The 72089-nt window shown below is 38.2% G+C and overlaps 1 protein-coding gene across 2 annotated transcripts; it reads right to left on the bottom strand.

Moving 5' to 3' along the window:
- Positions 1-32182: 32182 nt before the first annotated feature.
- On the bottom strand, positions 32183-59799 carry gal3st2 (galactose-3-O-sulfotransferase 2). 2 transcript variants are annotated; one of them, XM_079823661.1, is made up of 5 exons: positions 59588-59799; positions 56253-56471; positions 44361-44471; positions 37735-38395; positions 32183-35477 (listed from the first exon to the last, which is right to left on the bottom strand). In XM_079823661.1, the coding sequence occupies exons 2-5, from the start codon at positions 56324-56326 to the stop codon at positions 34437-34439; spliced, it is 1887 nt and encodes a 628-aa protein (XP_079679787.1). In that variant the 5' UTR covers positions 56327-56471; positions 59588-59799; the 3' UTR covers positions 32183-34436. The 2 variants fall into 2 exon arrangements, with proteins under 2 accessions (XP_079679787.1, XP_079679786.1); XM_079823660.1 differs by lacking the exon at positions 59588-59799 and adding an exon at positions 56576-56853.
- Positions 59800-72089: the final 12290 nt, after the last annotated feature.

Consider the following 72089-nt stretch of genomic DNA (forward strand, 5'->3'; position numbering starts at 1 on the left):
TCAAGTCACATTTATGTTTTGTTTCACTGTAATTTCACATTTTCCTTAAGGGGGGCATTTTCCCCCACTCTACCCTAACTGCAAAGGACGGGTCAACTCCATATTAAACCCTACGGATTAAGAATGGGATGCCATTAAAGTTAAGACGCAGGCAGACGTCCCCAAACTTATAGTGTCATTAAATAATCATCAACTTATATCAGTATCGGTCAGATTTTGAATATACTAATTGTTTCCCAAAAATACACAATATCACAATAAAAGACGCTGGGGAATGTCTCTAAAATGCAGCGCTATACCTTCTGGAACAACCTTTATGTGGAGAGCGAACCTGTGATGCCTTAAAATGCTGCCACTGTAGACAGTTCACTGCGATTGGAACAGAGCAACACAGAGTTCCAGTTCGACTCTGTTTAGCAGTCTAGAAGTTTCTCTCTCTCACACGCGCACACACACACATACACACACAAACTGAAAGTGAAGCATGCTGTGGCCTGACACGCTTTGATGGAAGTTCAACTCAGAGCTGCAGAGGAACAGTAACAGTGTCTGGAAAGGAGAAATAGACCGCTGAGATCTTCACTCTCCCAACCGACTGAGACTAAAAAATACACAGAGAAACACTGTTTCTGTATTACTGGATCTCTTCTACTTGGTGCAGTCAACAGGAACCTTTCAAAAGCTAACAGGGTGGGTTGTCACAATACCAAATAGTCAGTAGTCTATTGTATATATAGTCAATAATATACTGTATTATATTTATTATATATTATATATTTATTATAGTAAAATATACTGTTTAAAACACTGCTGTATTTAAAAAAGTTATATTAGTGATATTAACTAATATTAGTAATAAGTTATATTAAAGGTCCCATGGCATGGCATTTTTCTACTATTTTATAATGTTTCCTGAGGTGTACTTATATTGTTAGTATGATTTTTACATCATAAAATGTCATAATTTAGAAATAAAAGGCATTTTTTCTATACTGATGTTTGCCTTCTGGCTGAATGCCCTGTTTCAAAAGGCGTGTCTGCTATGAGACTTCAGTAAAAACCCCCACTGTTGTGATTGGCTGACATCTTTGCGTTTGAATGAGTATCAGATCTTGTAGCGGAGGGGGCGTGGTTTACCGAGGTCTACCAGGCACGAGCCTGCTGCCAGAGAGACAGATGGACCGGAGTTCCCTTCTCATCAGTTCTCTCAGCACGTCTCAGTTCAGTGAACTGTTGTAGTTACTAGCATATACTACAGGTTATTCGTTTATTTCTAGTCGGAGGGACTGTCACCAGTGTTGGGAATAACGGCGTTATAGATAAACGCCGTTACTAACGGAATTACTTTTTTCAGTAACGAGTAATCAAACGAATTACTGTTTCTTCCGTTACAACGCCGTTAGCGTTACTGAGGGAAAAAATGCGGCGTTACTATAATTGAGCTCATTGAAGCGGTTTTCATCCGAACAGGCTCTCTGTCAGTCGGACCTGCAACGAGTGTGTGTGTGTGTGTGTGTGTGCGCGCCAGCCATGCGTGTTGGGGGTTGGGTTGGGTGGTACACATAACTGATGATGATTGGTGGGTGGGAGACAAGGTTGAGGTTGATAGGTTGAGTTCACACACACACCTATGACGCACACGCATATGCACAGTCCAACGACTTCAAAAAAGGTAGCTTTCGCAAACTGAAAGTATAAGCGCTACTTTTCCCTCGTTGAGGTGAAAGGTAAGATATGTTTATGTAACGTGCAGCTTATGCCCAGGAAGAAAGAGTCTATCCACGTCGGTGGCAAGTAATTCTATTTCTAATCTAATGAAGCCTCACGTCATCACAGCCACAACATTAGTGGCTAAAAACCCAGGTGATAACGTGAGCTCCACTACCAGAGGAGTAGTAAAGAAGTACTGATACTTACACTATATTTACACTATAGTAGGTCTACTGATAATATTTACAATAATATATTGAATTTGATAGGTGTCTCTCACATTGTCCCACAGCAACATTACAATAGTGTCTATTAATGTGCAATGTTTTATAATAATAATTTATTCTATTTAGTGTCCAATTCATTCATTTAACATATTTAATATTGGGGGCATCCAAGTTATTTGACATATTTGAACATTTGAAGAAAAAAAAAAATAACACATTAGTTACTTTCCCTGGTAATTAGTTACTTTTATAATGATGTAACTCAGTTACTAACTCAGTTACTATTTGTAAGAAGTAACTAGTAACTATAACTAATTACTTTTTTAAAGTAACGTGCCCAACACTGACTGTCACTCATGTCAGAAAGTTAGTAACTCATTTATACTCATTACTCATTAGTAAATTATGGATCAGCGCTGACTGGAGACGCGAACCGTTTAGAACGATTCAGTCTGATTTGGTGAACTGGTTCGGTTCACTAAAAAGAACCGGTTCAAAAGAATGATTCGTTCGCGAACCGGACATCAGGGACCAGAGACGGAGCGATTGCTAACAAAGTTATTTATAGTAACTACTGATTTGTGAGAGCGCTGTCAGCGCAAGTTTATTTTGTTTGTATCTGAGAGTTCTGAATAAACACGAGTCCCAGTCACACCGAGTCCGTCTTCATCATTATTCTACCAACTTTGTAACACATGCAATGTACCATTACAGCTGTCGATATGAACGAGTTACGAGTAAGTGTTGATTATAGCATTATTTTTAGATATTTTCCTATCATATGAAAAGCGTCAGTGACGTGCATTGAGTACACAGCGCAAACAAAGACACAATAGCGCAGTAATCAAATGTAATCCAGTTTATAGTGGGGATAGCTGGCTAGCCCGGATACGCTCACGCTTACCCCCCTTCTGCTTAATCTCGCGCCGCGTTTGGTGTCTCCGCTGTGGGCCAGATGCAGTACTGGGGGTCGGTGATGTTGAAGGCCGACCGGCCAGTGCAGCCCGAGCTTCGGCGTGCGTGAGGTTTATCTCTAAAGAGATGTGAGTCTGCCGATGTTGAGCAGAAACTCACGACTGTATGTAGAACAGATAGACGCGATGAGGACGTACAAAAACACTGACTCACAAGATAGAAAACACCATTCTGTCGGGAGAGAGAGAAGCCGCAGTGTGTGCACGAATAATAAAGTTCTGTGTGAACTTGAATAATTAGCTACACATCAGAAATCACTGATCACAGATCAGAAGGAACTGAAAAAAGACTTCTGTTTTCATTTATACATCCAAACACTGAGAAACTGCCAATATTCACTCGTTCACAAGCCATGATCTCTCGCTGACACTCGCATGGGCGTGCCAAATTTTCTGGGCGGAGGAAAGGGAGGCGTTCCTGTTATGACGTTATAACAGGAAAATTCCAGATCAGCTCGTCTGGGCTGTCATTTTCTCAAAGGCAGAGAAAGACACCCAGAACTCGGTTTTAAACCGATCAAAATTTCTAGCCACTTGGGGACAATATTCAGGCTAGGGGAACTCATATTAACGTTGAAAAACCTCATAAAATGAAATTTTCATGCCATGGGACCTCTAACAGTAACACTTTACAAGTGTTGTTAATGTAAATTCATTTAAACGCTGTATTGTTCGCTGTTCATGATCGTTCAAAATATGAATAAATGTTTTAAAAGTGTTGTTTGTTTCCATTTCATATTAGCTTTTGCATTTACTAATGCTAATATAGAGAGCCGTATTGTAATATGTTTCCAAATTAACTAGCATTCAAGTATTTCTCAATTAAGTAAACATTGTATATTCTACAAATTATTCTTGTAAACAGTCCACAATAATGAACAAAGAAATAAATTAAGAGCAATAAGTGGCTTTGTTTTTTTGCAAATATTGTTGATTAATATGGCCGACATTGGCAAGTCTATCAGGTTGCATTTACATTGCAAATACCATATTTTGACACACATCCTATTATTAATTGGGGGGGGGGGGGGGGTATGCCAAACAATATTAAAGGCACCATGTTTTAATGTCCACAAATAAACTGCATGAAGTTGCAGCTTTTCAGTCAAAAGGTGCATTTGTATTTGTACAATCAATAAAAATGCCAAAACAATATAATGATTGTACTAAATATAAATTTAGGTTCTTGTAGCCTACAGCTTATTGTGCAGTGTATAAAAGTACACGTTTCTTTAACAAGTAATTGGATATCATAACATAACATTTCTGTAAATGTAAAACTTAACATGTTAACAATATAAAAGCAATAAAATAGTAACTGCAAATGTAAGTACTTGTGTGCAGAACCTGCATAAATTCTGGTTGTTACACTCTCAGGACCGGTTCACAGGTCAGTGGAGAGATTATTATTGTTCTTTATATTTAGAAAAATATTGTTTTTTACTTTAGATATAAGAACAAAATACATGTACACAGGGCTTGACATCCACCAACCCGCCAAATAAGCAGTCACTCCTAGTTGTCACTTTAGCGGGTTGAATTTTAAATAAATTATATACACAATTTTAATTGTAGTCTTTTAAAAAGGCATCTGAAATAATAAACTAAGTGCAATGTAGTGTTGTAAAAAATATAGATTTTTGATACATATTGATACTGAAATATCTGAAACGCTTCCAATACTCATTTTCCACAGAATAGATACACGGTACCAGCTGCGCTTTCTCACTCTCTCATCTTTCCGACATCTCTCCCTCACTCACTCATTTGATTTGCTCCGGATGAATATTGTTGGTGTTACAGAGCTTGAATTTCGGCGTGGGATTGCGTGTATTGCACATCATTTTTCTCATTCCTGCAGATGTTTTGCTCACACCCAAAGTGCGCACACATAAAGCCACCTCTCAGTACTGAATTGAGTTATTTTTCGCTGCTTATTGTGCTTAAACAGTCAAATGCACACAAAAAAATGTCAAAAATGCCGTTCTTGGCATATTCACGTAAACACAGCCAGTTAGGTTGTGAGATATAAAATCAGAATTCAAGGTCAAGGTATACTTTATTATCCCGAGGGAAATTTGTCTTAGGCTCCAAAATACAACCATCACATCACATAAAACATAGTTACAAAAAAGCACAACACAATGACACAACATTACATAATATTTAATAGCTTAATTGCACACGGAAAAAACGAGTCAAGTCCAATTCTGAGGAGAAAAAATACTTTTTTATATTCTGACTTTAAACTTAAAATTCTGACTTTAGAACTCACGATTGCAAGTTTATATCACGCAATTCTGAGAAAAAAAGTCAAAATTGCAAAATGTAAATCGCAATTGCGAGAAAAAAAGTCAGAATTGTGAGATAAAAAGTCGCAATTACCTATTGAATTTAGAATTTTGTGGCGGAAACAAGCTTCTATAACATTGGACAATATTTTGTTCATATTTGTTTATACCTAAATGTTTATACCTAAAATAAAAATAATAAAATCTGCCATTTTAGACAAAACACTCATATTCAACATACAATTTATAAAAAACAAGTCTTAATATCTTTTGCAATGTTGCATCTTGAGTAAATGTATTTGTTTTTCTGTAAAAACATCTGAAGAACCTTAAAAGAAGTCAAAAAAGACTAATTAGTAAACTACTGCGTCCCACTGCTATTTCTTGGTTGTTGACCTGATATTTTCTCTGCTTTACCTCCTGTAGTTTTGGAGCATATCGAGTTTTCACACCCCTAATACAAACCAAATCACACAAACACACATTTGAATTTGAAGCAGCAGTGGTTATGCATGCAGCCAGACACATGCGGCTTGACAGATCAGAAAATCATAAGAAGAGAATGGAAACGAGGGGGGATGAGCAGACTGAAAGACAAAAACAGAGGTGTTCACTGAGAATCTGCTGTGTGAGTTGAGAGGGGAGATGCTGAGCAATCCAGCAGTCCATCAGCAGGACAAGAGAACGATTTATCTGCAGGGCAAGTGTGTGTGTGTGTTTGTGTGTGTGTGTGTGTGTGTGTGTGTGTGTGTGTGTGTGTGCAATGGGTGCCGAAATTAGTCAGATGTTCAGTCACGTCCGTTCCCACGCAGCACAGCACCCTGTCGATCACTAATTGCAGGTACACTTAAACCGTGTGTAGAAACACACACATTCGATTGTGTTGTGAGGCTGCAGTCATTTGCAGTGTCAGGCAGTGTTCAATACTGACTCTGTTTTAACCACTTTAAGCAGAACAGATGGTTGTTTGACTTTACTGTAAAACAATCAGCTTTTTAAAACCACCGCAAAGGTTTTTTTTATGATTTAATTCAACCAATATGCATTTATTTGAGAAGAAAAATTACTTGAGGACCTTTTTTTTTTTCATTTACATTTTCAACTTTCTTTAGTGTGTAATGTTGCTGTTTGAGCATGAAAAAGGTCTGTAAAGTTAAAAAAGTACAAAGTCTCTCCAAAGGGAGTTATTCTCTATATCAGTAATCACTGTTTCTGAACTCAAATGCAGTCTTGAGTTTTCTTTCGGGAACAAACACATCACAATATTGCTCATTTAAATAATTTCCACCCAAGGAACATGCAAAATAAAAGGTGTGAGGCCTGGTTGAGTTGCATTAGTGTGCTGTTGGCCATATACAAGAGATGCTGTTTTATCCACCCTGAATCTAAACCAACTTTTTTGGCCTTTCTAAGGCAGACAAACTTAAGAAACAGTACAAATCCTGATCAAGTATTGCATGCAAAGGTGGTTTTGGTTGATCTGCTTGAATTGATAAGACCCCATTGTTAGTGCTTACACCAGAGAAACTAAAACTGCTGTTATAGTAAGGGCCGTAACAATCAGTAACACGCTCAAAGCAACTGACCAATCACAACACACTGATCCTGCCAACCAATCAGATTGCACTTTTTGAAAGTGCAGGCTTCATAGAGACAGGAAATAAACAGTGGTGTGTTTCCCGTACAACGACGTAACTCACTGCTTAACTACCATAGTATGATAGCCTGGCTCCGCCCTCCTACGTACTTCCGCTCAATTTTCATTTTCCTTCAGTACTCGTCTGGGATTGCGGTATATTCTTTTGTTTTCTCTGGTCAAATTTTAACCGGTCCAATCAGCGAACAGAGGGAGTGGCTGAGAACAGTGGCGTTGATGTCGTGCGCTAGTTTGAGAGGACATACGTCACGACCAAACGTTAGCGATTGGTTATGGCAGATCCAGAGTGACTCGGGGCAGATTCAATAGTTTTAAACTTCACCAGAGTACCCGCCTTCAAAGAAGTTAACGCTTGTCAATGGAGAGTGGCCAGACTCTCTGTACAAATGAAATGTATGAGAGTCTGGTAGAACCAATCTAATAGTACGATGCATCGTTGAAGAAATCAACTAGCTACTGACGACTGTTTCCCGAAACCATATTGTCGCAAATCTGTCGCTCAACCACGTTGGTTAAAGGGTTAGTTCACCCAAAAATGAAAATTCTGTCATTAATTACTTACCCTCATGTCGTTCGACACCCGTAAGACCTTTGTTCATCTTCGGAACACAAATTAAGATATTTTTGTTGAAATCCAATGGCTCAGAAAGGCCTCCATTGACAGCAATGTATTTTGCACTCTCAAGACCCATAAAAGGTACTAAAGATGTTGTTACAAAGTCCATCTCACTACAGTGGTTCTACACTAATTTTATGAAGCGACGAGAACAGTTTCTTTTTGCGCAAACAAAAAATCAAAATAGCGACTTTATTCAACTTTATTCTGGGCCTCTGACATGAACTCATGAAGCACCACGACGTAGAGCACAATTCGGGCATCCAGGAAATGCACACTTTAGCCCCATTTTGAGCACTACGCCAAGACCTAAAGTAAATGTAGCAAACAAAGCTCCTCGCTTCCGGGTCATGTGTCAGAACTGTGCTCTACATCATATACTCACGCATGGTCCAGAATAAAGTTGAATAAAGTCGCTATTTTGATTTTTGGACACTCGTGCATCGTAAGCAATGACGCACATCCGAGTTAGTGAGAGAGGGGCATACAAATTTGGAGTGGAACGCAGCCAATGTCAAATATGTGAAAAGTAATGTGTTTTTTGAACATTCAAGCATTAAAACCTATTCTAGTAGGCCAAAAACAAAATCAAGACTTTGGGCGTAATGGCCTCTTTAAGTGTTGTTTTCTGAAAAATGAATCAAAATGAAGTGAGCTTATGTTTAAAACAAGATTTAACAAATTTGTAACGGGGGTCAGAAAAATAAAGCTAACTCAAAAGAAAAACAAGTTTATTTTTCCGACCCCATTGGCAGATATTTGTTCTTGTTTTAAGCAGAAAGTCACTTAATGTATTAGTAAATGTATCTTGATTTAAGAATGCTTAGATACAAATAAAAAATACAGATACTGAGAAAGAAAATCTTATTTATTTAAGTGTTCAGATAGTGTGTCTGGAATTCCTTGATGGCTATAGGATGAAGCTGTATTTAATAACTAGCAGAAGCAGCAGGAATATATTCAAGTAACACAGTCACATTACCAAGAGAAATGTTAGTGCAAATAATGAACTATTAGTGAGACAGAACTTTTTATTCAAATTGCAATTAAATTGACATTCTCTTTAGGCACAGATCCCGTAGAGCACTAAATTACTGCAGAAGACTTTCAGAACAGTTGGCTAAAACAAAATTAATCTAAAAGATTAAATGTCTAATGTCTGGTGCAAATTTTTTAAAAGCAAAACAAACCTTTCTTAATATATTGTGTTGAGCAACTGTTTCATTTTAGCACAAACATTTAACCTAGAATCCAGATAAGGACTGGATATTTTGCAAGCCAAGGTCAAACATTTACAGCGTGCACACACACACACACACACTCACACACACTGTCATTTTCATTCTAAATGAATGCAGCACATTTTGTCCAACCCATTTTAGTCTTAGCCTCAGATTGCAGTGCATTCACAGACTGCCTGATGCATAATGCACACAAAATGGGCACTTTCTCAGCCTGGCAAGCTCTAATCTGGTTGGCTGGAAAAACACAGCTACCAGTCTGCTGCTCTAAGCGCTTTTGAGTAAGAACTAAATCACCAAATTTGCCAAAGTTCACAAAATCAGTTTAAAGACATTTGTACAGGCATTTATTGAGTGATAAACAATCCTAAGTAATATAAACTTAAAAGTTTCAACACCCTAGCAACCATCCTGAGTACCCTAGCAACCACCCATAATACAGTAGCAAAACTACAGTTTTTAAAACTACAAAGCTAAAACTTAAAACTATTTCAAACTGAAAACCTTAAAACGTCAAGCTTTTAAAACTTAAAACTTTCTGCTTCGGCTTTCTCAAGTTTGTCTACAAACTTTTTTTTAATCTACTTTCTACTAATCTATTAATATTACTACTAATATTCTACTGTTTTACTGTTGTCAACAACTAAGAATTTGGTATAATTGTTTAAAAAGTTTATTTAACCACCTAGTTATCCACTAGGACAACTGTATATTCCATTTCTTTTTTCTGATATGCCAGGGAAATAATCCATGCATATTAATTTCAGATAAACAGAAAGACTGCACACATTTTACAATAACATCATCACAGTTTTTCTGTACATCTGGTCACGGAGACGGCTGTGCCATTACTTGAATGAGTTTCCAGGTCTGTCTATTATTATAGCCAGGGATTAGAAGCGGTTCAAGAAATGAAAACCAAAAATGAATGATTTGTTTTGCAGAATGTATTAGAAAAGTGGGAAAAATCCCATTCAGTTGTTCCAGAGTGAAACATTATTTCTAAATGCTGGTAATCAGTTTATTACTTTATTATTTTGTTCTAAAAATTCTTCATGAAACCAAAGAATTCTTCAAAGTAAACTTTAAAAAGCCAATTTCTTCGCAGCAGACAAAACAACCTTTTATATTAAGACAACTTGCTTTAAAAAGGTAAACAAGAATAAACAAAGGTCCCTCTAGCGTGCGTGCCGTGCGTGTGTGTGTGTGTGTGTGTGTTTGTGACTCTTCTCTCTCATCTGTACTCAGGTATCTGACCTCATCAGTCAGCACTGAAATGACACAAACCTGCCCCACATAAATCTGTCTGATGTATGTGATAGAAAGACAGGGAAAGGTTGATTGTGTCTTTCTGTATATGTCCTTCAACTCAAACTGATATAAACACCGACGTACACACACATACACACACACACACACACACACACACACACACACACACACACACACACACTGTTTGGTTCACTATCTTTGTGGGGACTCTCCATAGGCGTAATGGTTTTTATACTGCAAACTGTATATTCTCTCCCCTTACACTAACCCTACCCCTAAACCTACCCATCACACAAAACTTTTGCACAAAACGTATGTAATTTTTTTGGTGCATCAAATGACTTGCGCCTCAGAGCGTGCAGACAAAACACAATAAACACCATCATGTTGTCGGATGCCTGATGTTTGGGAACGTAATTGTGTGTGACAGTTCTGTGAGGTCGTCATACCCAAGAATTTTAATTACAAACTTTGGCTTAGGCATTTCAAAATGACCAAACTGACATTTAAGATGCTGTGCACTGAAATTGGTCCGCTGGTTAGTCCAGTTATCCAATCACATCCTCTGGTGGAGCAAAGTCTTGTGAGTTTTATGTTGCGCAACGAGGGATTTATTCAGTAAATGCGTTTCCATCATAGTTTATGCGCATGTCTTCTTATCAGATAAAAAATAGATAACACTTAAATTTAGGGTCAGATTCTCAATATTAACTATACAGTTGCTTATTAGCATGCATATGTGACCCTGGACCACAAAACCAGTCATAAGTCGCATGGGTATATTTGTGGCAATTGCCAACAATACATCGTATGGGTCAAAATTATCGATTTTTATTTTATGCCAAAAGAAGGATATTAAGTAAAGATTATGTTCCATGAAGATATTTTGTAAATTTTCCTACTGTAAATATACATATATAAAAATTATTATTAGTAGTAATATGCATTGCTAAGCAGTAACTAGGAGTTTATTGAGGCAAAAGTCATAGTTAATAGTGAGAATTGGACCCTAATCTGAAGTGTGACCAAAAAATAGCCACATCAATTGAGCTGATACGTTTTTTTGAATATACATTTTTATAATGTGCATCTTGTTGTTTCCATCCATTCCATTCCAAAATTCGCATTCAAATAGGTAAATGGAAACATAGCTACAGACAAGCATTGTGTGTATTTATGCATTTGTGTATGATGATGGGAGAAACACACACATACAGCTTTCAGTCAAGTCAAGAGTTATTGATGGTGTCAATTCTCCAGTTTAACAACTCAAATAAATCCCTGTGTTGCAGTGCATCAGTAGAGAAGGTGTACGTGGATGAGTAGAGGCTGAGCTAATGAAAACATTCACAAATACACAACTACATAACACATTATTTACTTTAAATATTTCGCCAAAATGAGGTTTTGTCAGATTTTACTAACTTCCCATGACAATGTTGTATTGTTTACATTTGTAGTTTGATTCTATTAAATGAAAATTATTAGATGAATGAAAGGGGTATGTTTAGGTTTGGAAGTAGGGATCTTTCATTTGTCTATAAAATGGTAAAAGGGAAATTATACAGATATCTTTATGATATGAAAGATTTGTAAATATTTAACTTTTTTTCCAGCTGTAAAAAAACATACTAATGCTATGTTTGCAATAAGTCCATATTGTACGTTTTGGCATCTATCCAAACATACAAAAAGTATGTTTTTGTGTCTTTGAAAGTTACGTATTAAAGGATTAATTCGCTTTAAAATGAAAATTACCCCATGATTTACTCACCCTCTAGCCATCCTAGGTGTATATGACTTTCTTCATTCTGATGAACACATTCAGAGTTATATTAATAAATATCCTGATGTTTCCAAGCTTTATAATGGCAGTGAACGGGGCCTGGAGTTAGATATTTTACTTTATAAAGTTTTAAATATGGAAATTTTTCTTACACAAACCCATTGGTTCAAACTCATGAGCCCCGTTCACTACCATTATAAAGCTTGGAAGCATCAGGATATTTATTAATATAACTCTGATTGTGTTCATCAGAAAGAAGAAAGTCATATACACCTAGGATGGCCTTGAGGGTGAATAAAATCATGGGGTAATTTTTCATTTTAAAATGAACTAATCCTTTAATACCTACATATTAACAATGAGACCAGGCTGGTATATATATCATGATAATTTTACCAGCTGAGAGCTCACAAAGAGCTTATAAAATATATAAAGGAGTCAAAACAGTGGCAAGAATTCTTCAGTCACACACACACACAAACAAAGATCTGCTGCGAGGAGACACAGTTCTGACGCCTTTACTGAACTGTGATGGGCAACATCGCAATGTAAAAAACCAGGTGTGCTTGAGCTTTATGTCCTTTTTAGGGTTGCATCTTTTGAAATCATGTCATGTTTGTGGTTTGTTTAGATGTTTTTGGTCTGTTTTGTGCTCATATTTTAGTCAATCCACACCAGAGTTTGTTTGGAAGCAGATTGAGACCGGCTGAAAAGGTGGGTCTCAGTCTGCTTATCTGGTGCACGTCAGGGCTCGAATGGCTTTCACACTAATTCAAATGAACCACACTAACTGAGCAATCACACTGGAGTTTGTTTTAATCGATCTGCAAAGTGTGAACACACCCTAAAGTATATCTGAGTAAACAACCACACATACGCTGCTGCATCATTAGTATCGTACTGTACCAGCAGATGCTTTATCAAGAACCACACCTTTAATCAATAACATCTCCATTCCAGCTTTCTCTCTTTGCCTCATTCACTGTCTGCATGTGTATGCGAGTGCCTGCTGGCCGACTGCCACTTTGGGAACGTATTGGAAGACTGGACTGATGTTCTGTTTGTCCTCGGAGTGATCCGGGCAGCTTTCCAATTTGTGCGTGTTCACATGAACATTAAAGGAAATGTGACACTTTCACATATGCAAGCCTTATAGCGCCAACACTCTTTATATCAGTAACTGAGCTGTGCTGCTTTGCTAAACGGTTCGTGTGCTCATGCATGTTTGTTTTCGTATGCATGCATGAACACGTAGGCTGTGTGTGTCAGAGATGAGGTGTGTATGTGTGCGTTTCTGGTGGCCAAATCCTCCAGATGGGTCCAGATGGCAGTTTGAATCTGTGAAGGTGTGGAACAGACTCTGTGTGAGCATTTTGTAATGCCCGAATGCAACACCGTCCCCTGAGATGTGTGTATGTGTGTGTGCACGCATGCGAGGAAAACTCTCAGACTGTGTTGTTTCTTGCTCGCACATTGTTTGTGTGCAAAACCAATCAAGGGTATTGCACTGTTCTACAACCCAGGTGTGTTTGAGTATTTGTAAAGCAGCTACATTTGTTGGACTGCATATACCAATAAATAAAAAATTAACTGTTTCCAGTCCACCTGCCTCACAACGCACACATCCTGGTGCAGTACACTTCCTTGGCAGTATGTATAGTGTACAAAGACTTTTATTTATTTTTTAAATGTACAAATATTAACATTCAAAACAGCAGAATGCATGTTCCATGCATGCTGTCCAGTTATCATATAAAAAGTATCATATTTTGCATATCATACGGTTATTTATATACAACTGTTGACAAGTGTGGGGTCAGTAAAAGTGATTTTTTTTTTTGATGCGTTAAATTGTTTAAAGTTGACAGTAAATACATTTATGATATAAATACTGTTCTTTTGAACCTTTAGCCATCAAAGAATCCTGACAACAAATGTATCACGTTTTCCACATAAATATTAACTGTTTTCCACATTGATAATAATCAGAAATGTTTTTTGAGCATCAAATCATCATATTAGAATGATTTTTGAAGGATCATGTGACTGAAGACTGCAATAATGATGCTGAAAATTCAGCTTTATATCACAGAAATAAATTACATTTTAAAATATATTCACATAGAAAACGGTTCTTTTAAATTGTAATAATATTTCACAACATTTCTCTTTTTACTGTATTTTTAATAATAAATGCAGCCTTGGTGAGCAGAAGAGACTATCAAGAGATAATAGTGCAGGGCAATCGATTAATCGCATCTAAAATTAAAGTTTGTGTTTACATAATATGTGTGTGTGCTATGTATAATTATTATGTATATATAAGTACACACTCCTTCATGTATATATTTAAGAAATATTTTGTATATACTGTATATATATATTTATGCAATTTATCTTATATATAAATATAAATATTTGATATATAAATATAACATATTCTTAAATATATGCATGCATGTGTGTGTATTCAAATATACTTAATAATTATACACAGAACACATATATTATGTAAACACAAATTTGTATTTTAGATGCGATTAATCGCTAATAATCAATTGCCCAGCATAAAAAAAAAACATTAAAAACCTTAATGACCCCCCCAAACTTCTGAACAGTATTTATCAAAAAATAATAATAGTAATAACTAAACCAAAAATAAAACAATAGAGTAAAACCATGCATTGTATACTGACAGTCTATACTTAATTGTTATGTTTGTGTCTCATTTTCTTAGTTTGACAATACCAGCAGGTTATCAGTGTGTGGGTGTGTGGATGCATTTAAGCATGTTTGCGTGGGTTGTGATATTGTAATTAATGAGACGATGCGATATATGTTGCTTTGTATGTGTGTGAAGTTGATTATTCTCGTTCGCTTTGAGCCGGTGATGCAGTACCATCTTGGCTTTGATAAATTAATAATCCTTTTGAAGTGCTAATCCCAAACACTCAGCATGATTCATGTGATCCATACAACAAGTGTCTCAAAGACGTACGCACTCTCTCAGCATGTAGCTCTATGAATATGGAGATGCACAGATGGAAACAGAAAGATTTATGTGCGTGCACATGCATGAAGAGTATGCATTAGCCTATATGTGGTGAAAGATTCCTCAATTACAAAGATATAAGTCAGCAAAAACACCTGCATATGCATGTATTCCCTTTAATTGGTAAAATAAGGAGATATTAATATTTGTTCAGGTTTAAGGCATTCTAACATATAAATTGAGTGTACAGGAATGAACCGTGGCTTCATCCACAGCTCCACCTAGTGTTGAGAACATGACCTACCTCCAGATTTGCAGAAATGTATATATATCTTTTTGTTCCCCTTTTTTTCTTGATTGAGGAAGGATAAAAATAACTGGAAAATTTATGAAAAGATACATATATCATACACAATCCTTTAAAATGTTGCGGTCAGTAAGACTTGTATTGACATACATTAATATTTTTATTCAGCAAGAATGCATTACATTGATCTAAAGTGACAGTAAAGACTTTTAAATTTTTACAACAAAAAAATATATATATTTCAAGTTAATGCTGTTCTTTTGAACATTTTATTCAAAGAAACATATTTTTTAATGAATAAAGTAACATATTTTTTGGTATCGTCGAAAAACATATCAGTTTTCACAAAAAATATTAAGCAGCGGCATAATTATTTTTAACATTGAGCATGAAATCATCATATTAGAAGGATTTCTGAAGGATCATGTGACACTGAAGACTGGAGTTATGATGCTGAAAATTCAGCTTTGATCACAGGAATAAATTACATTTTAAAATATATTCACATAGAAAACAGTTATTTTAAATTGTAATAATATTTCACATTATTTTAGCATTTGTTTAATTAAATAAATGCTCTGTTCTTTCAAAAACACTTAAAAAACACAAACTTTTGAACGGTTGGACATATGACTGAAACATTTACAAGCACACACTTCAAGAGGAATGTGAACATCAGTATTCAGAAGGAATAGCAAGAACAGCTGCAGTGCTGGTTGCTTTTATTTTCCTCAAACTCTGGAGGAAGACAAACTGCCTGCCCGACTAACACCTTCCTGCTTTATCAGCAGTCACACATGACAGTTCACCGAATAGACTCTGTGTGTGTGTAACCTGTGTAGACACTGCCTGCAAAGATACTGGCCTCCAAAGCATTTCTTCCCTCCAAAGCAAGTCCCAGCCGTATGACACCATGATGTGTGAAAACTCCGGACTTTAATTGAAAAGGACCATTTCGTCATTGATTGTAATCAATTAAGCAATTATCACGGCATCACAGTGCTTCAATTGTGCCATTCAAGCAATTATTGTGAGGACAACAAACGTCAGGATCAATTCTTTGTCAGGACTCTTCAAGAGATAGGACCCAGATGCAAATGAGCTATAAGGGTTTTTTAATAACAAGACTGAAGACTAGAGACAGCAGGAGAGTGAGGCAGATGACACGAGGACTGACAGGAAGGATGACTGTTAGATGGACAGTGTGCATGAGGCAGCACCAAGCAGGAGCACACAGGACCCAAAAGTGGTAGTAGCCCCAGTCTTGCTGCCAGGTAGAAAGAGTCCGTGGCCAGGGAACTCCATAGGGCAGGGCAGGAACAGACACAAGATAACAAACAAGACGAGACTCAGGACAAGACAACAAGAGCTAATAAAACAAATAAGAAACTAAATATAACTGAATTGAACAGAGACAAGACAGACAAGACTGTCAGGGCAGGACCCTGACATTCTGACATTTAGAGTCGCAAACACAAAACAAATATAGGCCTACCTGCAGACAAGACTGTCACTAAACTACGGAAGCTTGTTTCAGCCATGGAAAGAAAAAAAATAAAGGTAATTGTGACATTTTACCTCACAGTTCTTTTTTTTCCGTAGAATTGTGAGATATAAAGTCACAACTACGAGAAAAAAAGGCAGATTTGAGAGGCAAAACGTCGCAATTACCTTTTTAATTTTCCTTCTGTGGTGGAAACAAGCTTTTTGTAGCCCATACTGCCAAAAATGTATGTTCAGATATATTTTTAAAGATATTTCAAAATATACAAAAAATTTCCAAAAACATATGGCTAAAAAATGTATTAAATATATTTACATAAATACATTTTTGAAAAGTTTTAGTTCATATTTTGCGATATTGTTTGGCCATATTTAGATTACTGTACCATTCAAACATTTGGGTATATGAGCATTTAGATTTTAATAGTTTAATAGTGACAGTAAATACATTTATATAATGTTACAAAAAATATTTTATTTCAAATAAATTCTGTTCTTTTGAACCTTCTATTCATTAAAGAATTTCATCCAAAAAAAAACAAAAAAAAATATATATATATATATTCCACAAAAATATTAAGCAGCCTAATTAATTTCTTCAATACTGATAATAAGAAACATTTCATGAAGGATTATATGACACTGAAGACTGGAGTAATGATGCTGAAAATTCAGCTTTGACATTACACGAATAAATTATATTTGAAAATATATTCAAATATGAAAGTTATTTTAAATTTTAATATTTTTATTTAATATTTATTTTTAAGTTTTAATATTTCAAAATATCACAATTTTTTATATTGTATTTTTGATCAAATAAACGGAGTCTTGATAAGAATGTCTTCTTTCAAAAACAAAAAAATCTTACTGACCTCAAACTTTTCAACAGTATTATATTGTCCAAACTATATTTTAAACATATTTTAAGGCTTTAAATGTACCACTTTGCCCTTTAGAGTTCATTTTGTAATATATCTTGGCATTTGAAGGTTTTAAAAAAATCATATTTTTCAATTTAAAACAAATATTTCGCTTAAGACCATGCAGTTTACATTACATGTGTTTAGCATATTTTTGAAAACATTTTGGGAAAAAAATGAAATATTTAAAACATCTATGATACAATGTGCCATTCATAGCATACACAGCTACTTGTGAATGGCTGTCAATGGAGAAATATGTTTTTGTATCCAGATGGTGCAGTTATGACATCCACTAGCAGGTGCAAACTGGGCCATGCTAACCAATCAAACTCTGACCCCTCGGTTCCCCCCCGTGAACGGTCCCTGCAGATCCTCAGAAGCTGGCGAGGCTCTTAAAATAATCATATGGAAGAGCCAGAGTGCGAACCAAGGGTCACGTCTTGAGAACTCTCAAAACTACATTAACCTGGCCTTCACCTGCCGCAGGGTCTCATTACTTACAGTAGAGTCTTGGTCTGGGTCTCGGTTTATGGTCAAGACAAGACCGCAGTCTACTTACAGTACACGTTAAAAGGGTCCAGTCATGATCTTGTTCTTCTGCTGGATCTGACAGCAATTTGCAGAGACACGGCGAACTGAAGTTATCTTTCTGATCTCAATAGATTCAATATATCATATTTGCAAATATAGAGGGAATAGCAGATCAGATTTGTATCCATACTGTAGGACAGTCGTTTATGTGGTCAAATATAAATCAATATAATGTGCTAGATGCTGCAAATGTACTTGTTTACAGTGTATACAAATTAAATACAATTAAATAAAATGTCTTAATACCTGTATCAGTCAGCAGAGGGCCTCTCATCAGACTTTCTAAAGTTGCTTTGCTTCAGTCACAGCACATCTGTTTTACATTTCCCAGTAATTAAAGACCAGTTAAATACTCCTTTTGTTCTGTGGTACATATTACAGTTTGGTTTAAATGTAAACCCTCCTTTTGGTTATGGACTCACTATGTTGTTCTTGGATTATATGGCTGTTATTATTAGCTTGGCTTGAAGAAATCTGGATTGTTTTTGACAACCACAGTGGCAACGTTTTTAACAAATCCCAAAATGGATTGGATGTCCTTTGATTTAACCCAGGGGTTGTTAACCTTTTAGATGCCATGGACCACATAATCTTCATCCTCATCCTGGAATTTAAAAGGCATCTATCCTTTATAAACACCCAATTTATACACAAAGTTTATTTTATAAATATTTTTTTTATGTATATAATTTAATCTAATTAAATCTATTTAATAGATTAAGAACCAACTAATATTTTGTTTTATTTCAATCACATTTTAATATAATTTATTTACTTATCTTATTTATTTAACATTTTTCTCACAGTTTTCCTCTAGACTTTTCCATGGTTACCCCTGACTTAACCTGTCTTAAAGCTGTGCGCAACCATAAACCCATCATTGCTGGTCTTGTGAGTTAGCATGTGTGAAGTCCTCTGCGCTATCAACCGTCAGCAGAATGTCACATGTTCAGCTAACAAACTGCACTTCTTCGGTGAAAAGCCTGCAGCTACCTCGTAAACCTCAGAGTGCAGGTCATTTGAAAACTAACCACTGGAAGCACAATCTAGATGCTTCACTCACAGGGTCATTACCACCCCTCGCATACTGCCATTTGTATACACATTGAAGATATTCAAGACAGAGATTGATAGAGATGCATAAAACCAGTGCATCCGGAAAGTATTCACAGCGCTTCACTTTTTCCACATTTTGTTATGTTACAGCCACATTCCAAAATTGATTAAATGTATTATTTTCCTCAAAATTCTACAAACAATACCCCATAAAGACAATTGTTTGAAATCTTTGCAAATTTACGAACATATGTACATACGTAAGTATTTACAACCTTTGCCATGACACAATATTGAGCTCAGGAGCATTCTGTTTCCACTGACCATCCTTGAGATGTTTCTACAACTTGATTGGAGTCCACCTGGGGTACATTCAGTTGATTGGACATTATTTGGAAAGGCACACACCTGTCTATATAAGGTCCCACAGTTAACAGAGCACACACCAACCCATGAAGTCCAAGGAATTGTCTGTAGACCTCCGTATCAAGGCACAGATCTGGGGAAAGGTACAGAAAAAATGTGCATTGAAGGTCCCAATGAGCACAGTGGCCTCCATCATCCGTAAATGGAAGAAGTTTGGAACCACCAGGACTCTTCCTAGAGCTGCCTGCCCGGCCAAACTGAGCGATCGGGGGACCTTAGTCAGGAGGTGACCAAGAACTCATTATTGAGTGGCCCAGCCAGTGCGCAGACTTGAACTTCTCTGGAGAGATGTGAAAATGGCTGTGCACCGACGCTCCCCATCCAACCTGATGGAGCTTAAGAGAGGTCCTGCAAAGAAGAATGGGAGAAACTGCCCAAAAATAGGTGTACTAAGCTTGTAGCATCATACTCAAAAAGACTTGAGGCTGTAATTGGTGCCAAAGGTGCTTCAACAAAGTATTGAGCAAAGCATGTGAATACTTATGTACATGTGATTTTTTGAATGTTTGTTTTTACTTTTAAACAAGTGAAAAATCATGCCAATATATATATATTTTCCCCAATATATTTTATTTTGAGGGAGTTACATATCTGTCCACTGCAGTGGACACCATGCATCAACGGTACAAAAAGTGTTGCTTTTTAAAAAAAACGAATTCTTTGGTCTGAAAAAAACATTAAAACAGAGCAAATTGTATGAATACACATAAGAATATTAAATAAAAACTACAAGAGAGAGGATATTTGAAAAACATATTCTAGGTCTCGAAACGTCGTAACCTGACGTAAAGTCGACTGAATGGGAACTTTTTCTTTTTTTAAACCAGTTAAAACCAGTATCATAATTAGCGATTTACCTTCTTCCACCAATTAAAACTATTAATGAAATTATTAAGACATATATAAAATAAGCATATGCCTACACTTTCATATGACCTAATAAATAAATATAGACTGTAAGCATTGAAATAAATGGTAAAATATGAAGACTATTTAATATTGCTGTTTAATAAAACTATTCAAGTGTAAATAATGTCATAATTTTAACTAAAACATACAAAATAAGGTGGAATCTAAATATAGGCCCTAAGAGAACACCTCTCCAAATTGCCAGACGCCATCGGATGTGAGCATTTGCCCACTCAAGCCGGTTACGACGACGAACTGCAGTCAGGTCGAGACCACAATGAGGACGACGAGCATGCAGATGAGCTTCCCTGAGACCGTTTCTGACAGTTTGTGCAGAAATTCTTTGGTTATGCAAACCAATTGTTGCAGCAGCTGTCCGGGTGGCTGGTCTCAGACGATCTTGGAGGTGAAGATGCTGGATATGGAGGTCCTGGCCTGGTGTGGTTACACCTGGTCTGCGTTTGTGAGGCCGGTTGGATGTACTGCCAAATTCTCTGAAATGACTTTGGAGACGGCTTATGGTAGAGAAATTAACTTTCAATTCACAGCCACACCTGTGAGGTGGATGGATCATCTCTGCAAAGGAGAAGTGCTCACTAACACAGATTTAGACAGATTTTTTAACAATATTTTAGAGAAATTGGCCTTTTGTGTATATAGAAAAGGTATTTTTCAGCTCATGAAAAATGGGGGCAAAAACAAAAGTGTTGCGTTTATATTTGCATATTTATTTACTGTAAATCTAATTTTTATTTATTTAATAGATTCAAATAATTAAAACATATCAGTTAGTTATTAATCACTTTATTTATTTAATTTATCGCGTTATTATTATTTTTTTCTAGACTTTTCCACAGCCCCCGTCACTCCTTTATAGCCTCCTTTTCTCAGTTTTAAAACCCCTATTGTGCTTTTATGGCATCTTTTTGTGAGAATGAGTAGATGATGACAGAATTGTAAGTTTCGGGTGAACTATGGCACTGGGTTATAACTTTGCACAGGTCGGTAATGATTCCATCACTCTAGTCTCATGCTGTCAAGACTAATGCTTAACTATATATTGGTTATACTTTAGGAAAAATGTGGCGGTGAATAGTAACTTGTGAATTGTTTCGTTGCTGGATTGTCAGCCAGAATAATGTGAACGCATATGCTTTTCAGGTCTCATGATTCACGCTGAAACTCTGACACTAATGACTGTATTACTGTGGATCGTGTGGGTGTTTCATAACAGCTGCTGCTTTCAGTCCATGTGTGTGGATGGTGAAGACGCTGTGGGAGGGTGGAACTTTGGGCGGCTTTAATTATGACAAATAAAAGAGAGAAAAAGTTTTCAAATACGTCTCTTAAACCCCTTCTTTCTTTATAGTCTTTTGTATGTTTTTTACTTGATCCTCAGTATTTAATTTCCTTCTCCAGGCACACCAGATTCCTTCACGACAAATCTCCAGTGCAAATAAAGTCAAAAATTACATCAGGCAACAAACTGCAACACACCAAAAATATATAAACCTCAAAGGATTAAAATGTTACCTGTCTGTCAACCTAGAAACCAAATTACGTTCCAAAAATGGGATCCACAATCCCATTCTCAACATCCTGGGGCATTATGATCATTACATCAGCTTCAAACTTTTCATCTTTTGTTTCTTTTTTTTTATGTGCATAATCAGTTCTCTCCTTCTCTAGCGATTGTGGAATGATCAAAAGCAGAAACATGAAAGAATTTTTTACATTTTATGAAACCGGTTCAAGGTTTAAAGAGGAAACATGTGAAAAATGCTGTGTGAAAAATAATTGTTTTATTATTTTCACAACAGTTTCCAACAAATACCTTTGCTACTATCATTAACATTACAATGAAACTGTGGTAATTTGGTGTTGCCCATTAACCAAATGACAACATTTTAAAACACATTTTTTATTGCTTCTATTTACACATCTATTTCCCTCATCAAACTTTAATATTAAGAAAATAATCAATACATTATTGGGTCCCACTTTATATTAGGTGGCATTAACTACTATGTACTAAGTACGGTGTAAGTATGGTTACACTTTATTGTTAAGGTGTCTTTGTTACACTGTAATTATACATGTACAGAGTAATATTAAGTAATTACATCTACTTAGGATTAGGGTTTGGTTTGGTTTAAGATTAGTTGCATTTAATTATGCATACTTTATATTTATTACTATAGTAACTACATGTAACGTAACAATGACACTGTAAAATAATGTGTTACCATAAGTACAATGTACTTTTTGTGTTCATATTGTATTGCACAGCACTTTTGCTGAAATTAAGGTGGAATACGGGTAAAGTTAGTGACAGGTGTTGTGGTATAGGTAAATTTAAAGGGGTACTTCAGCGCTGGGAAGATTCATTTAAACTGGGTAATTTATGTAGTAGAAATGTAAAATTATTTTTGAATTTGGTGCCTTCTAGACTGAGAAAAGGCAGAAAATGTATTGTCTCAATTGAATGAAAGACAACAACTCCAAGAATACACTTGCTTCGCTGCCATACGAGGCCACTCCCAAGCCATGGCTACTGCTTATCACTTGCCCACCACTCTAGTTTTGATATTCATAGTAATACAATCATTTCATTTAGTTAGAGAATAGACACTATTAAAAACAGAACGTGTCTTTTCAATAACGAGTGAGCCGGACAAAAGTCACGGCACAGACGCAGCAGGAGTCAGATTTCATTTATCACGAGAAGAGAAGAGCTGAGCAGAGCTGAGGTAAGTGCAGCAGTCATTCACGACGCATGTCCAGTCTGGTGCGTTTACAGTTCATGCCTATGGAAGCTTAACTTTCATAGGAATTCATTGAAAAGTTGAAATGCGGCCGTGCGCATTTACATTCTGTGAGTTAGATCCCACCCCTATGGGCGGGTTGAAAACATGTGGAACTAGCTCCTGTCGTCTCTTTAGCCTCTGGCCAAAACATCTTTGATTTTTTTCCAGAAATAAAATGCATAATTCTCTCGTCTCAGGGGGATATGAGGGGGGAAAGTACCATAATTCGAATATACTACCGGGTTTCTACTGATACAAAGCTTAATGCTAAATCGCTGAAGTAACCCTTTAAAGAGCCCCTATTATGGATTTTTGAAAATTACCTTTCATGTAGTGTGTAACATAGCTCTGAGTCTAAGTGAATGAAAACATCCTGCAAAGTTTTAAATCTGAAAGTGCACTGTAGGCTATATAAAGTTATTGTCTCTCAAAAGTAAGAGTTGACTCTGAGTCAAATAAATGAATCGTTTTTCAAGTGAATCTTAAGCCGTTTCGTTGTGACGTCACGACGAAACATTAGCATATTGCCCGTCCACTTATTGCACACGCAGACACCAGGGAAAACTTGAACACTGCAGCTGATTCCTGTGTATCCTGTGCTCTACTTTTTTTCACTGCCCAATGACGAGCATGTGAAGAATCAGTGGTTAAAAGTTAATCTTTACAACGATACCACAGGAGTATAGCCCGAACCTTGTGCTGTTTTCCTGTCAGACGACTGCTTCTTCACTGGCATAAAGTTGGCTTGAGGTTGGACGTTCGATATTCACAAATTTAAGGACCGTCTCTAAAGTTAGATACAACATTTGCATACACGTTTCTAACCTCAATAGAATTTGAAGAGAATATGACTTATAGTCATAAAACATTGCTTCTTCAACCTATATGCATTCAATGATGGATTCGTAAGCCGGTTGTTATTGAAGGATGGGTCAGTACCCAGTTTATTTGGACCAGCTTCTTCCTCCTCCGAATCACAACCTGTAAGTATGATTCATAATTGTTGCTTTTATGTTCTCTGTAGAATGCACAATACGTATTTAGTTGTGTGTGTTGTGTAAGCTCTCCGCAGCTTGTAGGTCTCCGGCTAACCAGCTAACAGCAATATGTGTTTGCTCGCAATTGTCTAGAAGTGTGTCAAATGTTTGTCGTTGTTATAACTTGGAGTTATGGTAAAGAATAGAGCAATACGTTGATGTACAACTGCAGTACTTTATCAATACGTTTCTGCATTGGGCTAACGCATATATCATGAATGTTTGGGTGTTTACCACCGAGCTGTGGGCTAGGTTCGTTAACATAAACATAAAACAACTTATTTCCTCTCTGAGTCTTTATTTTTAGAACACAGCAGAGTGGAGCACCATCATTAATTATAATACAATGTAAGTAATGCAAGCACTGTATACTGTACGCCGTGTTAACCAGCAGGAATATTTTGTCTGTAAACACCGCTAGTAACATGCTACTGTGACACAGGCTTTGTTCTCTGCTCTCCGTCGGACTCTGGCTCGAATTTGTAGGGCAAAATTGATGCCATGTCTGTTCATACACTGTATTAAATTTCGTAAGCCATAATCCAGTAATAGTGTTAGGCATTCCGTTTCCGTTATGCGCTGCACCCAGTATACCAATCACAACTGACTGGGTCATCTGACCAATCACCACAGATTAGCGTCACGCTGATTCATTGAGCGAATCATTTGGGAGTCGTTGTTGTCTGGCTATCACCAGACCAAGCTCAATCTTTTAAGATTCAACATTAGTCTGGGGAGTCTGCTCTGTATTTTCTACTGCACAAGAGGCGTGATCAACGGGCATAGTTCAAATTACTCTGTACGCAATTGGATAGTCCTTCAGCCAATCAGATTACAAGAGGCGTAATCAACGGGCATAGTTCAAATGACTCTGTACGCAATTGGATAGTCCTTCAACCAATCAGACCACAAGAGGCGTGATCAACGGGCATATCTCAAATGACTCTGTACGCAATTGGATAGTCCTTCAACCAATCAGACCACAAGAGGCGTGATCAACGGACATATCTCAAATGACTCTGTACGCAATTGGATAGTCCTTCAACCAATCAGACCACAAGAGGCGTGATCAACGGGCATAGTTCAAATGACTCTGTACGCAATTGGATAGTCCTTCAACCAATCAGACCACAAGAGGCGTGATCAACGGACATATCTCAAATGACTCTGTACGCAATTGGATAGTCCTTCAACCAATCAGACCACAAGAGGCGTGATCAACGGACATATCTCAAATGACTCTGTACGCAATTGGATAGTCCTTCAACCAATCAGACCACAAGAGGCGTGATCAACGGGCATAGTTCAAATTACTCTGCACGCAATTGTATAGTCCTTCAACCAATCAGACCACAAGAGGCGTGATCAACGGGCATAGTTCAAATGACTCTGTACGCAATTGGATAGTCCTTCAACCAATCAGACCACAAGAGGCGTGATCAACGGGCATAGTTCAAATGACTCTGTACGCAATTGGATAGTCCTTCAACCAATCAGACCACAAGAGGCGTGATCAACGGACATATCTCAAATGACTCTGTACGCAATTGGATAGTCCTTCAACCAATCAGACCACAAGAGGCGTGATCAACGGACATATCTCAAATGACTCTGTACGCAATTGGATAGTCCTTCAACCAATCAGACCACAAGAGGCGTGATCAACGGGCATAGTTCAAATTACTCTGCACGCAATTGTATAGTCCTTCAACCAATCAGACCACAAGAGGCGTGATCAACGGGCATAGTTCAAATGACTCTGTCCGCAATTGGATAGTCCTTCAACCAATCAGACCACAAGAGGCGTGATCAACGGGCATAGTTCAAATGACTCTGTCCGCAATTGGATAGTCCTTCAACCAATCAGACCACAAGAGGCGTGATCAACGGGCATAGATCAAATGACTCTGTACGCAATTGGATAGTCCTTCAACCAATCAGACCAATTATCCATCGCTTCTCTATCCGTCATCGTGTTAAACCTGCCAATTGCCTGCCAGGTGGATAAGCCGGTTTGTGATTGGTCTCCGCAAATTTGTAATAGAAGCAGGATAGAAAAATGTACAGGTGTCCAGCCTGAGCTGCAGGGCGAAATGAATTGCTGGCAGATCGGGCTCGGTTTACCCAGTCTAGAGTCATTGAGCAAATAAGATACAAATAAAGGCATATTATAAGAAAATGAAAGTGTTTTTTGACCTTGCATGCATGTGAACCTGTTGTTGGGGACTCCCAAAACAAAAATAGAAACCTTTCAAATGCCATAATAAGGGCATGTTAAGGGTAGGGTTAGGTGTAAGGGATGTGTCAACAGTGTAATTGTAAATTAATTACAGATGTAATTACATGCAGGTATATAAAATGCAAGTACAATGTAAAAACATGTATGTACACAATAAATGCATTGTATCAAATGATTGATTTAAATGTTAGTACATAGTAGTTAAGGCCACCTAATATAAAGTGGGTCCAATTATTGTTAAAGCAGTTCAAAACAAAATAGTAAATTCTCTTCAGACCCCAACTGGCCTAAATGTCTGGTTTCCATCGTAGTAAGTTTTGTGGTAACTAGCCAAACTTTTGCACAGCTAATTTCACTTTGTGCTGAGCAGTAACATCTGGTACTCACCAACACCAGTCCGACTGATTCATCTCCACTGGATCTTCAGATGCAAACCTGAAAAGACAATCTCAGCTGTTGTGTTGTTTGGAGAGAAGCAGTAGCCTGGCCACCGTGATTTTGCTAAATAAGAAATGTTCCTGAAACATCATACTTTGTTGAACATCATTCCTATCTGAAAATAGGCCTAACCCTAAATTACAGTTATCACTAAAATCAGAGTGAAATGATAGTGTATAACACTGCTGTAGAAGCACCAAACCCTGGATTTAAGCCTAAACGTGACAAACTTGTACCTCAAGTCTGATTGTTTTATTGGAATGTTGTTCCAGGATCAAGAAAGATGCTGATCCAGGATCATGTTATACTTGGTGAAATCACACCTACCTTCAAATGTCTCCACAAGAGGGCGGCAATGGCCACGAAAACTCTCAAACACAAAATAAAAGTTGTTTCCCCTATCATTTGATGCATAGTTTTTGAACAGATTGGAACAGATATTGAACAGTTTTTAGCATACAGCAAGTGCATGCTTATATACAGATTATTATAGATATATTTATTATAACTATTATTATCATTCATGATTACAAATAAAATATTTTATTACTAGTGACAGGGAATTATTTTTGTTTCACATGTAAATAATAATTTACTGTGTATATATAATTGATTAAATTGCTTATTATTATTGTGTATTTTATTTGTTTGTTTTTCATTGAAAGACATTTGTAGGCTGTGTGGACAGTCTAAAGTGCATAGACTCCACAATCACTAATTAATGATTCATAATAATTCAAGTTCATTATTGTCACTATCTTTGTGTTGAGTTTAGATTTAATGGAATTTTAGGCCCTGTCCAAACCAACACAGGTACTTTCAAAACCGCAGCTTTTTCTATACGGTTTGGCTCTTCGTCCACACGCAAATACACACAGTATCCGGTCACCGAAACCAAACTTTTTTGAAAACTCCTGCCTGGGTGAACATTTTTAGAAACTCTGGTGCTGTGTTGTCGTGTGGACATGAAAAACTCAGGTTATAAAAATACATGTGTATGTGTGGACTAGGCCATATTTGCATTCATCAGTCACTTGTGTCACGTTTACTTTGTTGTAGTTTACCACCATTAATCTGTTGTCATGGACACTCATTAATCATCACAGCTGTTTGTTTTTAAACAGCTGTGTATTTAAGTTCCTCTTTGTGCTCACTTCAATGTCCAAGTATGCACGTGACGGCACCATCGCCCTGAGTGACTGTACCCACCGAGCGGCAAAAAAGGTCAAGCACAGCATTGATTTTCGACGTGAATGCATGAAAAACACACAAAACACATCTAAAATGGGAAAGATCTTTGAGATTGACAGTAAAAATAGATTTGTGAGATATATTTTAACAGACTGCCGAAAGCTACTAGCCTGGGAAAACCCAGACAACTTCTGGCAACTTCAGTTACTACTGAGAATGGTCTGGTTTTAACCAGGCTAGAAAGCTACAGAAAAGAGAAGCAAATGCAAATCACAGCGTGTTGTCTCCGGAGGAAATAGGGAGACAGTTAGCTCGACTAGCTAGAGACTGTAACTGTCCATCACAAACGTTCTTGCGTCCTCAGTATTACTACTAATAAACAAAATGACATTAAAAAGAGCAAAAGAAAGATAACCAGCATAAATGGGGCTTGAGGAGCACATACAATGCAGACAGTTCAACTGGGAGCGTGCAGCAGGGAGGGGACACACCCTATTTCTACTTGTTACAAACGGGACTCCAAGCAGTGAAACGTGGATTTGCAGTTAACATTTTGTGTCAATATGTTGAATTTTGGGTAAATCATACCCTATATACTGTATTTTTATATATTGTATTGACAACTCATCAATTAAATGTTTACCACCTTATATTTTGCATAATTTGATGTCTCTAAACATACACTGACGAAAAATATTCAAGTTTTAGGGCTGGATTATTTGACGAAGATATACATTGATATAAGTGGTTACCCGGATTTAGACCTACCTATATTGTATTTATATAAAAGCAAATAGGCATTTTAAATAAAAAATAATATATATATATATATATATATATACATGTATGACATGTATTCATGAGCAAATTTGCTTTATGTATTTCCCTGGCGTCGAAATCAGGCTCATTTAAATGTCAGGAAAACATGATTCCTGGCTGCATATCAATAATATCCATGGATCACTGGATGTGTTGAAAAAAAAACAGCATATGCTGGTTAGCTATGTTTGAAGCATGGCAGCTGGTTCTTATATGGTCATGAGCTGGTTTAAGCTGGTCCTAAGCTTGTCCTAAGAAACTAGCTCCAGCTCAGGACCAACTAAGGACCAGCATAAACCAACTCAAACCAGCTGCCATGCTTCAAACATACCTAACCAGCATATGCTGTTTTTTTTAACGGGGGGTAAGTTGTAAGGAACACCATATCAAGTCCAACCTTTAGGTAAAACTGATATTGTTTGATTTACTCATGTTTTCCCTATTAAATCCTGTTATGCAGCAGCTCTTCTGGCTCTCGGTCCCGGGAAAGTGACATCAATGCATACCCTCTATTCTGTGTATTGTGTGCTACACGTACACCTGAGTCTACTTTTGGTTTGCCTTGCTTTGTTGAATTAAAATGACTTATATTTGATCTTCTTAGCCTTTCATCTTCATCCTCTGACCGACAATGATGCAATTTTTTATATAATTAATATTAAAATATTGCATAGTAACTTCTGCACATGCACATAATACAGATAAGGAAGACACTCGTAAACTAGAAATGTGAAGTCTGAAAACTAAGTATTTGGTGATTTTATTCCTCACTTCTGAAAACAGCTGCCTGCACGATCATTGCACTCTAAAAAATGCTGGGTTAAAAATAACACAAGTTGGGTTGAAAAAGGACAAACCCAGCAATTGGATTGTTTTAACCCAGCGGTTGGATTAAAGGTTTGCTTAAAACAACCCAATCGCTGGGTTAAAACGACCCAATTGCTGGGCATGTCCATTTTCAACCCAACTTGGGTTGTTTTTAACCCAGCATTTTTTAGAGTGTGGTTTTAGTTTTGGGTTGTTTTTACTTGTTTAATGTTCTGTTGAGACATTTGGCCACAGGCTGACATTTGTTCGGTTACAGGTGACCCAAATTTAGATCTCTACTAAACTCCAAGCTCATGATTAAAAAGTCTTTCATGTCTATAAAAAATACATTCTTTTGACAATGTTGATGAAAAACATCTTAGAGAAGGTTTACCTTCAAACACAACAGCTCTTTTGCTCTTTGGATTTTGGGCAAGTGACAAATCCACTGTTACACAAGGCTGTGGGTTTGATTCTTACTTACACCACAAAACTCATTCCACTAGAAAATATGTGACCTTGGGGCAAAAAACTGAGTTTATACTTGTTTTGTATTTGATGAAAACATTTAGATAATACACCAAGACAACCATTGTCAGAGAATCATTTTTTATTAATAAATAAGAAACAGTTACAAACATAGCTTTCAGAGATTTTTGAAATATGTTGCTGCACATTTAAAGTATTGCTCCCTAACATTAAAGCAGGCTTTGAGATTAAAGCTCAGAGACTTTGGTTCAAATGATCTTTCATGAAGGCTGGTGAGTCATTCTGGGTAATGATCCAGGTCCATGTCCTTCAGGGTCTCAGTTAGGCTGGTAAAACTTGGGAATTAGCATTAGCCCTTAACATAAGTCTGCTTTTCTTCATTCAAATTGACCACAATTATGTATTATGGTGATGATACACAGGGCAACTTTTTGAGCAATGTTGCCGTCAACGGGCAACCATGCGAGACACAGGACCCACGACAGATCTAAAGTATCCAGATTTGTTGCCCGTTCTCAATGAGAAAGTGTTCATAGCAACATCGCTTGGCAACATTGTTCAAAAAGTTGCCCATGTACTTACCTTTAGTTTTCCAGGCTGGTCTTGTAGATGGCCATTTTAAATCCATCATAATACAGAACATTTACATGAATTAGGTTTCCACATGTGAGAAACAGAGGCTTCATTAAATACAGTATTTGGACACTAGTTACACCACACTTAATTAGTGTCATTGTGTTACATAATAAAACACCAAAAGTACAGTCTGTTTTAAACAAAGATAGCCCACGTTGACTTTTCAAGCAAAACATTGTATGAAACAACATTATAGTTATCATTCTAGGTGTAAACGGGCCTTTAGGCTTTACATGGCAGAACAATAGATTAAGACAAAATAAAAAACAAGTATTTGGACTTTTAGACTTGCATCATGTTCATAGTAGTTAAAGGGATAGTTCACCCAAAAATGAAAATTATCCCATGATTTACTCACCCTCAAGTCATCCTAGGTGTTTATGACATTCTTCTTTCAGTCAAATAAAATCAAAGTTATATTTAAAAAGCCCTGGCTTTTCCAAGCTTTATAATGGTAGTGAATTGTTGTTTTTGAAGTCCATAAAAGTGCATCTATCCATCATATAACTGCTCCACACAGCTCCAGGGGGTTACTAAAGACCTTCTGAAGCGAAGTGATGCGTTTGTGTAAGGAAAATATCCATATTTAAAGTTCTGGCATAAGATAGATATTTTACTTTATAAAGTTTTAAATATGGATATTTTTTCTTACACAAATGCATCACTTCGCTTCAGAAGGCCTTTATTAACCCGCCGGAGCTGTGTGGAGCAGCTATATGATGGATAGATGCACTTTTATGGACTTCAAAAATGAAACAACAATTCACTGCCATTATAAAGCTTGGAAGAGCCAGGACTTTTTAAATATAACTCTGATTTTATTCGTCTGAAAGAAGAATGTCATGTACACCTAGGATGACTTGAGGGTGAGTAAATCATGGGCTAGTTTTCATTTTTGGGTGAACTAACCCTTTAATGTAATGAACTATACGTAGTCAAATAATACACTCTTAAAATGGTTCCACAAAGAACCTTTTACATCCATGGAACCTTTCCATTACCCAGAAGGATCTTTATAGTGGAAAAAAAGTTATTTAAAAGGTTATTTAAAACGTTCTTCACAATAAGAAATAAATGGTTCTTTTAAGAACTGTTCACTGAAAGGTTCTTTGAGGAACCCAAAATGGTTCTTCTATGGCAGTGCTTTTGGAACCTTTATTTTTAAGAGTGTATGTAAACTGACTTTTTTTTTTAATGAATTAATTCTGAGAAAATTTCTAATAATTTTTTTTGTTGCAGATTTTATATTTGTATGCAATACAATGAAATTCATACATTTAGCTTATTTTGGAGCTTTTTGTTTATAGGACAGTAAAATGGAGTTTGGAAAGTGAGACAGTGGGGAAAATAGGATCGGGACATGATCCAAGTCAGACTCAAACTGGAGCAGACAGCTCTTATTATTTGTCCTGAGCATGTGCACAAAATACCACAGCACTGATAAACTCATGCATTTTTAAGTTTGTGTCCTTAGTGTCAAAATACTTTTAGAGGCCACTGTATTTCTGAGACAGTTCAGAAAGACACTGGAATGTAGCAAATAGCACTAAAAAAAGAGATCCGTTCAATGTATTTTGCATTAGGCTCTGATTCAGGAGTCTGGAGAAGGTGGAAAATATGTTACTCACAATTTCAGTGTCTAATTTAACAACAAATCAATTTGGAAAGCCACATGGTACAAAAATAAATAGCTGGATTTTGAAAGATTATGTGTATATTCCAAGGTATATATACACAACACTGCTGTCACAGTTCAATTTCTAGATCTGTAGAGCTGTAACAAAAACCAGTTCATCTGGATTGATCCTTTTGCAAAGGCCAAACACATACTTTATCCGTGTTATATAAATTTCTGACTCATACTGGAAACACTGGCTAAATATGACTTTATAATTTCCCTAAAACCATTAGTTTTAGGGAAATGATAAAGTCATATTTAGCCAGTGTGGTACAGGAAGGTTTGCATTTTCCAAAACATAAAACAGCTGAACAGGCTCTAAAAACAAATTGGAAAGTCATTTTCAAAAAAAGAAAACAAAAGTGAATAGAAAAAGCAATCAAAGGGAAACTGTTTACTTAGTCTTCTGAGACAATGAATCACACTTCATTGTTATTGTCTCACAGCAATAATTATGTGATATTTTAAGAACCAAAATTATCAAGTATCAGGTATGGTTTTGCTGGAGGATAAAGCATAAATACATCAATGGGTGTCATTCAAATGCAGAAACAATATTTTAATTAATGAATACTTAGAAATTTAATGTTTTTAACTTATAAAAAAAAAAAAAAAAAAACACCATCATGTGGACCATAATTTAGTAATGATACCGACGCAGACCTTGCTTCATTTCGATACAGACATCATTGAACAATTAATTCAAAGAACTGGCTCTTTTGTCCGGGCGCTGGACTAAACAGACAGCGCTATATGTTTTTGATTCACTAAAAAGAACCTGCTCATTAAAATTATTTGTTTGTTAACCAGATTGCACTGGTTGCATTATATGCTTTTGGTTCACTGAAAAGAACCGCCTCATATGAGTCTTTGGTTTGTGAATCGAACACTGGTCCCGTAGTATGTTGTTTAATGTGTGCAGTCCTCGAGGACAACTCTGTACAATTTGTTCAAAGCATTGTACCAATAAACTGAATAGAACTGCATTGTTTGTAAAGGTGTGGACACATTTACTGTTCCGTCCTTAGGGTGGTGCATCCAGTGCTTTAGGGGGCCCAGTGGTGAACACCAAAGGACCGGGCGAGGGGGGCCCCACTTCCTCTAACTCGCACTGGACCCCGCCACAAGCTTGGGACAGCAGTGTCCGTTAATCTGAGAAATTTCGAGTCATTTGATTCCAGTCATTTTAAGTGGAATCTATATGATCAGGAGTCGAATTAGTGAGGGCAAAAATGCAGATTTCACCCACGTTGACAGACAGAGCATCTTGGTTTGAAAGTGACTTGTGTGTGAGCTGTGCTTCAGACGTCGCTAAACTAATAACAACAGACAACAGACTTTTTTTGCCAGCAAAATCGTCGCGTGGCAAGCAGGGCGGGGCCGAGAGCCGTGGGAACGGAGCGAGGCCGGTGGCGCGATTGCTAATGAGTGTCACCTGCGCGTCACACCGGTCTCACGTAAGGAGATCCAGTAAAATAAAAATAGGAATGACGACAGTAGAGGACCAGGCTTGGACTATTTATATTGCGTTTTATGTTTTAATGCGCCAGTCGTCCATGAGGGGCTGCCGCTTAACTTGCATTTTGCTGTTTGTTTATTTTGATATTAAAGTTACGTTGAACATTCGCCACTTCCCGCCTCCTTCTTTTTACGTTTAACATTGTTACACTCCATAATATGTTCATTTCTGACTGCTCCTTAGACCAATTCGGTTCTGAGATCTCAACAAAAGCAGATTCTTCTGGTTCCTTAGGTGTGTTTGAGTTTATAAAGTGTTTTTGTGTGGAATGGTGATCGGAGTTTCCTTTTATTTATTTATTCTTATAATGTTTTGGTACACTGTCTACATCAAAATTGTCTTGTCTCTCACGATGAACAACAGAATTAGCCAAAACGTTTAATCTATGTTCATCCGCAATGGCTGTATCTGTATTGCTATGTGAGGTATTGTTTGTCACTTCTGTGTGCACGTTTGTCTCAATATTGCGCTTAACAGTTCTGTGCGTTGCACGGTTTCTGGAGGCCGCAATCTTTTTTGCTGCAACAGCACGTGCGGCCGCCAGCTGAGGGAACTGTTTGGTGTACAAGGCCGATGTGTACTGCAGTTCAGGTGTGATCAGCCTCTGACAAAACCATCGAGTGTCATCATCTAACCCCAGTTGGAGGTTATAACCTTGAATAACTGCTGCACCATACTGAAATGGCTTCAATGAGGAATCCTGGACCTTTGAAGGATCTACTGCCCCTCCTCCCTGTAAACACATGTGCTCAAGCTTCATCCTCTTTGCCCTCAGAAGCTCTACTTCCCATTGGAGCTCCGTCCGTCCAAGTGTGGAGTCTATGCGTTTCCAGAAAGTGGCATTAAAGTGCTGGTACAATCGCCAGTCTAGTGCATTCCACTGTTTTACACGCTCTGCGGTTTCTGCGCTCAAGGGTTTGCGAGAGCGTTCACTGCGACTGTTGAGGCGGAAAGACGAAACATCATCCAGAGACCAGCAGAGGGTGTGTTTTAGAAGCACCAGTGATTCGTCAAAATACTCTGAGATTAGGATCAGCGAAAAGTCGCGCTCCACGGCAGTGATGACCTCGGCGCTACGCCAGTCCAGCTCCGAGTCATTCTCAGGTGCTGTATTATCCAGACCAAAGTCAAAGGTCAAAATGTTACGTGCATAGTGGTTACTAGGCACAGAGGCGTTGTAGGTCCGCCCACCCTGGATAAGGAACTTCTCAAGGCTTCGGACACCACGAAATGCTGGGATCGCTTTGTAGTAAACAAACAAGGATTCCATCATTGCCACCGGATTCCGAAGAATTGAGAAATAGAATGTGTCCTTAGGCATCAACTTCCTCACCTAAATATCAGAAACAAAAGACAATATGAACTTATGAATAGTCCGTTTTTTTTAGATTTCCAACACAGTTTATGACTAACTTACAAATAAAAATTGTACAGTTTGATGAAATTGACCTCTTGCTCTGTCTCAGACTCAACTGAAGCAGTTCCATCACAGAATGCAATCTCCATGCAATCAGTGCAAATGTCATCTAAATCATTCGGATCTGCACCTGCCTACCTCCATCTAGCACTGGGTGCTTCGTCTTCCTCTTGAAAATTAAAATAGTCAGTTGTTTCAAATGATTTATGTGCTTGCTAAATGTTCTATGCACATTCAGGATTGCTTTCACACCACAGTGAGTCTTGACAAAATGGCAAACTTCTTCAAGGTAAATGTTTAACCATTTAAATAGAAGGCCAAGTAAATATAGCATTATAAAATCAGAATACAAATAAAAAGTGAAATAAAAGGAAACCACTTTATAATAAGTAATGTGCAAACTATTGGTTTATAGTTAATTCATAGAATCATGTACACCGATCAGGCATAACAGGTGAAGTGAATAACACTGATTATCTCTTCATCACGGCACCTGTTAGTGGGTGGGATATATTAGGCAGCAAGTGAACATTTTGTCCTCAAAAGTTTGTGTTAGAAGCAGGAAAAATGGGCAAGCGTAAGGATTTGAGTGAGTTTGACCAGGGCCAAATTGTGATGGCTAGATGACTGGATCAAAGCATCTCCAAAACTGCAGCTCTTGTGGATGTTCCTGGTCTGCAGTGGTCAGTCTCTATCAAAAGTGCTCAAAGGAATGAACGGTGGTGAACCGGCGACAGGGTCATGGGCGGCCAAGGCTCATTGATGCACGTGGAGAGCAAAGGCTGGCCCGTGTGGTCCGATCAAACAGACGAGCGACTGTAACTCAAAATTGCTCAAGAAGTTAATGCTGGTTCTGATAGAAAGGTGTCAGAATACACAGTGCATCGCAGCTTGTTATGTATGGGGCTGCATAGCCGCTGACCAGTCAGGGTGCCCATGCGGACCCCTGTCCACCACCGAAAGCGCCAACAGTGGACACGTGAGTATCAGAACTGGACCACGGAGCAATGGAAGAAGGTGGCCTGGATGGCCGGGTGTGTGCATCGATTACCTGGGGAACACATGGCACCAGGATGCACTATGGGAAGAAGGCAAGCAGGCGGAGGCAGTGTGATGTAGGCCAATGTTCTGCTGGGAAACCTTGGGTCCTCCATCCATGTGGATGTTACTTTGTCACGTACCACCTACCCAAGCATTGTTGCAGACCATGTACACCCTTTCATGGAAACAGTATTTCCTGGTGGCTGTGGCTCTTTCAGCAGATAATGCACTCTGCCACAAAGCAAAAATGGTTCAAGAATGATTTGAGGAACAAAACGAGTTAGAGGTGTTGACTTGGCCTCCAATCCAACCGAGCATCTGTGGGATGTGCTGAACAATCCAATCCATGGAGGCTCCAAATCACAACTTACAGGACTTAAAGGATCTGCTACTAACATATTGGTGCCAGATACCACAGCACACCTTCAGGGGTCAGGTGGAGTCCATGCCTTGATGGGTCAGGGCTGTTTTGGCAGCAAAAGGAGATCCAACACAATATTAGGAACAGGTCATAATAATATAGGTCATAATGTTATGGCTGATCAGTGTATATAATGGGTAACCAAAAAGGCTTTACTTTTTATTTGGAGTCTATCTGTTCTCTTGCATCAATAGGTTAAAATCTCACATAACGCTATTTATTTAATCAAAAACAATGGCCATATGCACAGCATATGATTTTAACATTGTACTGCGAAAACCAACTCCAAATAAAACATTACATTATCTCCATTTATTAGTCCATGATTATATTATAAAATATTTATTTTATTCATTTTTGGACCCACTTTATATTAAGTGGCCTTAACTACTATGTACTAACATTTAAATTAATAATACAATTATTGTGTACATACATGTTTTTACATTGTACTTACATTGAAAAAAAAATTACCTGCATGTAATTACATCTGTATTACATTTTTGTAGTTACATAGTAGTTAAGGCCACCTAATATAAAGTGGGACCCCTTTTTTTCCCAATCCACAGCATTTTAGGGCTTATGTTCAAACCCTTCACTTTTAATACCAAAAATCATTATTTTATTCATCTAATCCTGCAACAACCTTAGGTTGCATGCTTTATGCTTTGGTACACCTCTCTCTTGGAAGTAATGTGCTCTCAGACTGACCTCTTGGGAGCGGAACCTCATATGATTGCACAGAATGTGGAACTCTTTCACGCTGCGAGTCCTGACACCCTCCACAAAGTGTGCTGCAAAGAATGCTGGGTAAAATAACTGGCTGTGCATGTTCAGCGGCAAGGCAAATGTCAAGTTATGGTTGTCCCCATAACGATAGAGAATGTTCAATATAGTGCTGCTGGCAGTCTTGTGAGTCTTGAGGAAGACAATGTGGTTTTTGGGTTGACACGTGACGGCTTCTGATTTTACTGTATATTTATCAGTATAGTAATCAGAGAGTGGTGGTTTTTGAATTTCAGGGTTATTTTTGGCGATAACTGGCCTCTGCGGCTGGTGCTGAAATTGTTTAGCCACTTCTTGGTCAAGCAAGAGTTTGTTCGCCTCTTTTGGTGGAACTGCTTTGGTAATGCTAGAAAGTTTTTTTCTTGCAACCTCCAAGACTTGGTCCCTTTTCTCTTCTGAACGCGGGTTTAGGCTCTCGTCTCTTCTCTGTTGGAAACGATGCTGGTTGACTGGTTCCTCAACAATGGCTGCTGAGACAGACCAAAGGTTTCCTAGGTTTTCCCAGTCTTTGCGTTTCACGGGTCTATGGATCTCTGCAGGCGTCCTGACCAACTGTTCACTTACAAGTTTCAAAACCTTGGAGTCCCTGAGAGAGAGAAAGAGAGAGTAAATAAGATATTGACCCTAATGAAACCTACACAAATCAGTAACACTTCATGTCCTATATATTGTTTTTAATGGAAATATCATCCAATCCAAGCTGTTAAATCGGAGTTGAAAAGTCTCTATCTATTTTTATAATTTGCTATATAAAAAGGCTACATCTACATAAATCCAGATACATTTAAAATTAATCTTTCTCTATACTTTGGCCTTCCATCGACATTGAGACACCGTTTCAATTAGTACAAAATGCCGCTGCTAGATTACGGACACAAACTTGGTCTTTTAAATCATATTACTCCAGTTTTAGCTTCATTAGGCAAAACAAGGCAAGGCAAGGCAAGTTTATTTATATAGCACATTTCATACACAATGGTAACTCCAAGTGCTTAACATAGAAATTGAATCAAAATAGCGATAACATGCATAAGAAATAAAAATAGCAAGTATAAGAATTCAAAATAAAACCAGGATAATTAAAACCGTTGTAAAGAGAATTAAAAAGAACACAATTTTGAAAATTGATATATAGATAAAATAACAATAACCAAAGATTAAAACTTAAATTAAAACAGTTATGAAAATAATAAAAAAGATGATGCATAGATAAGATAAGGTGCAATCAGTCGAGATGTGTTTTGAGTCTGGATTTGAATATGATCTGATCAGGAAGCTGGTTCCAGCTTCGGCTGGCATAATAGCTAAACGCAGACTCTTCTTGCTATGAGTGAACCCTTGGTATTTCTAACTGACTTGATCCTGATGATCCGAGTGATCTGTTGGGTTTGTATTTAATCAGCATATCTGCAATGTATCTGCAATCCTAGGCCATTGAGTGCTTTAGAAACAAGTAACAGTACTTTAAAATAAATTCTAAATGCAACTGGAAGCCAGTGTAAAGACCTGAGGACTGGTGTGATAAGGTCATATTTTCTGGTTCTGCTCAGAATCCTGGCAGCAGCGTTCTGTATGAGCTGCAGCTGTCTAATGGTCTTTTTGGGGAGGCAGATGAGAAGACCATAACAATAGTCCACCCTGCTGTTGATGAAAGCATGAGCAAGTTTCTCGAAGTCTTGCCTGGAAACGAAGCATCTAATTCTTGCAATATTTTTCAGATGATAGTAAGCGGATTTAGTTATTGCTTTGACATGACTACTCAGGCCTGGCTCCAAAATCACACCCAGATTCCTGACCTTTTCCATCTTTATTTCGAAATGCAGGGAGTTCAGTTTTATCTTCGTTTAACTGAAGAAAGTTGGCACATCCAGTTAACTTCATCAATGCATTTGCACAGGGAGTCAATGGGGCTGTAGTCATTAGGTGATAGTGCTAAGTAGATCTGGATTTCGTCTGCATAGCTGTGGTAAGCAATTTGGTTCCCTCTCATTATTTGGCTCAGTGGCAGCAAATACAGGTTAAATAGGAGTGGTGCAAGAATTGACCCTTGTGGGTCTCCGCATGTCATGGATGTCTACTCAGACTTATGATCACCTATACTCACATAATAACCTCTCCCTTTTAAGAACGACCAGAAACATTTAAGGACCATCCCAGAAAGCCAGTTTTCCAGCCTGTCAAGAAGTATGTTGTGGTCAACAGTCAAATGCAGCACTGAGGTCGAGCAGTACCAGAAATGATGTTTTGCCTGTATCTGTATTTAAGCGAATATCATTTATTATCTTTATGATCTCAGTGCTGTGATGCGGTCGGATACCAGATTGAAAATTGACAAAGTATCCGTTTGAGCTTAAGAATTGGTTCAGCTGATTGAAAACAACTTTTTCAATGATCTTGCCTATGAAGGGGAGATTTGAGATTGGTCTGTATTGCTCAATATGGTGCAATCCAGATTTCTCCTTTCAGCAGAGGCTTAACAACTGCGGTTTAAGGGACTTTTGAAGAGTCCCAGAAAGTAGTGAGGCATTTACCACTTCTAAGAGATCTACTTCTAAACAGTTAACCCCTAGAATTCAGAGCTGTTTTGGGGCCCTTTAGAAATTGACATGCTCTGAAATTTGTGCTTTTATTATTTGCTTATAAAACACATTAATGGCAAAAGTGTAATTACACTGTATTCAGCACAAACTGGGCTACCATAATATGTGAGCAACATGTATGTACATGTTTGTATTTGAGAGAATAATGTTTATGTGTGGTTTTTGAAAAAAAAAAAAAACATTTTAAAATTAAGGCCTCAAAACACAATAGATATATGTCCACAAGACTTGACTAATGGGTGTTGTTTCCTATAGTTTTTGCTTTAAACTGATGTGAGAATCATTGAGCCTACTCATTCACATGAAACAATATATACATTTAGGAAGACATTTTTTCTTTACAAAGGCAGTATGCGAGGAGGCGTGAACGTTAATGAATAATGCTGGGTATCACACCTGAGAAACAAAAGAATGCATAATGGACCGCATAATGAATTCGCTTCAGGTATGTGACTGAGGCCAACAGGACAAAGGAAATACATTATTTAGTTGTATTTAGAATGTAGTCAACAAAGGCCCATTATATTTTAAAATGATCAAAAGATTTGTCTACACTGCAAAAAATGCTCTTCTTATTTAGCATTTTTTCTGGTCCAAATATTTAAAATTCTTAAATCAAGATTCATTTACTAGACAAGTACAATTTTATGGGGGGAAAAATCTAAATTAAGTGAGTTTTTGCTTAAAACAAACTAAATTATCTGCCATTTCAATCAGAAATGTTTTTGAAAGAAGTCTAAAAAAATAAAAAATATCAGTAAATACAAATAACTGAATAATTAGTAATGATGAATGTTATAAGTAAAATATTTGGGATTTAAAACAACAATGCAATGCAATTATGATTTCAAATAGTATAGGGTGACTTCAGGTTGATTGGGACACTTTCCCAGTCATTTCAATGGCAAACATTTTCTGAATCATTTGCAAACGATCAAATACACACAATACTCAAATATCAGGTCGAGCTTCAGTTCATTTATGAGACATGCGTGCAATGCATGATCACCAGCGCTAAGGCTATTGTCTTTTATATTTGCTTCTTATTAAATAAGCAAATATATAAAAAATATTGATTAAAATTAAGATACAATTTATACAAAACGAAAACAGGCCAAATATATTTTGTCTAAACAGTTTTGCATTCATGACATTTTATGTTGCAGTACGATTCATATTTAAGCAGTATTTTTGTGTTTAATATTCGCAGATGCTAACAGAATAAACTTAGCCTACCACAAATCAGCTGCTGAATCCATTGCTCCAAACAGAACATGAACAGCTTTCCATAAGGAGGATTATTCCGGGATTGTTCCTCAACACGTCTCAAAACGATGTAGCTGAAGTATAGCGCTTCACTTGAAGTGTTCATTTGGGTTGATGTGTGGGCATGTACGCATGGATCGCCTCAGTATTTAAATCTCAAAGAGTGCGCGCTCCGTGGGCGTGGTCGCATTACCGGATAATGAAGAGGCTCGCGAACGACTGACATCTCTCTCCTTTCAAACAGATTACATGAACACAGAATATTTGTTTTCGATTTGGTTTACATTTAAAACCTGACATTTTAACGTTTCTTTAGACATGTCTCATGTTTGCGTGATAAGTTTTCACTAAGCTACAGGTCATTTTCTGAAGAGAATCAGATTAGAGAATTTACAGAGAGGCGGAAGATCGTGCATTGTTTGTTTTCTTTATTTTGCAAAAAGAAATTTTTTTTTAATTTAACAGATTATAATGATGTATAACACTTGCCTGAATGATAAAAAACAACAGAGTTATTGGAGTCTCTTTGGCACTGATAAGAAAAAAAAGGAAGTCAATCACGTCGGCGCGATGGCCGACTCGAGAGGGTTAAAAAAAAAGCAGCAACACCTCCACCTCTCCGCAGACACTCAGAAGTAAAGTTAGGGGCTGTTTCATTGAGGACTGTTGCACTGCAGCGGTCTTCTAGTCACGATTCATTTAGATGCATAAAATCTAGGTTGTTTGTGGTTATTAAGTCGTTGACTAGAAATGAATTGTTCTTAAGTGAACGGATGTTTAAAAGTGCTAACTTAACTTCACTTCAACTTAACTGGCTGTTATCCAGAAAGTCATCCTTGGGTGCTGAATGTTGGAGCAGTTCTAATCTGTCACAGTCTGTCTGTGGGCAGGGCTCAGCTGGGAGTGTGTCCATGAGTAGTGGTTGTTGTGGCTGCGTTGTGTTATCAATGTCCTTGTGGTACTCGGTCCAGGTGTGTGCATGCGCCATTCAGGTTGAGTGTGTTGGCACACACTGCTGAAGGATGATGAATGGAAAAGCAAATATTGTCCTTTAGCAATCTTGTACCAAGTTTGTTTGGGTGGAGGCCATTTGATGTAAACAGTTGACTCTGACTCCAGAAGAGATTGAAATTGTCTATAAAAGTTCAGTCCCTTCGTGGTGCAGGTGTTTTGCAGCCATGTATTAAGCCCAAGCAGCCGTGAGAACCTATTTGTTCCTCTTGCTGGAAATGGTCCACTGATGAACGGCTGAACTTTCAGTTTTCTAAGCATTTCTAAAAGTTAATTGTAATTCCTCTTAAGGAGTTCTGACTGCTCTCTCTGAATATCGTTCTTCCCCACATGAATGATAAGTCGATTTGCAGTCTTAGGTTTCATCAGAATGTTCTTAAGTTCCTCGTTTACATCATAAACTGTTGCTTGCGGAAGGCAGCACAGTTGTATCCCTGCTGCTAATGTTTCTGATAATAGAGTCACCCACTATTAGAGTGTAGGCTCGGCTGCGCTCTGAGCCGAGTGCCGTTGTCTGCTCGACCTTGAGTGCCTATTAGCATCAGTGTTAGCTACGGGCTGATTCGATCCGTGTTCAATCACATTCATCATGTTTGGGGATTCCTCACCCACATCCGTTAATACTTCAAATCGGTTTTCAAGATGTATTAGTTGGTGGTAGGAAACCAGTCTACTTTATAAAGTTTTAAATATTAATATTTTTCCTACACAAACACCACATCGATTTGCTTCAGAAGGCCTTTATTAACCCCCCAGAGCCGCGTGGAGCACGTTATTTGACGGACAGAGGCATTTTTAGGGACTTCAAAAACAGAGCAACAATTACTGCCATTATACAGCTTGGATTAGCCAGGACTTTTGTAATATAACTCTGATTTTATTAATCTAAAAGAAGAATGTCATATACACCTAGGATGACTTGAGGGGGAGTAAATCATGGGCTAATTTTCATTTTTGGGTGAACTATCCCTTTAAGATATTATCATTGACATATAAAGCACTACATGGTTTGGTCATTAAGTATTTAGCTGACCTTATGAAACCTTTTGTCTCAGATCTTTTAGTCACGGTTTGTTGGCTGTTCCATGATCCAGATATTAAGCAAAAGGTGACCGAGCTTTTGCAGTGAAGGCTCCAATGGTATGGAGTAACCTGCCAGTGGATATTAGATCCTGGGAGATTGTGAGTGAGTTTCTTCTTTTTCTTTTAAGTTTTAAAAATGTAAACCTTCACTTGCTTTTATCACGTTGTGAAGTCTTTGGACCTTTTGTTTTATAGTATTTTGTGTTGGTTTTATTATGCATGCTGGTTTGTATATTTTGTAAAGCTTTTCATGTCTTTCTACATTTTTACCTGACTGTATTTTTTGTAAAGCTCTGCGTGTCTTTTTTACCATTTGCAAAGCACTTTGTGCTATGTAGCTTTAAAAGTGCTATATAAATAAGGTTTATTATTATTATTATTATTATTATCAGTGTTGGGAAGGTTACTTTGGAAATTTAATAGGTTACAGATTACAAGTTACCCTATTTGAAATGTAATAGTGTAACCATTTCAATTAATGTAATTACTCATTATATTTTATGCATGTGCAGTAAGGTAATTTGAGCGTTTCTCATTGTTTCAGTGTGGACGAGGAGATTCACTATGCAATTTTCATAAAACATGCTCAACCTGGCCTGTTGGACCACTCCCAGCATCTGCAGCGCCACGCAGAGGACAGTCAGGACCATCAGAGCGAACCACATAAACCGCAGGCGACTGCAACAAGCAACTCTCACACACCTGTAAACACACACATTTCAGAAAGAACCACAGGTTAATAAGAAACAACAACAACAAAAAAGAGAAACAAAATGAATGCAAGTTATATACGTGCATAGACAGATGAACAGTCTTTCAACAGACATATAACAGATAAGGTCAAGTGTAAATGTGACAATTTAAGCAGTGTGAGATCATTTCAAAATAGAAGCTCTGGGTAGTAGACTATCTAACCAAAGTGGTCAGTGATGCAAACATTGAAAAGGTATCACAGTAATAGGCTATAACAATTGTGCATTTAAATATACCATTTCTCTCAAGAGCTAGTGACAAAGGAGTGTTTAGTGTACCATAACACTTTTTGTAAAGAGCATCTAAATGGCAAGTTAATAAAGAGTCACGTTGGCTTCGAATAATTGTTTTATATACTCTGTCATTTTTGGAATTCTGTTTTATGGACTTTTTTTGCATTACCTTGTGTTTCTGTTCCTGTTTATTTTGTTCCTATGTTCCCGCTCATCATTGGTTGCCATGATTTTTGATTATTTGTGTTTCCTTTTGGTATGGTCTTTGTTTTAAAACAAAGCAGTTACATATTTTAGCTCCAGTGTTTAGCTCCTGTGTCCTTGGATTGTTGATTATTTGTGTTTCCTTTTGGTATGGTCTTTGTTTTAAAACAAACCAGTTACATATTTTAGCTCCTGTGTTTAGCTCGTGTGTCCTTGGATTGTCTTTTTGTTTATAATAAAAGTTATCCACCTCTAAAGTAGATCCACCTCTCCTCATCCTCTCCTTGCCTGTCTGCACCATGACAGAATACCAGAACCAAAAAACATGGATTATGCAGCAGACGCCATCCACCCTGAGAACCAGTTCCTTTCTCTGTATCAGGGATGACAGCCATTGGAGGATTTAATTGAGGATTTTTTTAGATTTGTGTCAAGTTTGAATGGGAGCACATTGGAGTGGGCTTTGACAATGATCTCCTTCAGATAATGACAAAGTTGCCTGTTACTCCACTACATTGAGTATGCGCTGTGGGTATGTGGCAGATACCCCCTCCTCACCATCCATGCCGTTCCAACCCTACCTGCCTCTAATCCTCTACAAAGCTATAGCTAGAACCCATGCTCGCCATGGATCTTGACCCGGAGCCCACCGCAGACACAGAGCAAGAGCCTATGCCCGCAACAGACACCCGTCCACTCTGGAGCTCAAGCCTGCCACCATGTCTGACCAGGTGTATGACCTGTCCCCATGTCCGTTCCAGTGAGAATTTTAGTGGAGCTGGAAGGTGCGGAATGGTGTCCCACCCATCCACCAACTTAAAGTTGTCTCCTTCATCGCTGGACGAAGAGTCCCCATGCACGCTTTGTCTGGTATTGTCTTAAAGACAATACCAGACGTTTTGAACTATTTAAGCTCCTGTATTTATTTACTCCTTGTGTTTTCTGCCTTTGTTTAGTATAACAGTATAGCTGCAAGTACATCCACCTTTCCTCATTCCCACCCATTCGCTTGCCTCTATGCACCGTAGCTCCAGACAGAGAGCTCAGACTGTGTTCACACTGCCCTGATAGAGTCTTAGAGGACGAGCTGCACTTCCTCACACAGTGCAGCAAATATAACAACATTAGAGAAACATATTCCACCCAAATTGCTCAAATTCATCAAGCAAACCATGTCGACAAACTCTTATATTTTAGGAGAAAAAGAGAAATCCACTTGGCAGCGCAGTATGTGTCCTCCTGCCATATTATGAGGGACAAAGGCTGAAGGCCTTTTTTATTTTATTTTGTTGCTCTTTTCAGTCTCACCACTGCTCTCTGTAATTACCACTTTTTGAGTTGTGATAACATGTACAATATAGCCATATATGTTTTTTTGTTGTCTTTTTCTTTTTATGCTTTGGCAACATTGTACCATCCCAGTCATGCCAATAATAATAGAGCTATAATAAAGCTGAATTGGAGGGAGATGGAGATATTTTAAATGGTAATAAAATAATACAAGCAAAGATGCATTTGAATTTATCAAGTGACAGTAAAGATTCATAATGTTGCAAAATAACTTTCTATTCTTCTAACCTAAAAAAAGAAAAAGTATCAGATTCAACAAAATATATTATGCAGCCCAGCTGTTTTCAGCATATTAGAATATGGGTCTTCAACTGGGGTCCACGACCCCTAAGGGGTCCTCCAATCAATGTTTGATCACAAATAATTTTTTGAAAAAAAATAAAAATTAAATTATAACATGGGGAAAAAACAAAGTCAAATTCAAATGTAAGCACGCTGAAACGAAAGCAGAGCACCCTCCGGTGATACTGTAATAGTTTAATATTTGCGAAACCGATTTAGCAAACATTGCGTTGAGTTTGCGCTCTGGAGAACATGAGATGTTCAGTGTACAGCGTGTTTGACAGCGCTGAGAAAGGTAGACAATCATAGACATGTTCATTGATTTCTGGAATAAAATGGCCAATCAAAGGTGTTTAAGTTAGAATCAATTAAAATAAAATGTACAACAACAGCAGCAACAATGTATCGCAGTATGTTCTTTATGATGCATAAATCTCAATTTTAACAATGAAAAGTAACATACAGTCATACAACAACAATAATGTGCATAGTTCTGATCTACAGTTTTAACATAATATAACTTATTCTTAACCATAATATAAGTAGTTTATATTAATAATGCTTAATATGTACTTCTGTTTGACACATGTATTTTATCGGTTTGTATCGGGGGGTCCCTGCTCCCTGTCCATCGCCTAAGGGGTCCTTGCAGTACCGCCGCTGGCCGTTTTGATGCCCTATGCGCGATCACTTTATGATGCCCGCTTTCGCGAATTACGGGCATCATAAAGTGCGACCGGGGGGGGATGGTGTAGAGACCATTTTCTTGTGGTGCCCCCCTGAGCACTTGGTGCCCTACGCGCAGTGTGTTATGCGCGTAATGGGAGCGGCGGCACTGGGTTCTTGCCCTGAAAAACACTCAGGGCAAGGACCCCTGTATTAGAATGATTTCTGAAGGATCATGGGACACTAAGGAGGGGTATTATGCTAAAAATTCCGTTTTGCCATCACAGGAATACATGACATTTTAAATTAAAATATTCAAATAGAAGTCAGACATTTGAATGGTAAAAACGTTTACAATATTACTATTTTACTGTATTTTTGATCAAATAAATGTACACTGTAAAATCCAACAAACACTTTTTAGTTAACTTAATGGGCCCTATCTTGCACCCAGCGCAATTGACTTTGTACACCGACGCACGTGTCATTCCTATTTTGCACCCGCGCAAAGCGCGCTTTTCCCTCCACAGAAGCACGTCGCTAAACTAGTGAATGAACTTGCGCTACCTGGGCGGTTCAGCGCAAAAAAGGAGGCGTGTTCCGGCGCAAACAATCCCTGGTGCTATTTTGCTGTTCCATTAAACAATTGCGCCACTGACCAGAAAAATCCTAGTCTAAAGTCAGTGGCGCGTTGCGCGTTGTTCATTATGCTATTTTAAGGGCGCATGCTTGACCATAATGTATAGCGTGCACAACGCGCAAACACTTTGCTCATGTAATCTACACAGATGCAACAGTTATTTTTGCAAATCATAAATTGTTACACTAAAAAATATTAACACATGAGATGACGGAAATCATTGTGGTGTGCCACGAAGATGTGAAAAAATAGGCATAAATCTAGCTTACAAATGATTCAGGCTAATTGTAGTCTAATAATTAAGGAGACCCGTTTGCCCAATAGTGGCAACTTCTGGCAAGACATATATGTATATAAGGACATCTAACAAATTGGTTTGTCCGTCAAAAAAATCGGTGAGGGTGGACGCAGCGATGTCCTCTGCTGGCGTCAGGTCCTGAGTAGAGGCAGATCCACCTCCCGTTACACGGCGTGCCCGATTGATGCTGGCAAGCTTGGACTTTCCCCGTCTTCTGATGTCATTGTAGCGCTTGCGGCACTGGTGCGACGTCCTGGGGATGCCAGCTGATGAAAATTGTGGCTATTTCCTCCCACGCCTGTTTAACCGACGCTATTTTGGGTGGGTTTCTCCCATCCCCATACAACACAACTTCTCTGTCTTTCACTGCTCTTACAAGAACATCAGTCTCCTCGGCTGTGAACCGCTCCTGGCGTGCGCCTGGTAAATACGCCATAAATAATAGCAATCCATAATGGAACTTGCGCACCTGCTTTTAAAGGGAATGTTGGATGACGCTCGGATTGGTTTATTCACGTTACGCCCAAACCACACCTATGAATAATGAAGCTACTTCAGACCAACCCATTTTAGATTTGCGCCGGGCGCAAGAGCCATTTATCCCGCCGGGAAAATAGCAACAGCGCCGAGACCCGCCCACAAAGTTACTTGCGCTTCGCGCTTTGACACTTGCGTTTCAGATCGTTAGAATAGGGCCCAATGTCTTAATGTACTTAATGTCTTAACTTAATTGTACAAATAGTAAGCTGTACTATTCACATACTATTCCTCGTTTACTCAGAAAACCCAAGTTAAGATTAATTGATTGGTTTGAGTGCCATTTATGTGACAGAGTGACAGTTATGGTGATCCGTGTTCCCTTTGGAACATTCATATTTTTATAACTAACTCTCTTCCTATTGATGCAGCGATGCAACAAGAAATCAGTTATTTGGTTTCAAAGGAAGAGAAGTAATAAATAGGTTGCTTTTAAAAGTTGACCTAGCTTCTGACTGAATAATTAACTATAGTTAATGATTTAGTCAGAAATTAGGTCACCTTTTAAAATTAACCTATATTTCCCTTTATGTCACATAATGATCGTTTACAATTTTTTTGGTAACACTTATGTCATAAACACCTGTGAAACTTTTAATTGGTGTAATATAATCCCTCTATATTTGTAATTAGGCCTCTTGCGATTGGTCGATACAATCGACTGTGTCGACGCTGTTAAAGGGTTAGTTCACCCAAAAAATGAAAATTCTGTAATTACTTACCCTCATGTCGTTCGACACCTGTAAGACCTCCGTTCATCTTCGGAACAGAAATTAAGATATTTTAGTTGAAATCTGATGGCTCTGAAAGTCCTCCATTGGCACAATGGTACTCTACACTCTCAAGACCCTTAAAAAGGTACTAAAGACGTCGTTACAAAGTCCATCTCACTACAATAACTTTATGAATCGGCGACAATAGTTTTTGTGCGCAAAAAAACCCTAAATAATGACTTACATGGTGATGACGATTTCAAAACAAAGCATCATGAAGCTTCGAAGCGTTATGAATCACTGAGTCGAATGATGATTCGGATCGCGTGTCAAACCGCCAAACTGAAATTTGGCGATTCAAACCGCTGAATCGACTCAGTGAATCATAACGCTTCGAAGCTTCATGATGCTTTGTTTTGAAATCGTCATCACTATGCAAGACGTTATTTAGGGTTTTTTTGCGCACAAAAACTATTGTCGCCGATTCATAAAGTTATTTTAGAACCACTGTAGTGAGATGGACTTTGTAACGACGTCTTTAGTGCCTTGTAAGGGTCTTGAGAGTGTAGAGTACCATTGTGCCAATGGAGGACTTTCAGAGCCATCAGATTTCAACTAAAATATCTTAATCTGTGTTCTGAAGATGAACGGAGGTCTTACAGGTGTCGAACGACATGAGGGTAAGTAATTAATGACAGAATTTTCATTTTAGGGTGAACTAACCCTTTAATTAGTCGACTTCAATATATTTAGTCGCCTGGTTAAGTTGGGTACGATATGAAATTGTATTAGTACTGGTAGATGACAGCACTCTAATAAGAGCAGTCTTAATCTGCGTCGATGTGTGACAGCAGGAGTGAGGACGTGTGCGTGTTCTGCTTCCACCGTTCACTAAACAATGGAAGCAGAACAGTCAAATATATACGAGCAGCTCAGGGAAAAGACAGCAACAGAAAAGTGCTGCGCGGCCGGACTCTGACCTGAAACGCACACAGCCGCCTTTCACAGTTTTGCAGATTATTGGGTTTGAATGGTCAAAAATATGTAAAAATGCACGTCCTGGCGAGTATTCGGGTAAACGCAGTCGGATATGTCTTTAGTGAACGTATACAGAGTTGAATGAGAAATCGGGTGTTACAATGAATGTCCGTGCAGCTCTTAAAGGGCCAGACCTAATATTCTGTGTGAAGCAGGGCAGGAACATGCCGGCCAAGTGAGTTTTTAGGGGGGGGGGTTTAACCCTAAAACAATGATAAAAAAAAAATGAATAGTAAGTTCTGTCATATTATTCAATAACAGTTTTTTGCCATGGTATCAATTCAGTAACTTATCGGTATTGAGGTATTTAATTTTAGTCTGGTATCGTGTCGAAGTCATAATTTTGGAATCGTGACAACACTATTCTATATAAAAAGTATTTGCTGATATTCTCTTTTTATCATGTTGGTTTACAAATTTGTACCTTCTTAGATTTTTACTATTTTAGTTTTACATTTTGTCAATGGCTTGTTTACATTTATACTTTTTTTAATAGTACACTACTGAAGGCCAACGTTGCAAGTTAAATTAAATGTTTTTAAGTAAAATTGTTGAAACTTAGTGATAAATTAGTCAATAGATTTATCAATATAAAAATAGTTGTTAGCGGCAGCCCCATTTGTAACAATATCTTGCAGTTAAGTAAAAATAAATTAATAGGGTCCTAAACATGTTTTTTTTGTTAAACTTAAGCTGTATACAATTCATTATTTCAATTAATTAGACAAGCTTTATTACAAAAAATATTTAAACCATTAAAATGGATTCCAAAAATCACTGGAATCCCCCCCAAAAAAAAAGGAATTTGGAGAAATTAAACGGGCCCTATTGATATTTGTGTCCCGGTCATGGTTAAGAAAGAAGGCAAAGAAGAGGATCCAAGTGCAGTATGATTTAATAGTAGTAATCCACAAGATACACAAACATAGGGTATACCTATACTACCTCTGGCTATAGCCAGAACAGACCGGGAAACTCAGGACAGTAACAGGTTACAGCGAAGACTCAACGAATGACAAAACACCAGAGAAACACAAGAACTAGATACACCAAGGGAAGACTATCTTAACAAGGGTATGGTAAATGTCAGATATTATAAGAAGATATTCTTACACCAGACTCTTGTATTTTGCACCTATTGGTCTGCATTTGCCATAGTTTCACCTTAAGGGACTTTGTGAGTGTTAGTTTTCCATTGCAGTTGAATTGGCATGTTGCAAAATGGGAAAAGAATGTGTTCCTTAGAGGGCATGAGTTTAAGCAATGTAATTCTCTCCTCCCTCTCCTTTTCTCTTCCTTCTTGCCACCTTCTGTGTTTTTGCTTGGCCACAGCATAAATCGCTTGGTTTGAGTCATGTTACATATCAGCATAAATGAATTACAGACAGTCATTTGCAAAGTTAAAATTAGACTGCTGCTGTCATTGACTGCATTTTCATCAAGTCACACACACACACAAAGAGAGAGGGAATGTTTTGACTCCAACCAAGGAAACCACACTATGCTGAAACAGCAGTCATGAAGTTCCAAACTCCAGCAAAACTGTTCAAGATCCTAGTCAATTCACAAAGGCAGTACAAATTATAACAGAATGCAAAAGCACTATAACATTGTAAAAGCTGTGGTAACATAACTTTGACAGCTTCATTTAAACATTATCAAATATGACAAACGGCCATCTCTTTGCCTAATTACATTTTTTGTCTTCAACGCAAAGCACAATAGATCCAGTTTAAGATTCATGCGTTAGCTTACAGTTAATAAAATGTTGTTGTACGATTTGAGATCCTGTTTGAAAGTGGATTTCATAGATAAAACAATGAAGGTTGCAAAGCTAAACATTCTTACAAAAATGTGAAAAAGCTCTATACGAACCTGAAAGGGGTGGATTCTGATACTGACCATGTGTGGAAATTTACTATGACTAACTATTTTCTAGTTAGCCAATCAATCATTCAACCTGCAGTAATGACGTAGCTAAACCTTGAAAATAGCATAATTGTGTTGAGAAATGGTATGTATACAGAGAGCACGGCCTACAAACTCCTTGTGAGAATTGAAGCTGGCTTCTAATCTTCATTGAATTTCTCTTAAATCGCACTTCTGACTCTTGGTCTTCATTCTTCACAATCTGGGGCCCGTTCTTCGTACCTCGCTTAATACATCTAAGATGATTTGACAGATCCCAGATCTTTTAATCGTGATAACTGATCTCTGGCTAATTTGGTTCTTCAGACGAATTTGCGGATTGGATTAAAATATCTGGATTAAATGATCACAGATCACTGCGCGTTCTTGTGTTCCCTGAAGAGGGCAGATGCATCGATACTCGAAACCACGATCAGCAATGCAGCGATAGGTTGGCGTCAAGACAGCAACGTAATGACATCATTTAATTAAAAAGCCACCTGGCAAAAAAAACTTGACAAATTATACAATAAAAACCCCACGAATTTCTGGACCTTTATAAGGAAACAGCCAAACCACCAAACCAACATAAAAGTTATGATAGATAAATGATAAATGTTTTTTGTTTTTTTAACATGATTAGGCCTACCAATTATTTATATTCACGATTTTATACAGTATTTGTACACCCTTTACATTTTTATTTAAATGTTGTAATTTAATTTTTAATTAAATTTGGAGCAGATTTGTAACGTGACAGTATTAAAGTTTCTTAAGGGTCAAGATCAAATTCTCTGCATCTCTTGCGCTGCATCAAGCCATCCCATAATATCTGTCATCACTTAAATTAATGCACGGCTCAGAGTAACTGTACAACATGTGTGTAAACCTCCAATAAAATTATAAAGTAATTATTCCATCACAAATAAATCGCTCAATCAAGTGGCTGTGTCTATATTATTATAAACAACATTATAATATTATATACATTCTCATATACATATAGCCTACAATATAACATTTTTATATTATTATTATTATTTAAAATTATTATTATTGCCCCTGGTTCAGTAATGAACTCTTGTAATAAAGTAGCAGTGGCTGGGACAGATTTTAAGTATCACCTCAAGATGCAATCTAATCCTGTTTACATGAAATAAGCCTGCTCGCGAGCAGGTTTAAGCTTACGGACCTGTTACTATGACAGCAAGTCCAGGATGAGCTTCGAAGAACCAAACAATCCGAGATCATGTCAAATCGTCAACAATCAAATCCAGCTAACTGAGTTAGCGACGTACGAAGAACGGGCCCCAGGTCTTGCGCCCCTAAACTGATATCCCTAACAAACCATACTGACTGGATTAAATTGAGTTTGCAAGAAACATGTGCGTTTAATTTATCAAAAGATGAATAAATAAGTGTGAGGTAAACATATTCCTTTGGCATGTTTGAACTCCTCTAATGAGCACAGCCTGTATTTATCTCTCTATAAGATTATGAACTCATGAACATGCATAGTTAAAACATTCCAAGCAATGGCCGGAATATAAAGACTTATAATAGTTACGTTTTGTTTTTGTAGTACTGAAAATAATCATGTGTTGACCTAAAGAACACAATACAGTCATTGCTTTTTTTTTTTCTTCTTCCTACATAACAATGATTTGGTGACGGCTGTGGTCACACAGACAGAAAAAGAAAAACATGCAAACATGAGGAAAAAATTTAAACTCTTTAACAAAACCACTCACGTATCCTCAGGCCACAGACACATCTGGAATAGAGAGTTCAACCTCTTCTCTTGTTACATTTGTACCACATATGCACACAAAACACACTGGTTTTCCATAATAATTCTAGAAGTTATAGAGGTGAATAAAATAAAGCATCTTTCCTAAGAGAATTTATTAAATTACACATCCATTGACCACAAACGGTTTAAGTAACTTTTTAACATGAACATCTGGTTGAAGCCTGTTGCTTTAACAGACTTTACATGCAAAATGAAGCATTCCTTTATCTTATATGCAGATTGGACAGGGGCGTGCCTCCTCAAAAATTGGATGAGAAAATAATCAATATTACAAAAGGTGACATTAAAAAAAATAAAGTGTATAAATGACATTAAAAGTGTATTTTTTTTTCTCTAAAGGAACACTGTCCAACAGCAACACCTGTAGGTAAAGTTACAACAGGAGGCTTGCCTCCCCTGAGCCCATTGACTTTTAACAGACCCCATAAAGTGTGAGGTGGGATTGATGGGGGGGGGGGGGGGGTAATTGAGAATGAATGGGGGAAAGTCACATGAGGAGGCAATGCCTCCATTTTACTATGATTGGATAAGATTTGTTCGTGCGATAAATCCCGCCTCTTGTTTTCGTGCGCATTCTGAATGGAAAAAAATGCCACCGTTGGGAAAAAGTAAACAACTCACCCACTTAAATATGACCCTTTAAAATAAAACTTTGGTCTGAAAATATGATGACTGGGGGGATTTTTAGAGCGCAATGAGCTTGGTTAAAATAAAGGTGTCTATGACAGTGTTTACCAAGCTTTGATGACTAATGATCCAAAAATAAGTTGACTATTAAAAAGAACAGCTGAACATCAGTTCACAAATAAAATATTTTGTTTACATTGTTACTGCCTTGAGTTATTACTTTGGATTACATGTATTAAAAAAAATGTTTAAAAACACTTCACTTGAGATGTTTTAATAACATTAATTACATTGTTAAAGTAAAAATACAAAATAGAATTGCATTTGATTTATTTTTATGTTTATTTAACCAGGAAAATGTGACCACATTAAGTGTAACTTGGACAAGAATTTAAGCTACATTTGATAAAAGGAGGACTTTGCCTCCTCATTTCAGAACACCACTAACAATGTATCATATTATAAATAAACAGTAAACAATAAAAGGTAGCACTTTAGATCACACATTCCATGTTACTTTAAGTAATTTGGCAGTGAAGAGACTTGTGAACCTCCAGGCAGCTTTTGTATTGTGTAGCTATAGCCTACTAGCAACCTATTTCACGTGCCTCAAAATCTTTTTATGATGAGCATATTGTGTTTTATATCAAACTTATAGATTTTTAACTTGTAAGTAACTCCGAGAACTGGCTATAGGCCTACACTTGAAAGGTTTCTTAACGGTTCTGCACAGGGTGTAGCTATATAGGAATCTGAGAAACTCAAATGTGTCTCAAGTATCTTTTCCATTTTGAAGTGTAATTCACTTGCTATTGTAAACCTAGTAACATGATTAGCCTACTTTACTTTAATTAAAGTCGGACCCAATGAAGTTGAACTGTTTTCTCTTGGGCAGACATAGGCTAAAGTAATAGACTGTAAATAAATATATATATATATATGCCTAACAGAACTAAAGTCTGGTTTTGATATGAAGGAACTGTACTAGCCTACCCACACTTTAAACAAACTGTATTTACAAACATAGCGGATTAAACACATTAGAGCAATTTGAAAACGTAACAATTCTCTGACATTGCCATTTGAATGAGACAGAATGAAACTCGACTCGGTTCGATGAAACCCAATATATTAAGCGGTGAGGAATTTCAGGAGGACCGCGCGCATCACACTTCTCGCGCGGAATAATTCATCACGCTCGTGCATGCGAGATGGAGAGAGAGGCGAGTCGACCGTTAATCAGAGCAGCAGCTCGCTCATCCGACGGGAACATAATACCGTCGCGCTCTCACACGACACGGTCGTTAAAAGGCAACTCAAACTCACTATTTCCCACTGCGAAAATGGTAACTAAGAGTCTTTCTGAGGAAAAACTTATAATGAAGCATCTATATTGTGAAATCTTAAAACAGTTCACTTACGTGGTCCATGGTGAGGCGGTCCGCCAGGAAAATGCTCTCCGCTCCCGGCCAGCGATTCTCCGCGGAGGGAGCATGTCGCTCGCTTGTACCGGAGTCGACAACCCCGATAAAGCCCCCCACCGGACCACGGTCGTCAAACGCTCCGCCGAACTCGTGAAACACTGCTATCCGTCCCTCGGGTCCACCGGTGGGACTCCTCCCGCTAACGACCGATTGGTTCTGAGGGAAATAGAAAAAGGAGAGCGAGTGACAGATAAAGAGAGCTTCAAGTGGCGAAATGTACTGAGCCATGACAGAAAATGTAGATTTTAACACGTCCTTACAATAATGCAGAAAACACGTCCTGGAGCTTGAATTACAGTCCCAAAAGCTTTCACAGTTTAGTCTTTTATTAGAGACACAAGCAACGCTGTTGATACTAATGAAAACAGACGTAATCCATGCCTGTCTTACTGTGATCCTATAATACGGAGTTCATTACAGATTGAGCACACCTGTCTTCCCTCCCTCCCTCTCTCTCTTAATGTTTGCCCCGATGCCATTGGAGGAGAGCAAGAAGTAATCCGTTCTATGTGCCCTTGTTGTTCTTCCCTGATGAGAGAGAGAACTTGATGCCGAAACTCAGAGCACTTTGTGAATGCTTGGCGCACAAAGATATCTTTGTGTCAAGATACTGTAATACCAGGGGAGCAGCAGGTAAAAAAAAAAAAAAAGGGATACAAGAAAGAGAAGGATGATTGCAAAGAAGTGAGCAAATCGTGGAGGATATCAGTTAATATCTTTGTCCTTTATTTAGAGTGACTTGCAATGATTTTAAAGCCAGATTTATTTATTTTCTTTTTCTTTTCTCCACCAGATGCTTGGCAGAAAATTATTTAAAACATAATCTATAGGGCTAAGTAAAATATATAGCTATAATGGTCGAAAAAAAATATTGTATTAAATGGAATTAAGGAACAAATAGGAATCTTTGTGTTTTATTAACACCATGGTGAAAATGAGTGAAGTTAAAAATGTAATTTAGAGAGGAGCGGGCCCATCTAATCTTCCAATCAACAGCCAGAGCTGCTTACCTCTCCTCAGTCTCAAATGTTCCAGCATCCCACCACCTCCCCAAACTCCACCTTTATCTTAGGTATTGCCCTGCATAATCATTTAGTCACTGTGGGGGTATATCAGAGCTCGAGTTGAAACTGCTTCATCGAGCCCCTCATCAGCAGACAGCAAGCCAAATAAGCTTAACCTAACGCCTCTCATTTACTTTGAATGGGTGATGTCATGCATTGCTGAACTGAATTGTGGGTTCCGTCGCGTTGCAAGCGGCAGAAGTTGAAGATTTCTCAACTTTTCAAGCGCCAACGCAGGCGTCATCCAATTAGATCACCCTATGCGAATACCCTAGAGCAGACGCTAGCCAATTGACCTATCAGTAAGCCCCGCCCCCCTTAGTTACTGTTGCTAACTCGGACAAACAAACGGAGTTGCTATATCTTACAATGACAGCTGTCAGTGTGGAAACCTTGTGTTTTTGGACACAGAATGTAGCGTATATCCCGTCCGAATGATGGCCAAACTTTACTGATGGTTTATTAAGTTTATTATGTCCTTTTTCACTCCAAAAAATCATCGTAAGAGTTGAACAAACAAAGCATAAGAAGTGCGCATTAACGTCTCATTCACAAACTATCTCTCTCTGTAACATTACCATTAACATACACAGCAAATTACACAAAAACACTCATACAACTAACAGGAAACAAACATACACACAGAACTTATGACTTTTCGGGGGTGCAGTTAATAACTGGTAAACTTTGGATCTGCAAAACAACTCCGATAAACTGTGAGTGCGAGCTCTCCCTTTCACTATAATACCCATCAAAATAGAAGTCCTCCTTAGTAGGACAGATAATGTAGACCTTAAACATATCTAAAATTAAATTCATTTACATGACAGTTTAATATGGAGAGGCACTGAAATGTAGACCTTCGTGTTTTTGACCTACAGTGTTACATGACGTGAGAACAGTTAGTTATTTCGGTTTGTATGTTAGCGGCGACTTTAATCGTAACTTAACGAGAGTATGACAAACAGAAAATCCTCTCAGGATCCCTGGAGTCAGTGTTACAGTACCTCAGGCACGACATTTTAGCATTTTTGCTAAAACCAATGAGAGCTTCGCATTTTCCAATGTTTCTCTATGGTGCTGACACCTAAAGATGTCCGAGTTCCGGTCCCAGCGCAACTGATACTTAACTGCCATTGGCTCATCTGCATTCGAGAGGAGGGGCTTACCGATAGGTCAATTGCGTTCATGCAACCCTAAAGCAGACGCGGCAAGTAATGTGATTGGCTGTTGTCACTATGACGGTCGCATCAGCGCCAAGGTTCAGCCACGCCCTCTGTCAAGAGTTAACGCTGACGCCCCGTGTGAATGCAGCGTAATATCTTAAGATTATATGGGCAAACGAATTCGTTAAATTTGGCTGATGTGCTCAGTGTTAACAAAAATGTAAATAACAAAAATAAGGGGGTGGGGCAATATAACATTATTTAGATAAAGTCATTACAACCCGATCTCCCGGCAATCCGTACGTATTTTACGAAGGTGCCTAATTCGTACAAATTCGTACGATTTTTGCTAAATTGTACATATTCGTATGAATTTGAATGAATTACCTACCCCTAACCCCGCCCCTAAACCTACCTGTCACTGGGGTTTATTCAGGAAACATACTTTACTGATTTCACTGTTAATTATGGGTAAATTTTTCCTTTATAAAAACTTTAACAATACTGTACAATGTATTGTCTTGTTGAATATATATATATATATATATATATATATAAAAATCTCTCTATTATTTTGAAATTCATACCGTTAACTTCCAAAAACCAGAACTGTTTACTGTGCAGGCATCTGTTGGTAAACAACACTGTGCTGCATCGCTCAACTCTTCCTGCTGTCAATGCTTTCACATGCATAAGAAGAAAAGAAGCTTTCTATTTAGTTTCATTTCAGCCCACAGACGGATCAATTATGATGACATCATCAGTAAAAGCCTACAGGCTGACAGTTTTCCACCAATCGATCGGTCGGGCTCAGAGATGCCTGCCAACTCGCCTGGGAAAGCTCTGCTGCCACAGCAACGGCTCCAACAGGAAGCATGACAACCCGCAAACCATACGACGCCCACAGAATTCCTTAGCGCTGTTCATCTGTGCAAAAAAGCACTGGCACATATACCGTTCACCATCGCCATACTGTAATTGCAGCGGCGGTTTCTGATGTCTGTCAATTAAACTTGAGGACTTTCAGAACAAAAACACCCACCTTTGTTTTTCTTTCCTCGACTTGACACTGAATATCATTTTCCAGAAGCAGGGTTGCTAGTGTATGAATATAAAAATCGCAGTGATTTGCAGCGCAGCAAATGCAATATTAAACCAGTGTGAAAACAATCATGAATATGAAAGACAATCACGGCAGTTTAAAATGTGGAGTACGGCAGCAATTATGACACTACATGTTCGATTGCCATTAGTAAAGTAGTCGGATACAAAATTCTGCCTTGAGCATCTCTATAAATAGCTGAGAATGAGACAGAGGGCGTTCAATAATTCAATTATCCTACCACATTAAAAATGAGAGAGAGCGAGACAGAAGGTCATGTCTACAAAAATTATGCTGCTCTGTTCTTCAGTTCATTCCCAGACACACACACACACACACACTCAAAACCCACAGAGATTTTGTGCTCATTGCACCCGGTTGTGTAACTTGAGATCATAACAAACCAAACTCAGATATAATGAAATAGTGAAAAGTCACACACATTAAATAACCATAATAAATAAGAAGTCAACATAAAATGAAATATGCAAATAGAATAAGAGTGCAGTAAAAAGAAATTGGAAGTATCAAATGGTTTTATTTGTCATTTACATTATAAGTTATTGGTGTTGAAGTGTGAATTTGTGGCTTGCCTTTTACATGAACGTATAAAATGTACATATTAAACTCTTAAACTAAGGCAAGAAGGACTCCTTTTCCAGTGTGTGTGTGTGTGTGTGTTTTAACACAGTGATGTGGGAGTACAGCTGGGCCTGGGTGTTTACTGATCCAACAGTGACGCTCAAATAACAGCCAGACATTTCGCACTCTCTCCTTCCCCTTTTCTATAATTTACTTACACTTTCACCTCTTTAAGTAATATGTTTATTGCTGTAATAAACAGTGATTCCAAGAATCATCCTGTAAGGTAAACTATTCTACTTTTGAAATGTGGACTGTAAACTTTCACTGGATGCAGATTTGCTACCATGGAACTAATGACAACAGAATGAATTAATCGTACTCGTACCAGTGTGTGAGCGCATGCCGTCAACATGTGAATATCCTGGTGGAGTTCTAAAGACCATATTTCACTGTCAAATGTGATTCAACTTCATAACTACTTGCCAGAAGTTCATAATGATATCCAGCACAATGACCTAGCTCAGCCAAATACTCCCCCAAGTCCTGTTAAATCACCACACACTCTCCCACCACAGCCATTAAAGTCAAACATCGCTTATAACATTCAGTGAACCAAAACACACTCGCACACACACACACAAAGGCAGAAGAAGAAGCAAGCTCTCAGTGGTTCAATGTAAGCATGTGCGTGTGTGTCCTGTGGTTGAAGTAGTGAATAATGCAACAAGCCCTTTAAAGTTTTATACAGGAAATAAAAAAGAAGCCTCAGAAACCAGATCTGCATTCCCTCAATCACTCTCTCTTGCACTTAAGCATGCATGGCCACTGACACAATAAAAAAAACATGACAATAATAATAGAAAGACAGGCAGAAGAGGGACAAGAACCCTCGATTTTATCAGAAAACAACACTTGCGATGCATTAAAAAGATGAAATCGTGTTTTCAGGCTATGCATACAACTCTGTTTTATTTGAACATACCTCGGGAATAGTAGGAATGATCATTCTTTTATCCATTTTTGGAGACACGTTTATGTGCGTGCCAAAAATGTGCAAACCAATTCAAACGATTAAGACACATGAAGTGTAAATAGGCTCAGAGATGAGGAAAAAATGTTCTGCCCAACTAAACAAAAAGAGCAGAGTTGGACCATTCTCACTTCGGAAACTATTCTATGACTTCCTTTTTGAGTCTTACTCATTTTTCTATTCACATCCAAAAATAAATAGGTACTACATTACCCATAAGCCAAAGTGTTGGACTACATTTATCTGCTCTCCATCAGTACCAGATGCTCTCTGTCCCTGTTTGACAAATTGCTGCTGCTCCAGCTCAGGAATGTCTAGCTTTTTGGTTCACATTCCTAAACAAACTCAAATAGGTTTTCTTTTGGGGGTTTTTCTCTCTCTATACAGCTCCCTTTCTCTCCCCTCCTCTCTTATCTCTACCTTTCTCTCTCTCTCTGTCTCTTGCACAAAAATGTTCACATACTATACACGCTCACATGCTCAAAATCTCTTACTAGTAACCCACAAGGATACAACAGACCTATTCAAAGCCTATTACGAGGTAGACATTGACCAATAAACACTTTAAAATAAATGTGGGATGATGATGGAGCACAGTGTGAGTGGAAAGAAATTGTGACTGAAGCAGTGGAGAAAGAGTCATGTCAATTGTGTAATGACACAATTGACCGTTCGCAAACACCCACCCCATTTAGTTACTGATGCTATGTCCGACAAGCCATGGCGATCCCACACCACACACGTTCTCACGTAGAGAAAATACATCACGTAGCAAAGAGGATACTGACAACAAGCCGACAGACAGGACAGAGCAAGTTACTTTTGACACGAAAACAAAGTCTCAACTTTGAAATTGTCATTTTTAAAAGAAATGTAAACAATAAATACAGTTTTGTGGCTCTTTAAAGGGATAGTTCACCCAAAAACGAAAATGTGATGTTTTTCTACTTACCCCCAAGGCATCCAATATGTAGGTGTCTTTGTTTTTCTTCAGTAGAACACAAATTAAGATTTTCAACTCCAACCGTTGCAGTCTGTCAGTTGTATAATGCATGTGAATGGGGTCCAATTCTATTTGAGAGAAAAAACATGCACAGACAACTTCAAATTAAACCCTGCGGCTCGTGACGACACATTGATGTCTAAAGACACGAAACGATCGGTTTCTGAGAGAAACCGAACGGTATTTATGCTATCATTTCACCTCATATCAGACGAATGTCATCAGCTCTCCAGGCCGCCATAACTTCCTGTGAATAAGGTCAAAATACCGGTGAAGTCATAGATATATACATATATTCCTCATTAGTGCCTGCGCGAATCGGTCGAATGAGGAATCTACGTATATATTTATATGATTGCGCTGATAAAATCTTAATTTGTGTTCTACTGAAGAAACAAACACTAGGTGTCTTTGTTTCTTCAGTAGAACACAAATGAAGATCATCTTGGATGCCCTGGGGGTAAGCAGAAAAACATAACATTTTCGTTTTTGGGTGAACTATCCCTTTAATGTGTCGTGATCGCTTTAGCGCCTCAGTTAAAGCTGATCGTAAACCAATCATCTCTTCCTTCTACTTCATTGATAAGCATGACATTGCCATTAATGAACACTAAAAGAAATGTTGTTTCAACTGCGGAAAGACGTCAGTACACACCATTTTTCAAAGGTCAAGTCCACCGACGTAAATCTACTAACTCTCCTGACTGCTTTGTCGGACAAAACGGCAGATTCGGCGATGTGATTGGTCAGGTCGCCTGTCAATCAAACTTGCAGCAAAGGGTGGATTGATCACGAGACATACGAGAGCAAATGCAATTTCATTATCAAAGCTGACGTGTCATTTCTTCAGGCGGCAATTTTTGAGGTTGTGCATGATCTTCGGTGGATGGAGACGCTGATCGCTTTTGGGGACTTTCTTCACACAAATCAATCGTTTGCCCTCGGAACACTTGGAATACTTGTACTTTTTGAATAAATTGACGTGCAGTCGTATCTGCCTGTGTTTAGGGATGGGGTCTGTTTACGTGTTCAAACGTGTCTAAATAGCGTAAATAAAATAAATGTAAATTAAATTATGCTGGCTGATTAAATTGAAAATCACACTCCAACATGTCATAATGGCAAAATCATAACCGAATATATAATTTCATCATGACGATAATGTTCCCATGCCCAATGCGTCTCCATTGGTTTCTTATTGAAATCAACAGAGTACCTAGCCTGGATGCCAGCCGAACTTAGCCCCGCCCACAACATTTTTACTTGGGCAGTTCGGTCTGGACTTGATCGGTAGAGAAGTAATTATGCCCAAACAGAAACTGTTCGGACCAATGAAATTGTCAGGGCGGGCTTTAGACGATGATGGACAGATGATAAACAGTAACGTAATCATCCACGTCATCAAAGGCGCTTGGGTTGAGTTTGTTCTAATCCTAAACGGAGAACTTGTTCGTATATGCATTCACCTTTACTATTTCTCTCAGAAATGATGATCGTGTTGGTAAGTAAACTCTGTGTATCCTTTTTTTTACAAAACCGGCAAAGATCGTTTACACTCATATTTTTCTTCTAACGTTAGGCTACTTATGCTGCCTTCACCTGCTATCGGAAATGTGATGATTCTGACTTCTGAAGTCGTGATTACGAGCGCATTGCATTCAAGTTTCAAAATGTGAGGGCGTTCATGTGCAATGTTTACCCAGGAAACTCGTATTTACGATAATTCCGAGAGCACGTGAAGGCAGCATTATTCCAGCGTGCGTGCAGGTTACAGGGTTGCCAAGTTTTTACAACAAAACCCACCCAATTGCTAACGTTCCTCAAAACTAGCCAAAAACAAGCCCGATAGCTTTCCAGGTGGGGTTCTCCGGGAAAAAAGGCATTTGGGGGGTAAAATGTGTGTTATTTTGGCATGGCTGGCAGCTAAAAATCGCATTCCTGGGTCTGTATATCACATAATTGGGGTCGCTTCCCGCGGACATGGCAACACAGTGCAGTTGAGTTCTGTTGACATTTGATAACTAACGTTATGCGTTGCTCCGTTGCTCTGATTGGTTGTAGGTCTATCCAATTGAGGTCTTTCCTGGTTCGGTTGAAACACGCCCCATAATCACAGCCCAACGGAGCAGTATCAGACTCATATTCTGTCTAGAATTGAGTATGACGACGTCAGGCTACAGAGTACCCCCACTGTAAAAAAAATGGTTGTACTAATTTCCCCTAGCTTTTTCTTGTTGACTCAACTTTAGTAAATAGCAGTTATACGAACTGAAAATAAGTTGTCTCTGGAAAAAAAAAGTTTAGTTGAGTCAACTTGACATTATTTGTCTATTGGAAACAAAGATGTTTTTTTATTAAAAATCATTTGGTCATCACCATTTTGGTGATGAGCATTTCCTTTGGTTGCGCAGTTTGACTCTTGGCTTTTTGTGTGAGTTTGTAGTCTTTGTAACAGTATTTAGCAAAACACATAATTTGTTGCTAAGAAAGAAAGAAACCAAGATGATCAATTTTCAGCCTCATAAACTAGAATAAATCACTAATCTTATTTCTGACCAAAAGTAATTTTTTTTTATTAATATTTTACCAGCAAAACTTTCTTACAGCAAATCAGACATTCTGAATTGAATTTGAAACTGATTTTAAAATACAGTATGGGGGAAAAGTATTTTGACACACACAGACATCAGCATATAAATCTCAACAATGGTGACATGCTTCATGCCACAATGCATGCTAGGAGCCAAATTGTATTAAAATCATGGCTCCCAGCATGCATTGTGGCATGAAACATGTCACCATTGTTGAGATTCATATGCTGATTATTGGTGTGTGCGTGTGTGCAAATGTTCAGATATTTGTTTGTAAAGATTTTTTTTAAATGACATTGCTACAAATGCTGTTGAATTAAGTTCTTTTTACACAAAAATAAATATATTTTTGCAATACTACATATTCTTGCACTACCTATCACACATCCACCTTTGTAAATAACATTTATTTTGATTTGTTTTCCTTGAATCATGTTTATTTTATTTTAGAGGGCAATGATAATTATATTTTGTTCATTTTTTAAATATTTTCTTTTACTGAAGCACTAAAGAATTATACTGTCTGTACCTCTTACCGAGAGAAAGCACATGTTCTCAGTATATTTTGGGAAGCTTTCAGGTGAGAACCGGAGCTCAACCAACTCCAACCTTGGAGAAACTGTGTTTGCGTGAAGTATTCTGTGTTACAGTTCAGTATTAAAGGTGTACAACAGGCATCTCAGGGAGAGTGACAGGATGTTGTTCTGGACAAGCTGGTGCCTCCTCCAGACCTGGAAGGTCACAGCCTAATTCCACGGTGAAAACATCAACAAGTGGTCTAGGGAGACGTGCATCTGATTAACCGACAATGTGTGGAAATTTACTATGACTATCAATTTTCTCTCAGCCAATCAAAATCATTCACCTTGCAGTAAGGATGTGGCTAGACCTTGGAAACAGTATAACTGTTGATAAATTGTATGCACGAAGCTCTGGTAGAGAGGGAGTGTGGCCTACAAACTCATTGTGAGACTTGAAGCTGGCTTCTGATGAAACTGCAAACTATTCTTTAGTACATTTTTCTTTAATTAATTGCACTCCTGACTCTTGGTCTTCATTTTTTATAACTGGTCTTGGGTCCTGTTATCCCCTAACAACACAAAATGTTGAATTGGCTCAACAAGTTGATTCTGTCACATGTCTGTGCTGTCTTGTTTTGCACCTGTGGTGTTTTGGTTGTATCTGGGCCATGTGCTCCTGTCTGTAGTCTTGACCCCACCCTTCTTGTCATCTGATTATTTTTCCTTGTTTGCCTCCCATTTAGGCTACGTCTGCATTAATCCGGATAGATTTGAAAACTGAGTTTTCGTCTCAAAATGCTCTTTAGCGTTTTCCAAAAGTTTCTCATCCACACTGAAACGTCAGTACATGCCAAATTCAACTTACTGCGCATGCATAAAACCTCATAAAAGCTCACTGAGATGATACAGACATCATAAAGTTACCACACAATTCTTTTGGCAGGACCATTTTATTTGGCAAAATATCTCACCATTCGCTGACGCGTCCAGGTCGCACTCGGTCAAGCATTTGGTCTAAAATGCAACTCCACCCTTGTTTTGCTCCAGAACAGCAAATGCAAGTACATTTTCTGTCATCCTTACAGTACTTTGATAGGAAGTGTGCAAAGTAACATATTTTAGCAACTGTGTGAACGTGAATGGCACTTAACTCTGGCACAATAGAGGTATAAACATATATATTGGTACAATATGCGTCACATGACTAAACATGCGTCATCGTTTTCAAATACCTCCGTCTTCACAGTCCACACGAAGACACGAAGACGCCATTTTCAAATGTATCCGCTTTGGAGAGCGTTTTCAAAAAGCTACGTTTTCGTTGACTTAAAACGCCGTCTCAGTGTGGACGGAAGGCAAAAACGGAGAGAAAAAGATGCATTTTCAAACAAAAACGTATTAGTGTGGACATGGCCTTAATCTCCTTCCGTTTTCTGTCCTGTGCTGGTACGTTGTACATGTTCCTCATCTGTTTCCTGTTCCCGATTTCTTGTTCCTGATCCTGGTTTGTTTTTGTATTATGTTTGATTTTCCGCCTCGTGGGTTTTGTTTTGTGTTTATTATTGTTTTTATTTTACCTTTCTCCTGCATTTGAGTCCTCGCCCCTTTTCACCATATCGTTCGTGACAGACTCAACTAACGTTTTTTTTTTTTTTTTGTCACAGACATCTTATTTTCCGTTCGTATAACTGTTATTTAACAAAAGTTAAGTCAACAAGAAAAAGCTAGGGGAAATTAGTACTACGATTTTTTTTTGTTGTACAAGATTTTTTTGCTGAACCAACACAACAAAATCAGTAATTTAAACTTTCAAATTGTATTTTTTACAGTGCCTGCGCATTGAAAAATGATGCTAAAGGGATACCCTGTGCGTTAAAAAGTGACGCCAAAGGGTCCTGACCAAGCGTCAATATGTGACGAGCTGGGTGTGAGAACGTGTTGGCTCAAACATTAAATTTTTTTTAGCTATACTAGTCACATTAATTTCAGTCTCATTTGTTTCTATTTTTATTTAGCCTAAAAAAATCTCAGACAAAGTTGAAATCTAATTGAAACATATTTGATGTTACATCCGATATGAAAGAGCAACTTCTGAGGAATATTGTTTTTCTTCTGGGACGCAATGGTGCTGTAATTGTTGGGTCAAAACCATGAGTTAGTGACGCAACTGTTCTCTCTGTAACTGCAAACAGAAAGAGACACTGTTCTGTGTTCTGCTGTCTACGTGTGATAGATGACAGAATGACTAGTCAGACCTAGTCAAGCAGAACAGAGTTGAACTATCCTTAAAAACTCTTTCGCTCTTTCCCTCTCTCTCTCTCACACACACACGCGTATAAACAGAGTGGGCATATGAAAGGAAACGGGCATCAGATTCACTTTTTATTTGCAATGAAGTCAGAGACTTAGTGTGTGTGTGTGTGTGTGTGTTTGTGTATTTTATGGTGTGTTATGCTTTCTTGGCGATTCACTCCTTTTATTGAATGCGCAAACAATGCCAGCAGTGTCTGGGCCTCAGCAAACACACACACACACACACACACACAAAGTCCCAATGAATTCTGAGGAGTGAATTGCTTGAAGGAAAATGTGTCCTTTTCCACATCTTCTTGATTTTTGCATATGCGGAACGTTTGGTGCAGCTCTGTTCAAGTAGAATTAGTCATTTTAGACCAATAAACCTCCTGACACCAACAGAGGAATAATTACCCAACCCCTCCTTTTTATCTCACCTTCTCTATCTCTCTCTTTCCATCAGGTGAGTCAAGTCATCATCAGAAAAAGTGTCAGTGGTCACTAAGGAGGCGACGTTCCCGTTTTGGCCCTCTTGGGAATCTCATCACGTCTGGATACCTATTTAAAGAACCTACTTTAGAGGTCGGCTCCTGCGGCGGCAGACGAGGCCAATTCAACTCAAACAATGCCAGAGACTCTTAATCATCAACATGCGAGTCATTCTGCTCCTTGAGACAAGACCTGTAAGCAAATGTTAACTAGTTTTTAAAGATTTAACAAACCTGTCAGAATGTTTTCTAGTGAGCAGAAGCATCTGATTCTTGTAAACAGGAAACAGACTGGCACACTTGACATTTGTTACTAATGTTTCATGAACACACTGAAAAAATAACTGACCTCCCTGAACAATTCGACATGCGGCTAGAATTGGGGGAAAACGTTGCATAAGAAGGCCAGACAAACATTTTCAGACTGAGTGAAGCGACTCCCCTCTTGAAATATAGGAAGTATCCTTTATCAATTCCGATTCTTATCGATTCCAAATTTCGATTCCAAGAACTTGGATATCATTCACATTTAAAAAAGCAATGTGCTAAAGAAGAACACTTACACAAGGAGCTTTTGTCTATGGTTTAAAAATACCATTGCAAAAACAATTAGCCTAACTAATATACATTTCAATCATTACTAAAGACAAGTAAACAAATGAGCAATCACCGAAATAAATACAACTGAACAAAGATATGATTTAAATAAAATTCATGACATTTCAAATATAGTTTTACATTACAAAAGTTATTCAGTCAAGAACAGCGAGTGAGTTTTCTCTTTGTCTTTTGTTGTTTGATTAATAATGTTATTATAGAGAAGGCAGCAGGAATATTAGGCTTATGTCACTTTAAGAGCTGCACGGATCCAATATACTGTTGCACATTAATTTTCTTTTTCAACTGCTTATGTTCACTTAAGACATAACCGACAGCGCTTACGAGAATATTTTGACATATTTTTGCTTGTATTTGTCTGTTCAAGTGCAGAAAGACACGGACGAGAATGTCTCAGGTTAGGACTGTAAGGCCGGATTCGCACTGCATGTGTTAGCAGAGCGTAAGCAGCCGAAATATTTTTTCCGCCCCCCATGTTAACAGATTAGAGCATTCACACGCTGAATTAAAGCCACAGTGCATTGTCCTTGATCAAAATGTACCTGATTAACATGAAAAATAACAAATTTCACCATGAAATCATGTAGTGAAGTGTTCCGTGTTTCACAATCACCATATAGCATCATAGGCCTCCTCTTAATATTACAATATAGGCATATGTATATTATTTAAAGGAAAGCAAGAATTAAAGGGGTAGGAGTACATAAGTTTTACTTCTTCCTACTCCTTTTCGCACATGAGATAGAAGCATGTTTATACAGGAAAGTAAGATACTTTGCTTTTTTCTTTTTAAATTTATTTTTTTTGCTTTACTTTTGTTTCTTTTAAAATGTTTGAACATTATTGTATTTTTTTTTTTTCTTCTCTCATGTTCGAAACAAATATATCAGATCAAATCAAAATCACATGACATCCAGCGCTGTGAAATTAAATACACGAAAACACATCACTGCCCGAAGTTCAAACTTCAAAGGCCCGTTTAAATTATTAAAACTAGAGGCATATCTTAACTTTAAGGTTACTTTTATCATGTAAACTACCTACAGTATATACAGCACGTTATATCCATGTGTGTTTGGGACAGAGGGGAACACTGTCGCATTCGCAGCAGATATGCTGCCCATAATAAATCAAAGCACGAGACAGACAGGGGTCAGAGGAGAACAACAGAAAATGTGACAGAATGGACAACATTCGCCTGTATTTGCAGTACACACGCCACGATTCAGCTGTGTGCGACAAACGCTGGCAGTGTGAAAGCACAACGGGTGCGTGCTGCTCCCGCTCTCCATATGCACAGCTTCTGCGCTGCCACCGCACTGCTTGCGCGTGCAGTGTGAAACCAGCGTAACCCTGGTTCCCTGAAAACAGGGAACGAGACATTTCGTCTGGGGAACGCCCCAGCGTGACTGATGACTGAAGCACTTGTAAAATCACGGCAATCCTATTGGTCGGCGACAGCCTTGACGTCAAACTAGTGCAACCCGGAAGTATAAAAGGGGCGTCTAGATAACCTATCATCCACTTCTTCGTCTGAAGGGACAACGCAAGCAGCCAGAGACGTGCCCCGAGACGTTCCCTTTCGAAAGGGAACTCGCACTTTGTCAAGCGCTATGGGTAACAAGAATACTGTGACTCTCCGCGAATTATCAGGGAATTTCATGGCCTAACTATGCCCCCTACAAAATAGCTCACACTATTAGGAGGAGATAAAAACAGTTCAAACCTGTTTCCAATGAGCGAGAGCCTTCACCACTCTAATATTAAGAGGAGGCCTACCATGCTCTATGACTTCTGTTATTAAACAAAAGGGCTTAGCCAGACCGTCAGAACAATGATTTCATCATTGGTCCAGCCCAGGTCCTGATGCTTAAAAATGAAGAGGTGGAAGGCAGACAAAGAGGTTAGTGTTAACAACCCTCAGAGAGGGAGGCGATGTTATCTGCCTCTACCCCAGACTGCTGGTCACATCTGTGCTCTATTAGCTCTCTAAGGTCCTGCTTTTCCCGCCTCGAGTTGCGCTGTCTCTGTGACCTGCTCCTTGTCGGAGCCGGTGCTCAAGCGGCAAGCAACGCTCTCTCTGGCCCTGCCTATGATCTTCGAATCGAGATGGGCCAGGACCCCTGCCTGTCTGGGTGCAGACTCGGACCGGCGCGGAATAAAGGTTTTAAATACAGTCGAGTGCACCTTTGCCTCTCTGAACTTTTCCACCACCGCTTTGACTGAGGTACCAAAAGGTTCAGAGGGGGCGAAACTGGGGCACCTAGGAGAAAGGACTTCTCTTTCTCCCCGATGTTCGGCAGGTTCACTCAAAGATGCCACTCCGTGGCCACGATGGCCACCATCGATCTACTATCTGCTTCGTGGCCCGGAGAGCCAAATCTGTTGTACGGCGCAACTCGGCAACCGCATCATGGGAAAGACCCTTGCCCTGGTCCGAGTCTCTCAGCAGGTCTGCCTGGTAAGCCTGGAGCACTGCCATCGTATGCAGTGCAGCCCCAGCCTGACCTGCTGCTGTGAATGCCCTGCCATTCAGACGTGACGTTGTTTTCAATGGTCTGGACAAATTAGTCATCTAGTAATTTATTTAACCCTTGGGTTATGTTGAAAACCCTATAACACTTGTGGTGTTTCTGGTCAAAATGACTGACCTACAAAACCTAGCTTATACATCACTCGTTAAGCTGTATTGTTGTCATGGAACAGAAGGGCACAGACGAGCAGGTAAGTAATTGTGATCTTTATTAAAGTTAGAGTGTGGTTGTAGCAGCGTGAACCAGGCAATGGAAGTAGATGGTGACTTAGCCGGTGAAGACTCAAAGTGTTGTATCTTGCAGGTGATAGGAGATTCAGAGAATGAAGATCAGTAACCAGGCTAATGGACGGAAGACAGGAGATGAGACGGGATGATCACAGGTAGTTTGAGAGGTAAGGAGTCTGTAGTAACAGCGTATACTGAAACAAGACCAGACAATGAGTGAATGTGACCAGGTGAATATATAGTGTGAGTCTCTGATGAGGTGCAGGTGCAGCGGTGTCAGTATTCTGGTGTGAACGAGTGGACGGGTCTTGGTGAGTCGGTGATGATCGTGGCTGCGTCCAAAACCTGGAAAATGCTGCCTTCGGAGGACACATTTCAAGGTCTGAAGGCATCAAGGCACGTGCGAATCTAATGTTAGCTTCACTTCCTGTCTCCTGAGATGCCTTCATCTGTTTCCTTCACTGCCTTTGATATCCCACAATCCTGTGCGTTCCATTCGGTGACAGTTGAGCTGGGAAAAAAAGATGGCATCTCAAAGTTGCGTTTGCTG

Source organism: Gobio gobio (genome assembly GCF_949357685.1).
Source record: "Gobio gobio genome assembly, chromosome: 8".
In the NCBI taxonomy this organism is placed as follows: domain Eukaryota; kingdom Metazoa; phylum Chordata; class Actinopteri; order Cypriniformes; family Gobionidae; genus Gobio; species Gobio gobio.

What these genes read in the sequence shown, in the direction of transcription:
- gal3st2 (XM_079823661.1), bottom strand. Translation starts at nt 56,326, where the DNA reads ATGCTCCCTCCGCGGAGAATCGCTGGCCGGGAGCGGAGAGCATTTTCC. An exon ending in ACCGCCTCACCATGGACCAC is followed by an intron (nt 44,472 to 56,252) that starts GTAAGTGAACTG and finishes GTGTGTTTACAG; the next exon opens with GTGTGTGAGAGTTGCTTGTT. An exon ending in TGAGGTTCCGCTCCCAAGAG is followed by an intron (nt 35,478 to 37,734) that starts GTCAGTCTGAGA and finishes TCTGATATTTAG; the next exon opens with GTGAGGAAGTTGATGCCTAA.